This window comes from Phaseolus vulgaris, chromosome 8 (assembly GCF_000499845.2).
Source record: "Phaseolus vulgaris cultivar G19833 chromosome 8, P. vulgaris v2.0, whole genome shotgun sequence".
Classification (NCBI taxonomy): Eukaryota; Viridiplantae; Streptophyta; class Magnoliopsida; order Fabales; family Fabaceae; genus Phaseolus; species Phaseolus vulgaris.
The window spans coordinates 22,941,360-23,012,286 of NC_023752.2; the positions used below are offsets into that span (position 1 = coordinate 22,941,360).

Consider the following 70,927-nt stretch of genomic DNA (forward strand, 5'->3'; position numbering starts at 1 on the left):
GTTGGGATACCCCTTTGTATCCCTTTTAATTTAATTCCATTCTTTGTTGATAAAAAAAAGTTTGTTTAATCAAGTTTTAAAAAAAGATTGCTTAAGGCTTTGGATATTTTTCTAAGAGTGAAGTAGGATTTGTCGTGTACTTTGATTTGATCTATATCAGATGTGATCAATCCTATTTCTTTCTTCATTTGTAATTCTGTAAGTACTGGTTTTCACAGAGTCAGAGGGTGTCCTAATCTGTGGTCTGATTGTGGTGTGCCAAAGGAAGTGTGTGTTCTTGAGGGGATCAAGATCACTTATTTGGTGGTTGTGTGATTGTAATCTGCTTTTTGATTACTTAGTGGATACCCAGAGGTTTTTGGGAATTAGATGTAGCTCTTGGTATAAGAGTGAACTAGTATAAAATTGCTTGTGTGATTCTTTCTCTCCCTAAACTATTTTATATCTGTTTTTAGTTATTTTTATACATTGTTGATAAAAACAATCGGTTGAATCGCAGAAACAACCAGTTGAATTTCTGAAATTCAACTAAAACTATTTTGTAAGTTGTGTTCTTTCATTCCTTTCGCTGTGATTCTTCTTTGACTTTCTTCATACCTTCAAACTTTTCGAAAAACGTTTTAAAAACAATTCACTCCCCTCTTGTTTAAGGCCTAAAATTCTAACAAACATAACCCAAAGTCTACTTCAGACCGTAGCAATGATCCAAGATTTCAAGATTCTAAAGCTCTTTGATTTTCTCTTGAAAACGTATTCTATAATCTCCCTTTGTTGTATTTTGAAATGATGAGAAATCTATCTTTACATAGACTTGAAACATTTTTAAAACGATTTGATCATTTAAAGAAATTTGTTTAAATCATTTAAAAAATAGTTTAAAAATCATAACAACATTATGTTAAAATCATTTAATTGATTCTTAAAATAAACTGATTGTTTTCATGTTATGTTGAAATCACAACATAAAAAATCAATTCATTTATCGAAATAACTGACTGATTTTACTTAATAGAAAAAAAAAACAAATCATTTTTAAATCCTTTTAAAAACCTTAAGTGTTTTTCAATCAGTTGATACGATAAATCAATCTGTTAAAATACTTGTTATAGTCATCAGACTTAAATAGAAGTTATTTCAACTAATTTAAAATACGAATCAACTAACTAAAAATAACACAAATTTGAAAAACAAAACATTCAAATGGGATTTAAAACCATATTAACTTGGATCATAATTGGATACAAATTTACAATACAAAATCTACCTAACTAGACACACACACATCAAGAGATTTTTCATGATAGATTTGCAAATCAACAAAACCACTTTGTCAAACAAATGTGAAATACCATGTGAAAGTGATTTGTCAGTGGTAAGGCGAATGTTAGGGCAAGCTCAAAAACCTATGGATGAAACTCAAAGGGATAATATTTTTTCATACCTGATGCCTTATCAATAACAATTTATATTCCATGATTATTGTTCTCGCCAGTTGACCTGATGTGGACTCGATGGAGAGCTCCACTATTGATCTACCTTCTCTGACAGGTTTGGAAATCAGCTTCGTTGGACAGAGGGGGCTCTCTACCTGTTGATTACACTTCGATGATCAAGTCAGTGAGAGCACTAGAGATATCAAATCAGTTTCAGTCTTAGTATTCAGAAACAGCGTCCCTTTATCGGGGGTCTCAAGCCCACTTTATAGATCTCCCGTCAACAACTTTCTCTAACGAGAATGTAATCTCAACATAAGAGCATTTAATCATAACATAAAAACCACCTGCTAATGGGCACCATTTATCTTCAGGTGCTAATAGCAGGAAAACATTTTGTTTAACATGTGCACCATTATTCTCAGGTGCTCCTCTTTTATTATCAACAACTATTAATTAATATGTAACTAACATGTGTTAATTAAAATATAACTAACATGCATATTATCACAAGAGATAACATATCTCTTTATTTTCATAATAATATCATAACAAACTTAAATAACATGATAATTATTCATTTATGTTATCTTCAGAATAACGTGATAACAAATTTACATATATTTGTTATTTTTATAATAATATGATAACAGATTTAAACAATGACAATTATATATTTCATCTTCAGAATAACACCACAACAAATAAAATATCTCTTTATCTTTTATCTTAATTACCTTTTTTGGGCTAACCAACATCTGGGTCGAGCTCACGACCCACCTCTTGGGCCCAAACACCAAGCTGACCTCCCCAAATACTTGGGTTAAGATGACGAGCTCTCCTACATGATACAATCATTGATGGGGGAAAGTTGAACAAATGTGGCAAGTACAAGATAAGTGGAGAAACTTGGATTGTCCACTATCTTCCATACAAAGCCCTGTAAATTACAATGGCTTAGTGAAAATGGTGAATTAATTGTCAACAAACAAATCCTCATAGCTTTTACCATTGAAAAATATAAAAAAAAAATGAGGTATTATGAGATGTTGTGCCCATGGAACAACATATGTTCTTTTCGGAAGGCCTTTGCTGGAATGCTGCTAGCCAAAGAGATAGAGGTGAAGAGTTTGATGGCGAAGAGTGACTCCATGTTGGTAACAGGATACGTTACAGGAGAGTACCAGGCCAATGACCCCCAAATGGCCGCCTACCTACAGTATGTTCTGATTTTGAAAAATACTTTCGCGGTGTTTGAGTTAGTGCATGTCTCTCAAGAACAGAATACCCGAGCTAACTTGCTAGCAAAGTTTGTCAGTTCAGGCAAGGAGGGCAGGCAGAGGACAATCATACAGGAGACCTTGAGGAAACCTCGAACCACCACAGATGACGCAGCAGAAGTCCAGCAGATAAGCACCTCAAAAAATGTTAAGAGAAGTCATCGATCGTTGACTCAAGAGACCCTGAAGACGCCCAGAATAAGCACATACATGTTACCAGGGGAAGAGTCAACGCAAGTTTGCCTAGTTGAAGGAGGCGAGACTTGGATGACCCCCTATCAACGCTACTTGGCTTATGGGATACTCCCGCTATAACACACAGAGGCCAGAGTAGTCAAGAAGAATTCGAGCAGATACACCCTGATCGACGGGAATTTGTTCAGACATGGTTTCACTCACCCCACCCTGATATGTGTAAGTGGTGAGCAGTGCACGTGCATTATGGCAGAACTTCACGAAGGGATATGCGGAAGTCACATCGGTGGTCGAGCTCTCTCATCGAAGGTCGTTCGCGTAGGATAGTACGGGCCAACCATGAGGGAAGACTGCACGAGGTATGCACAGCAGTGCAAGCAGTGCCAGCAACATGCCGACTGGCACAACGCGCCCCCAGAAGAGTTGAGATCGATTTATAGCCCATGGTCGTTTCATACCTGGGGGATCGACATTCTGGGTCATTCCCTTTAGCAGTGCGGCAAATGAAGTACCTCATGGTTGTCATTGAGTACTTCACAAAATGGATAGAGGTTGAACCAGTGGCGCAGATCACAACCCACAAGGTCCAGCACTTTGTGTGGAAGAATATAGTATGCCGCTTTGAAGTCCCAAAATGGTTGGTGTCTGATAATGGCACCCAATTTATTAGTCAACAGTTGGGCAAGTTGTGCACAGAGTTGGGCATAAAGCAGGTGTTTGCATCCGTCGAACACCCCCAGACGAATTGACAGGTCGAGTCTGCCAACAAAGTTCTACTCAAAGGTCTGAAGAGAAGGCTGGAAAAAGCCAAGGGGACCTGGGCAGAAGAAGCTCCTAGAGTTGTGTGGGCTTACCACACCACTCCCCAGTCCACTACCAAAGAAACGCCCTTTAGCTTGGTGTACGGTTCAGACGCGATGATTCCCCAGTCCACTACCAGGAGAGCTCACCACGTTTTCAAAACTTCGTGGCCGAAGAATCCAACGAAGAAAGAAAGGTGAACCTGGATCTACTGGATAAAGTCAGGGAGGAAGCAAGAATCAAGGCTGAAGCCTTGAAGAGAAAGGTGGAGTACGGGTACAGCTCCAAGCTGAGACCTCAACAGTTCCAGGTCGCCGACCTGGTGATGCAAAATGCCCACCATACCAGTTAGAAAACAAGTTGTCTTCCAAGTGGAATGGTCCCTTCCGCGTGACAGAGGCCCTTAGGAATGAAGCATACAGGCTCGAGACCTTAGAAGGTGGAGCAATGCCTCACACGTGGAACGCGACCAACCTTAAGTTTTATTTCATATAAGATTATTGCATTGAACACAGTTTTAAGGGACACTTGTTTTCCCTTATAAGGGTTTTTTAATGAGGTCACCCAATAAATTTTCAGTTATTCAGTTAAAGAAATGTATTTTGTACAGTGCAGTTAATGAACCTCTCCCTAGGGTTAGAAACCTCAAGACTGGGAATAGTACGGTTCTTCGTGAGCCTCCCTCTTGAGTAAGAACACAAAGGTCGAGAACAGTATGGTTCAACAGTTAAAATCCTCCCCTACCTTTAGGGCGAGGTCAGTAAAACGAACCTCTCTTTTGGTTTGATACACCAAGATTGGGAATAGTAAGGTTCTTCCTGAGCCTCCCTCTAGTGTGAGTTTACAAAAGCTGAGAACAATATGGTTCAACAGTTAAAATCCTCCCCTACCTTTGTACAGTTAGGGCGAGGTCAGTAAAACGAACCTCTCCTTTGGTTTGATACACCAAGATTGGGAATAGTATGGTTCTTCGTGAGCCTCCCTATTGTGTCACCAAAGTTGAGAATGGTATGGCTCAACAGCTAAAATCCTCCCATACCTTTGTACAGTTAGGGCGAGGTCAGTAAAATGAACCTCTCCTTTGGTTGGATACACCAAGAATGGGAATAGTATGGTTCTTCGTGAGCCTCCCTCTTGTATGAGTTCACCAAGGCTGAGAATAGTATGGTTCACCAGGGAAACCCTCCCTTGCCTCTATACGACAAGGATGAGGTCAGTAAAACGAGCATCTCCCTTGGGTTAGAAACACCAAGACTGAGAATAACATGGTTCTTAGCGAGCCTCCCTCTTGTGTGGGAACGCTGATGAGCATATATTTATTCACACTCACTAGCCTTATTCATAGATTATTGGATAATAATAATAATAAATAAATCCATTGTTTTAATTAATATTCTTGTAATTGAGTTTATTTGGGCCTTAACTATTATTATTGTTAATTTTGTGTTTTTAGAGTAAATTATCTAGAGGAAGCATCTACCTTTGTGAATGGGCCAAATATGCAAAAGTCCAAGTTGTTTGTTGAACCAAAACAGGAAACAAATTCTAAGGAGAAGAAAGAGAAAATAAAATCTACAATATCTCAGAAACAGAATTGGAGGCAAATCTTCTGCAAAATACAAGAATTCTGGAAATATGGAAACTGTTAAAAAAAATATAAACTACAATATTTTCCCAAGATCCTTAGAGCAGAAAAGCCTATAAAAGGACACAAACATCAAGGAGAAAATGAGAGCTTCATAGGGTTTTCTTAGATTATTTTCTTCTTTGTAATTCTTTTGTTTTGCCTCCGCATGGAAGGCTAAACCTTTTTGGTTGATTCTTTTGTAATTCCCAATTGAGTATGAGGTTTTGTTCAATAAAAGTTTCGATTTTTAATTCTTTATAGCAGTTGTTTTAATAGTCTAATCTTCTGGAAAACTGGTTTTTGTGAGACGTTGTACTTGAACGCATGATTGAGAGTCTTCCTTATCTTAAACTTTGGTTTCTTAGTTAGTTCGCATTGTTCTAATTAATTTCTTGGGCGCATGATTCAAGAGAGAGGAGGTAAGCATTCCCATGGAGTATACGCATGGAACAAAGTAGGTATTGATTAAATCGTTAGACGCATGCTTTACTGGTGAGTTTCAGTTGAATCAGATCGGCGCATGTTCAATCTGGTTTCGCTCTGTTGGAGGATTGAGAAAGGATTAATCTTTAGAGAACCTGTGAAGAATTCAATGGTGGAAGAACTTGGGGATCAACCACTTTTTATTTGTTATTTCAATCTCTTTTATATTTTCTGCATAACTATCTTAACCCCCATTTTATTATTATTGTTATTGTTAACCTTTATTGCTTGCAGATAGATTCTAAACACAGATTTACGGATTTTACTATTGGATTCGTTGGGAGACGACTTGAGGTCATTTGAACACAATTATATTATCATCTCTCTAGTGTTAAACAAGTCTATGCTAGAATCATATTAATTTGACAGCAAAAAGACAACTATAAAACGCCAAGGTCGAGAACAAAGCAGGTACCAGTTAGAATCCTCCCCTGCCTCTATACGCTAGGACGAGGTCAGAAAGAAGAACCTCTTCCTTGTATTGTAAGGCAAGGCTAGTATGGGTTCTAGTTACATGTCCCCTTATCCTTGTATAGGAAGGTCAAGTCCAGCTAAATGAAGACCTCCTTTGTCTTGTAAGACAAGGCTGAGAGTGGCGTAGTACCTAGTTAAAGGTCTCCCTTGACCTATGGGCCAAGGTCAAGAGCAGCGCCTCCCTTACCTTTGTTTGGCAAAGGATGGGGCTAAGAAGGAATTAGAATGGAGCATTGTTTCTACCCTAAGACGACAAAGAAAGGATAAAGTCAAGCAAGCGGTAAAGAAGCATGCTACCTAAGTCATGAAGGCCTTAAAGCGTTGTTAGACTAAGCAAGTCAAAGTAGTTAACAATGAAAAAGGAGCAAGTTAGGGACAAAGTAGATTTCATGAATGAACAGGTATATATACAAGTTACTGAAATTGTTCACTAATTAGTTAAGTTACAACAAGGAGGGAGATACTTCTGGGCGTCGACCAGCTGCCCATCAACGACTCTCTTGGTTAATTCCGTTTGAGATAGGTCCACCCCAGGATGGACGCAGTCAACCTGGGCCATCGCATCCTCAAACCCAGCACCATAGGCCCCAACAGCTTCGCTGGTAAGCTCCTCCTTGAGACCGAAGAGTTCATCCTTACGGACTAGCTCTTTCTCCAGTTGGCAGGGTTGCACCTCCTGCTGGGTCGCCCTTTCCTCCAGCCTGGCCATCTTGGCCTACGTCTCCTCAACTTTCTCCTACAGCTCAATAACCTCATTGAAGAGAGACAAGACCTTCGAATAAGCGCTCAGGGCCTCCTGGGACTTCTCGAACAGGAGCCTCTTGGTCTCCTTGTCAGTTTGGCGAAGGTTTGCCAACTTCAAATACAATGCGGTTTTGCGCTGAGTGAGCTTCTTAAGACTGCATGCATGGCACGTGAATACTTAGGGCACCAACGGAACAGACGATGTCACAGCGCTGGTACATGAGTAGGTATTCTGTCCGGCTGACCGGGATCGTCTTTGCGCGTGGCCTGTCCTCGCGAGCTAGGGCACCTTCGTCTTGCTCCGTCTGCGAGTGCCTGAAAGAAGTGAACAAAGGGGCGCCCTCGCGGCCGTTTGCACTCCGACGATCAAGTCAGCTAGCGAGAAACATCAAAGTGACACACCCTTGGGAGGTGGTCGAAGAAACTGTGCTGAGTGACTAAAAACTGTGAACTAGAATGGTGTTGCCCTAATTGCCTTGTGCTCACTGTGAGTGCGCCGCAAAGACAACTAGGGTTTTTCTGCTCTGTGTATCTGTGTGAATTTAGGTTAAAACTCTGTCTTTTCAAATGCCCCAAGGTCCCTTTTTATACACTTCTAATCTTTAAAACACGTTAAAGCGCATTGAAAGCGTATAAAAACATTCCTTGGAACATTCGAATCTTAACTGAATTAACGCGTACCTTGGCAAACTTTCACTGAAACCTTTAATGAGCACGTGTGCCTTGCCAGGTGTCCCTTTGACTTGATCGTTTATTCTGTGTAGAGGGTCTCACAACGCTGTCACCCAACTTAGGGTTATTTTATCGTGTGAGCCCTCTTTCCTGCGAAGTGCTTCTGGCTCGTGGGTTGATGTTCTGGGTGCCAACTCATGTGCCACACTCACTGGTTACTTGCCCTGGGGTATATCTACCTTTCTCTCGTACCATGCACGTGGTTCTCCCCTGGTTATGGCCCTCTCACGGGTCGTATCTGTTCCAGGGTCTCCCAGCAGTGGCGTGGATACTTCATGAGTTAGGGCATCCCCTTCTGGTGCTAGATTTGCGGCCTTGAAGCCGCCTTTCTCTTCTCCTCACTACTGTTCTGGACTGTCGAGGCCCGAAGCCTCTCCGGCGACGACTCTCTCCCTCGGGCGATGCTTCTCTTTGGGCGACGCCTCACTTTGGACGACACCTCACTTGGGTGACGCCTCCTATTGGCGATGACTCGAGCGGTCGACCTGCTGACTTCTCTTCCTTGAGTCCCTCGAGGGGCCCCCATTATGCGTTGACTCTGACCTTCGGTCAACGCCCGATGACGAGACGGTATAGCTACGTTGTTAGGTCTATGCACTCCGGAAAAGGGAAGTCCTATGCACCAGATTACGCTAAGATTGTGTAATAGAAGCGCAAGGACATTCTCGTAGGAACCCTAAGCCCACTAAGAGACGTGAGAGCATCACAGAAGTATCCTAGATACAACCTATAAATAGGGTGGTAAGAACCCTATTAAGGTACGTCGTTTCTAAGACTGAAACTGCTTTACACACATTATTGTTTCTTTAGCCCTTACTGACTTGAGCATTGGAGTGCAAACGGTCGTAATGGCGCTTTTTTGTCTTTACAGGTGAAGCGTTCTTCTACCCAAGGAAGTTCGATTCCAGGAGGAGACAGGCGGGCTTGAGGTTGTCGTTCGAGTCAACTGGCAACCAAGTCAACCGGCGAGAACATATTAGATTAGCCTGTTTTTTTTCAATGAATGCAAGATTCAACAGATTCTAAACAAAGAACATTCCTAAAAGCATCAAATAGGGGGAGATTGTTGAAGATGGGAGCTTTGATGTATCAAATCCATATGAAGCCTGAAGTTGTGTTGCTTTCTAGGTTTGGGTTTTAGAGTATGGTGTTTAGAATCTTTGTAAGATCAGTTTCCTTAAGCCTACACAAAGCTTGTTTAAAACTGTTTTAAGAAACTGAGTGTTTTTCCAAGCAAAGGGAAAACAATCGATTGATTCATCAAAATAACCGGTTGTTTGTCACTTAGCTTGCTGGAAGTTGTGAAACTGCTTTTTGAATAAGTTGTGTAACTGTTTGACTTATTCCACCGATTGAATCGTGGTTTCAACCGGTTAAACGTGTGTTTTCATAACAGTATTTTGAAAACCTGTTTTAACTTATTCAATTGTTCAAATCTGCCTTAAACAATAGCTTTTCAAAGGTTATAAATACAGCTTCGTTTTCAAATAAAAAAAAATATAAAAAAAAAAATCAACAATTGATTCAGATTTGAGGAAGAGATTTGGTTTTGAAAGTGTTTTTCAAAATAGCAAGATTGTTGTCAAGCTTTGTTGTGTGGTAACAAGTGTTGATCATAGGATCTCTAGTTCTATAAATACAGGTGCTTTCTATCCTGTTTAGTATCTTGTAATTGTACATCTTTTACATACTGTTTGTGTTTGAAATCATGTAAAGACAGAGAGTGTTCTGTCTAGAGGTTTTGTGTGTGCAAAGAGGGTGAGTAGGCTTTGTGGGATTCAAAGTCACCTCTTTGTGGTGTATGCTTGTAATTTGTGATTGATTGTTAGTGGAACTCAGTGGTTTGACTGAGAACTGGATGTAGCTCAGGGATTGAGTGAACCAGTATAACTCCTGTGTGTAAATCTCTCTTTCCCTCAAACTCTCTAACTGTTTGATATTTCGCTGCTATAAACAACCGATTAAATCGTAACTTTAACCGGTTGAAATTATGATAATTGTTTTTGTTGGATTGTTTGATTGCCTTCCTTAAGTGCTTATCTGAGTTGTTTGTTAAGGATTCATTCTGAAGCAAGTATTTAAGAAAATCTTTCATAAAACAATTCACCCCCCCTCTTGTTTAAGCCATCAATTCTAACACAAAGTTCTTGAGTCACTACTGGAAAACAATAGAGGAAGAACTTGGCACGAAATTCATGTTTTCAATCAATTGTCATCCCCACTTTGAGGAACAAACTAAAGTGATCACAAGAACTATGTATCACATGTTCAGATACCTTATTTCCGGAAACTCTAGGATGTGGGAGGACTTCTTTCTTCACATTGAAATTGCTTTTAACTGGGTAGTTAAATTTTCCAATTCTCACCGACCTTCTGCTCAACACTTCAATAAAGGACAAAGAAAGATGATCTTTGCACCAGGGAAATGGGTATGGATTCACTTACGGAATAATCACTTTTCAGCCTAAAGGAAGTTCACACTTCTTCCCCAAGGCGATGGGTCCCTTCCAGATCACTAAAAATATCAACAAAAACGAACATGAGTTTAATTTACCTCACACATATCTAGGTAGTATTAATTTTCACGTGAGCAATTTGATTCCTTTTTCTATAGGTGTTTTAAATTTATGGATGGATTCTCTGCAACCCGGGGAGCATGATGAAACTCTGATGGACAAAGGACCTACTAAGGCAACCCAACCTTTTAGGAGGATGACCAGGAACATGACACGGAACTCGGGGCTTGGCTAGGCACATACCATTATTCCTTAGAGGCTCCTCATGAGAAGAAAACCAGAGCATGGACCAAAATATCAACTCTTCTTTCCTTTAATATTTTTCAGAGAAGGTGTTGAAAAGCATAAAAATTGGCTTGTTCATGGCCCATAGAGAAATCATGACATATAGAAGTCTCCCATGTGCAACCCCTTGTCACACTTCCCACATTAAGCACATGCTTAAATGTGAAAAGATTGACTTTCTTGGATCCACTTTAAGTGGCACGAAATTAAGAACCTAAACATGCTTATTTTTTAATTTGAATTTTCCTCCTTAAACCTCACGACACTTATTCTATAAATAGGTGACCTTACTCTTTGTAAATAACAACACAATTTGAGTAAAGAAACTTTGCTTGAGTAAATTTTTTAGTCTTTAGTTTTCTCTGAGTCTTATTATCCTGGGCTCCTCCATCTCTCTACCTTCATGGAAGTCTTCAACCATCTAAGTTCTTCCTTCTTAGTCTCTAAATTCCTTTCTTTCATTTATGCAAGCTCCTATTCTAATGTCTTTTAATTTCTTAATTTTTTCCTTGCATTATCATTCATTGTGTGTCTTTTTTCCTTTACTCTTTGAGGAAAACCTTCACACTTACTTAACCACTTCGTTAAGTTCTTGTCTAGTGACAATCCTCATTTAGTCATCACCTTATCTTGCTAATCGAAATCCTAAGCAAAGTGAAATTAATAACTCAATGTGAGTCTACTAAATCAACTCATTTCACAAAGTTTAGTATTTTGAATTCACTCAGTACATCATTAGGAAGATTCTCTAGTATAATGTCTATGTGTATTATGTATAATAATTGTTAAAATATTATTAATTAAAAATTATATTCATTATTTATTAAGTGTTATAAAAAAATACTTTTTATTAAATAAATAAGGTATAATTATCTTATTCATCCCTACATTTAGTGTCAATATTCAATTTAGTATAGTGGTTTTTATAAAAATTAATTTGGTCCTGTTCCGACCGGTTGACCTGGGTCGTCTCTACGAGTGGCTTGCCCTCACGAGCTAGAGCACCTTCATTCTGCCTTGTCTATGAGTACCTGGAAAAGAAGAACAAAGGGGCACCCTCGCGGCCGTTTGCACTCCGACGCTCAAGTCAGCCAGCGAGAAACATCAAAGGTGACGTGCCCCCGTATCGGAGCACTTGAACGAATGCTCTGAGGGTGGTCGAAAACTGTACTGAAGGACTAAAACTGTGTTGCCCTAATTGCCTTGTGCTCACAGCTGGGTGCGCCGTCAAGAACAACTAGGGTTTAGTGCTCTGTGTAATTATGAAAGCGTACCTCTGCAAATTCAGTTAAGGTTACCTTTATAGCTAGGTTTCTTCTCTCTCCAGGCCGTTATGCTTTTGGACGCGTGGCTCGCATCCAGCCCTGCACGTGTCGCCATCTGGGCTGGGATAGCAGGTAGCGCCCAGCCCTACACGTGTCGTAATCTGAGCTAAGGCAACTTGAGCATCATTTCTCCATTGCTCCCAACCCTACACGTGTCATCATCTAGGTTGGAGTAACTAGTGACATCCAACTCTACACGTGTCGTCATCTGGATTGGGGCAACTTGAACGTCATTCTTGTGTAGTAACCAGCCGCACAGCTAAGTCCTCAACTCAAGGAGCAACCTAGCACATAATGCGCTGTGAAACACCACCCGACAAGGCGAGTATCGGATGCAACAAAGTGCATCATCTCTGTGATATCGCTCATCGCGAATGGCACCCTCCTTACTGCTACGCCATGCATGTTCTAGCTGGGGAAACCTTGCCACCAACAAATGTGCACTCTGGGAATCCTGTCGCTGATGAGCAAGGTGTTCCCCCCAACCCACTTGACCTTCATGCCCCATGCCGGTGCCACAATCGTCTTACTGAACTTACACGCTTGAAATTACCCTTTTGAGCCTTCAACAGCTTTAACTAAGTTTGCTGGGAGATCCGGCGATGTGCTCCTTGTGGCGGCGTGTAAACCACCCGATCTCCTAGCATTCCCGGGCGATCTCTAATCATTCGTTCTCCTAGCACTCTCATACGGCGACTGCGACGTAACTCTAGTGACCGCCGGTTACGAACACTAGAGATCGGAGAACGCCAATTCAGCGATCGGCGACTATGCCCACTTCTGAACCATTCATCTTTTCTAGCCTACGCGTTCCATTGAGCACGCCCCACCAGAGCACGTGCAAGACACGTCATCACGCCTGATGACTTGGTCGGTACAGGTCCCAATGTTTTTTAAAATGTACACAAATTGGTCATTTCCGTTAAATCACACCTTACAACGTCAAGTGCTTCTTATATGGCAGATAGAGATGGGATTGAGATATTTGAGGTGTTTAAGCCTATGAGAAACGATGCAATAAAGCATTAAGATGGAAACTAACTTGACAATGCCCATATACTGCTCCTCAAGATCTGGTGCTTGAACCCACAAAGTAGCCTTACATCAAAAGTGGTGACAATGTTCCCAAATATCCAAACTAATACAGTAACCTCGTAGGCAAGCTTGCACTGCACTCTTCCAATAATATCCTGCTGAATCTCGTTCCACCTTTGGGTACGTTCTGTTGCAAATGCAAAGAATTTACCTGACTTCATAAGAATTTCCCCATCTCCCATGGAGTCATGTAAAGCAATCTTGTAGCCTCTTCAGACCAATTATTCATACCTATATCAAACTGGGGATCTATTATGATGTTTTCATCTTTTGTAGACACACACCCCTTGTTTATTATCTTCTGAAATAAGGGGAAAACACATCACATGTTAGTGTTTGTGAAAATATAAAAATTTCATAAAATAAAAAATAAATGAAATGGCACATCACGCTTATTGTAATTTTGGTCTAGCATTTTAAAAGGTGGAACCACAACAAGTATGATCCTAATGTGAAATACATTAGATTTTACCAAGATGTGGACTTCAAAAACATCTAACATGATTAAAATCTCTCCAATCTAGACTAAATAGAATCTAGATTAAGAAGTTATGAAATTGTATTATAAGACGGTGTTCCCTAAGACCATAACCCTCGTATTGTCGGCGGCGACATCTCCTCCCATCATTGTGGCTCTTGCTCCAACGACCTAGCCCACCACCAACGCTATAGGAACACCTTCGCCGGAACTCCCTGTTGGTGCTTCTCTCGCTTCCGTTGTCGTTTTCAGATCCTCTTTGTGCTTCGTGATTTGATTTTCATGTTTCAGTGTTCACGTTTTCGCATGATGGCGTCGGAGGTGTTGCAGTTGTAGACATAGGCGCATGGGGAGAGCTTATTGGCACCGCAGCCAAAGGAGACGTTGTCAGAGGCTTGGTCGTTGGAGCAGGAGCCACAATGGTGGAAGGAGATGCCGTTAGTGACTATGCGAGGGTTACGACCTCAGAGGACACCGTCACTTGACACCTCACATCTCTCAAACCTACCTCTCTTTGTCACATAAACAACACTTGACTCTATAAGGTGCGACTTAACGGAAAAGACCAATTTATGTACATTTTAAAAAACATTGGGACCAAATTGATTTTTTATAAAATCACTATAGTGAATTGAATATTGACCCTAAATGTGGGGACGAATAAGGTAATTATACAAATAAATAATTATAATAATATTATCTAAATATTTTTAAAGCACTTAATTAATAATTACTATATTATTTATTTACTAAATATTATAAAAGTATACTTTAATTTTTATTAAATAATTAATTAAAATAATATTATTTGATTTTTTAAAGCACTTAATTAAAATTATTTTAATAATTACTATTCATAATAAGCAAGGACATTAAAATAGAAAATCTTTTTAAAGTTTAGAATATTATTATGATTATTATTATTATTAGCATAACACAACAAGTTTCATATCTCAAGACTTTACATTATATTCTAAAATCTCCACCATTTTAGAAGGAATGTAATCATGTGTGTTGTACCTGAGCCACCTACTAATAAATACTATTAAATGTATGTATTGATCACTCAAAGTATAGTATTTTAAATTCATTTATTACATCATTACGAAAAATTCTCTAGTTTAATGTTGGTGTGTATTATGTATAATAATTGTTAAAATATTATTAATTAAAAATTATATTATTTATTTATTAAATATTATAAATAATATACTTTAATTTTCATTAAATATATATTTAAAATAATAATATCTAAATATTTTTAAAGCACTTAATTAATAGTATTATAATAATTACTATACATAATAAACACGACATTAAAATATAAAATATTCTTGAAATTTAGAATATTATTATTATTATTATTATTATTATTATTATTATTATTATTATTATTATTATTATTATTATTATTATTATTATTATTATTATTATTATTATTATTATTATTATTATTATTAACACAATACAACAAGGTTCCATATATTAACACCCGACATTATTCTAATATCTCCACCATTTTGCGATGAATGTAATTATGCGTGTCACACTTAATCCACCTGTAATTAAGTATGTGTACTGATCACTCAAAGTTTAGTATTTTGAATTTGTTTAGTACATTATCACTAAAAATTCTTTAACTTAATGTCCCTATGCATTATGTATAATAATTTTTAAAATATTATTAATAATATACTTTAAGTTTTACTAAATATATAATTAAAATAATATTATCTAAATATTTTTAAAGTAATTAATTAATAGTATTATAATAATTACTATACATAATAAACACGAATATTAAAACAGATAATTTTCTTGAAGTTTAGAATATCATTCTGATTATTATTGTTATTATTATTACTACGACACAACAAGGTTCCATATCTCAACACTCAACATCATATTCTAAAATCTCCACCATTTTAAGAGGAATGTAATCATGTCTGTCACCCCTAATGTGTACTGACCACTCAAAGTCTAGTATTTTTAATCTATGAAGCATAGACACAGACATGGATATGGATATGGATACAGAGATACGGCTAAATTGAAAAATATAGGATATGGGACACGACATATATATATATATATATATTTAAAATATATTAATATACTTCCTAATCTGAAAAAATTAAAAAAATATATATTTATAAAAAAATCTAACAAAAGATAAACATATTTAAATTATAATGTTTGAATTTTACATTTGTTCATCCTCATTGAAAAATACAACTTCTAATTCTGGTTCATCAAGAGATAAATTAGCAATCTCAAGAATTTCATTTTCATCCAATGAAAAATCATCTCCTGCAATATCCCACAATTTAGTTTCCTCTTCTTTTGAGGAATTTCTTGATAGAAGACGGAGATTACTATGGATAAATACTAGATCTTCTGCCCTTTTAGGTGTCATCTTATTTCTTTTCAGAGAATGTATGAAAGAATAGGTACTTCAATTTCTTTCACAACAAGAAGAATAACATGGTTGTCCAAGTAGCTTAAGAGTTATCTTCTGAAGTGTTGGTGCATGAGTTCCATGAACAATCCACCATGATTTTGCATCCATTTTACTTCTATCCCTTAAAGAGTCAACATCAGCAAAATCTTCTCTTCCACCTAAAAAGTTTGAAAACTCTATATTTACTTGTGTCCTTATGTTTGCATCATCAAAGTATCTCATAAAACATTTTTTTCTTTCCTGAGTAATTTCGTGATCTTGATGTGGGGCAAGTCTTTTTGAATCTTCATCTAACCATTCTCGACTATAATATCTACAAAATTAAAAATATATAAACATAAATCAATATAATATTATAAATTTATGATATTATAAATAATATGTACACAAAAAATATAATTATGAAATAATTTAACTATATAATGTATTACCTTGGATTTAAAGAATGAGCCAGACAATGAAGAGGTGTGCTACTCTTAGTCCAACGATCAATTAATATTAACTCTACTAACTTGAAAAATGATGAATATTCAACTTCTATCTTCCTTTCATGTTGGTATATGACTCTTTTCACATTTTCAATCATTGAATCCCACATTCCATATACCAAGTGAAGAGATGTCATATCCGTATCTGTTTTTCTAAGAACATCATAAATAGGGGCAGTAAAAGCAAGTATATAATCAACCTTCATCCACAAATTATCCGTCAACAAAGTTTCTTTCACAAATTGTGCACTATCCACATTATCCTTTTTGTAAAAAGACCATTCATCACTAATAACCATCTCTTGGAGTCATTTTTTCAAACTTCTAAACCTTTTTAACATGACTATGGTTGAAGCAAATCCTGTTGGAGCAACAAAGAGCAACTTCAATGAGTTGAAATTATTGAACATTGATAATCTCATAGAGTGTCCCATAATAAAGTTTTTAACAAAGGTAGCATCATCAGCAATTTGTGAAATCCAAGAACATTGATGATAAATATCACTATTTTTATCAGTATTTTTTGCTGCACAAATATTTTTCAATGCAAGATTCAAGGTGTGCACTACACAAGGAGTCCAATAGATTGAAGGAAATTTAGATTCTATGAGCATACCCGCTGCCTTACATACAACTACATTATCTGTATTATTTGTACCACATTGTTGTGTCCAACCTCCATAATTACATCTCTCATGTGTTTAACGATAAATTATTTGTCCTTTATCTCACCAGATTCATCTATTGACTTTAAAAACATTGGTCCACTCTCAGTGATAGTCATGAAATTTATGAGTGGTCTTCTTTGAGGATCACTCCACCCATCACTAACAATTGTTACACCTTTTTGATTCCACGAGTGTCGTGTAGGTTGCAAAAGATTTTCTACATGACTTCTTTCCTTTGAAAGTAAAGGACCTCTCAATTTATTATATGTTGGCGCTACATATCCACTAAGTTTAGAAGTATTGGCTGCATTAGAAAATGCACTTCTATAATAAGGACTTCTTGCTAAATGAAACGGTAGTCCTGAAGAATAAAACATTCTTGCAATGTCACAATCAAGAGTATCTCTCGCTTGAATATTGAAAGCAGCTTGTAAAGAACCTTTGAATTTTGGGTTAACATCACTCCTAGTTTGATTTCCTTCATCAGATACAGGTGGTAGAGAGACCTTTTTTTTTTTTGTTTCAAACCCTCTATTTTCAATTTTGCTTCATTGTCTAATTTTTTTAACTCAACAAGTTTTGACGTGGTCACATACGGACATCTTCTAACTCCTGCTCCCATAAGTTTTAATAAATGAGCTCTTACTCGAGTATAAGATCCATTGAATATAAAATTACACAAACTACATTGGATCATATTATTTCCGCCACCAGTTGTTTTTCTTAGCTTTGAAACATATCTCCACAAAGATTTTGTTTCATCTTCTTGTTCGATAGCTTGATTAGCTATATTCATCTTAATTTCCTAACAAAAATAAATTAAATATAATAAATTTACTTAAATATAAAAATCAAATAAATTCATCTAATAGATATAATTTATGAATAAAAAAACAAAACATCTAGCAAATTAAAAATTAATAGTAGTATAATATATTAGATTTTTTAAAATAAACATTCTAACCGGGTTAGAGATTAAGCCGTCCAAGGTGGTGAATATGAGGTGATCAAGTAGACCAATCTCTGTCTTGAGACGAAAATCGAGTGAAAGTCCACATCTCCGATGCTCAAGAGTGTAAGATATATGATTAATAACTAAATGTATTGAGTATTAAGTAAGTCAGAAATACTCCTTTGTTATTGTATTTATAGACTTGTATTTATCATTAAGTGGTTATATTTACATAACCATAAATATTTATCATAAAGTGATTATATCTATATAACCATAAATATTTATTATTAAGTGGTTATATTTACATAACCATAAATATTTATCATGAAGTGGTTATATTTAAATAACCATAAATATTTATCATTAAGTGATTATATTTACATAATCATAATTAAGTGATTATATTTAAATAAGCATAAATATTTATCATTAAGTGATTATATTTACATAACCATAAATAATTATCATGAAGTGGTTATATCTACATAATCATAATTAAGTGATTATATTTAAATAAGCATAAATATTTATCATTAAGTGATTATATTTACATAACCATAAATACTTATCATTAAGTGGTTACATAATCATAATTAAGTCATTATATTTAAATAAGCATAAATATTTATCATTAATTAAGTAATTATATTTACATAATCATAAAAATATTTATCATAATAACTATCAAAATATTTATCATTAATTGATTATATTTACATAATCATACAAATATTTATTTTTAAGTGTTTATATTTATACAATCATAAAAATATTTATCATTAATATAATCATAAAAATAATTATTTGATTACATTTATATTATTATGAGCATACCCGCTGCCTTACATACAACTACATTATCTGTATTATTTGTACCACATTGTTGTGTCCAACCTCCATAATTACATCTCTCATGTGTTTAACGATAAATTATTTGTCCTTTATCTCACCAGATTCATCTATTGACTTTAAAAACATTGGTCCACTCTCAGTGATAGTCATGAAATTTATGAGTGGTCTTCTTTGAGGATCACTCCACCCATCACTAACAATTGTTACACCTTTTTGATTCCACGAGTGTCGTGTAGGTTGCAAAAGATTTTCTACATGACTTCTTTCCTTTGAAAGTAAAGGACCTCTCAATTTATTATATGTTGGCGCTACATATCCACTAAGTTTAGAAGTATTGGCTGCATTAGAAAATGCACTTCTATAATAAGGACTTCTTGCTAAATGAAACGGTAGTCCTGAAGAATAAAACATTCTTGCAATGTCACAATCAAGAGTATCTCTCGCTTGAATATTGAAAGCAGCTTGTAAAGAACCTTTGAATTTTGGGTTAACATCACTCCTAGTTTGATTTCCTTCATCAGATACAGGTGGTAGAGAGACCTTTTTTTTTTGTTTCAAACCCTCTATTTTCAATTTTGCTTCATTGTCTAATTTTTTTAACTCAACAAGTTTTGACGTGGTCACATACGGACATCTTCTAACTCCTGCTCCCATAAGTTTTAATAAATGAGCTCTTACTCGAGTATAAGATCCATTGAATATAAAATTACACAAACTACATTGGATCATATTATTTCCGCCACCAGTTGTTTTTCTTAGCTTTGAAACATATCTCCACAAAGATTTTGTTTCATCTTCTTGTTCGATAGCTTGATTAGCTATATTCATCTTAATTTCCTAACAAAAATAAATTAAATATAATAAATTTACTTAAATATAAAAATCAAATAAATTCATCTAATAGATATAATTTATGAATAAAAAAACAAAACATCTAGCAAATTAAAAATTAATAGTAGTATAATATATTAGATTTTTTAAAATAAACATTCTAACCGGGTTAGAGATTAAGCCGTCCAAGGTGGTGAATATGAGGTGATCAAGTAGACCAATCTCTGTCTTGAGACGAAAATCGAGTGAAAGTCCACATCTCCGATGCTCAAGAGTGTAAGATATATGATTAATAACTAAATGTATTGAGTATTAAGTAAGTCAGAAATACTCCTTTGTTATTGTATTTATAGACTTGTATTTATCATTAAGTGGTTATATTTACATAACCATAAATATTTATCATAAAGTGATTATATCTATATAACCATAAATATTTATCATTAAGTGGTTATATTTACATAACCATAAATATTTATCATGAAGTGGTTATATTTAAATAACCATAAATATTTATCATTAAGTGATTATATTTACATAATCATAATTAAGTGATTATATTTAAATAAGCATAAATATTTATCATTAAGTGATTATATTTACATAACCATAAATAATTATCATGAAGTGGTTATATCTACATAACCATAAATACTTATCATTAAGTGGTTACATAATCATAATTAAGTCATTATATTTAAATAAGCATAAATATTTATCATTAATTAAGTAATTATATTTACATAATCATAAAAATATTTATCATAATAACTATCAAAATATTTATCATTAATTGATTATATTTACATAATCATACAAATATTTATTTTTAAGTGTTTATATTTATACAATCATAAAAATATTTATCATTAATATAATCATAAAAATAATTATTTGATTACATTTATATTATTATATAAATATTTATCAATAATAGTAATTAATAACTAGTTATATTTATTTAAAGTTATTTAAAGTATTATAATTAAATACAAAATATTGTGATTTAAAATATTTTATTTCTTTTGAAGTTAAAATTTAATCTTATAATATTAATATTTAATAAAATATTACTGTTTAAAAAATAATTTAAACTATAAAATGTAGTTTAATGTCAAGCACCAAAGCACCGTGTCATTGTCACACTATAAATAAAGAAAAAGCAGACACATGTCATGTCAGTAATATAATAAATTAATGAATCTTAATTTCCCTTTTTAAAAAAAAATCTTAACGCTTCATCTTCTTCTTTCTTTCATCAGTTCATAGTCTTCGTCCCTCCTTCATCTTCTTTGTCCTCCTCCACATTCTCCGTGCATTTAAAAGTATCCATCGCGTGTCCACAATCTGGGTTGTGTCCGGCCCAGCTCACTGCATTCGACACGGTATCGACCTCATGTCGGTCAAGTATCTGTGTCCAATACGCGTTCGACCCGCGGAAGCGGCCATCACCGTATCAGAACTTCATAGTTTTTAATTCACTCAATACATCATCACGAAGATTCTCTAGTTTAATGTTAATGTGTATTATGTATAATAATTATTAAAATATTATTAATTAAAATATATATTCTTCATTTTTTAAATATTATAAATAAAATACTTTATTTTTTATTAAGTATATAATTAAAATCATATTATCTAAATATTTTCAAAGCACTTAATTAATATTAATTAATAGTATTTTGATAATTATTATACATAAAAAGCATGAACATTAAAATAGAGAACCTTCTTGAAGTTTAGAATATTATTATTAGTAATAGTATTATTAGCACAACATTTTTCGTATCTCAACTCATATTCTTAAATCTCCATCTTTTTGGGAGGAATTTAATCATGTGTGTCACACATGATCTACCTGCTATTAAATGTGTGTACTCACCAGTCAAAGTTTAGTATTTTGAATTCACTTAGGATGTCATAAAGAAAACTGTCTAGTTTAATGTCCTTTCGTATTATGTATAATAATTGTTAAAATATTATAAATTAAAAATTATATTCTTCATTTATGAAATATTATAAAAAATATACTTTAATTTTTATTAAATAATTAAAATAATATTATCTAAATATTTTTAAAGCACTTAATTATTGGTGTTTTTCTAATGACTATACATAATAAACACGTGCATTAGAGAACTTTTTTGGAGAACTTTTTGGAGTTTAGAATGTAACATCCCTAATTTAACTCATATATAATAAAATAAAAGTAAAACGAGCAATATCTATTTAGCATATAAATATATACTACTTTCTCATATTTGTATCTCAAAAAGATAACCCTCTTCGTAGGGATTTAATATATATACAAAAGCTTACAAACAACACATTCAACATAAAAGCATTTGTTCCTTTAGTTGCTCACTGAGAAGCTCTATCACCTGCAACTTCATCTGTTCCCATGTAAATTAACACGATCATTATTGTACTGACCAGACTTCGGACATCGGTTGAAGAAGAGGTCGACATCAGTCATCGACATCGGACCTTGGTGGTCCGACAATAATAGTGGGCCACGTAAGCTAAGCCCCACAAATAGTATGAGTTAACATGAGTTAACACCCAGATACCAGAAAGACCTAAATCACGATAGGATCATACATGGGGTGTGTATAGTACATTCGGGTACGACACAAGCAAGTGTTCCTGAAGGCGCTAAGGCCCGTAAGGGTTAGGGTTTCCAGGGAAAGATTGCATGCATGACACGTGAATAACTAGGGCACCCACAGAACAGATGGCGCCGCAGCGCTGGTACATGAGTTGGTACCCTAACGGCCATACTGTTAGAAAGATTGCACTCCAAAAGAGGCAAGTTTTATGTCGCGGATGCGCTAAGCTTGTGCAACGCGTCACAAGATGCCTCACTAGTGAACCCTAATTCCACTTAAAGAAAGATCTTTGAGGGATAGGGAAGTTGACCTAATTACAACCTATATAAAGGGTGGTAAGAACCCTAAAGATGAAATTGCTTTACATACTTACTGTTTCTTAGCCTAGTACTGACTTGATCGTCGAAGTGCAATCAACAGGTAAGGCTCCCTCTGTTTCAACGAAGCCACTCTCAGCTACCCAAAGAGAGAGCGAAAACCACCAGGAGATAGAAGGAGTCACCATCTGCCTTTGAAGTCAACGACGGCTGAGTCAACCGGCGAGAACAATTACATATTAAAGAAAACAAACACAAAACAAATCACAAGGTAAGCTAGTTATTTTTAAGAATTCTAATTTAAATTTGACTTTTAAGAACAAGCATAATCCATTAAATTTTCATAATTTACACAAAGTCATCAAGTGTTCATCACATTTATCATACACATTATTCCTGTTAGATCTCTACTGACTCACATACTTAAACACTTGACTCTACTTCCAGAAGACTCGTGTATGAGACCTGCACCTGTCATACTACTAGCTGTGAATCCACATAGTCATGCGCATAAACATCTCAATATTTCATCACCTCATATGACATGTAAATTCATATGATCTGAAAGACCATATTATATTTCAAACTATAGACAAAGTCATATGAACCTCTTTCGACTCTCACCAGCTAAATAACTTCATCTATGTGATTCTATTATATCAATAGAGTTAAGATTGTCTCATTACGGGCCTAACAAATAAATACACCCTAACAACAATCTCAATACAATATTTCCTTTCTTGAAAATACTATGTCTTGATCACACTTTCACACCATTCCATATCTCATTTAATATCAAACAACCAATTGTCATCAAACATCACATTTGAATTAATTCAACAAACTATTCAAATACATTCGTTAACTCATTCAATTCCAAACTCATACATTTTACAACATCTATTATATCTACAATTTCACATTTCAATCTCAAACAAATTCCATTTCAATTGTCAATCAACAACACTTTCAATTCTCAATCACAAATATTTTCACATTTCAATCAATATATTACTTTACTCTTAGAAAAGACAATCCTGTAAGCAAAATTTGAGACTGGTGACCACGTCACCCCTACATCCAAATCTTCTAACCTAGGGTTCTATTGAAAAGAATAAAACTAGCTTCCCTTACCTATACTTCAGCAAATGCTCACCAAGAGCTCTAAATCTACTAAGAGCTTAAAGATAATTAACCTACACCATATAGTCCTGATAAAAAAATCTAACTATATCATTAGGACCCTAAGCTAACAGGGATTCACCTGAAGCTAAAAGATTTAGATGCAAAGAATAGATAGAGACAACCTAACAAATTCAAAATTTGATTAAAAAGGAAACTAAAAATTGAACTTACTCTATCCGAGATTTTGATTGGGCAATCTTGTAGTGTTCACTGCCAGGAGTCCAATAGTAGGCTCCCAAACTAATAAGGTCATAATCTTAGAAAGAAGGGAGAGAAAAAGGAAAATAAAACTTCTAGAGAAATGGTTGTTCTTTTAAAATGAAACCTGAATAACCGAATTTTCTATTTATATGTTTTTTTCATTTTAATAATAAAATAATAATGTGTCATTTAAAATGTTATTAAAGATTATTATTATTATTATTGTTATTATTATTATTAATAATATTATTAGTATTATTATTAATATTAATATTATTATTAGCAGAACACACTAAGGTTTCATATCTTAACACTCAACATCATATTCTTAAATCTCCACCATTTATGGAGGAATGTAATAATGTGTACCACACATGATCCACCTGCATATTTAATATGTGTAATGACCACTCAAAGTCTAGCATTTTGAATTCACTCAGTACATCATCAGGAAAACACTCTAATTTAATGTCCTTATGTATTATGTATAATCATTGTTAAAATATTATTAATTTAAATATATATTCTTTATTTATTAAATTTTATAAATAATATAATTTTTATTAAATATATAAATAAAAATTATCTAAATATTTTTAGAGCACTTAATTAATAGTATTTTAATAATTACTATACATTTAGACACACATCAAAATAGAGAATCTTCTTGAAGTTTAAAATATTATTATGATTATTATTATTAATATTAATATTAATATTATTATTATTATTATCAACATCAGCAGCACAACACACTAAGGTTCCATATCTTAACTGTCAACATCATATTCTAAAATCTTTCTCATTTTTAGAGGAATGTAATCATGTTTATTAGTACACCTGATCCACCTACTATTAAATGTGTGCATTGACACTCAAAGTGTAATATTTTGAATTCACGGTGTATTTATGTCTAATAATTATTAAAATATTCATTTTTTAAAAATATATTATTTATTTTAATAAATATCATAAAAAATATACTTTAATTTTTATTAAATAAGTAATTAAATAAGATTATCTAAATATTTCAAAAACACTTAATTATTAGTATTTGAATAATTACAATACATAATAAATATTATCAACATTAAAATAGAGAATCTCCATTAAGTTTAGATTATTATTATTATTATTAATATAAATATCCTTATTCTTCTTATTATTAATATTAATATAATTATTACTATTATTATTACTAATATTATTAGTAGTAGTAATAATATTAATATTAATATTTTTCTTCTTCTTATTATTAATTTTAATAATAATAATAATATTACTATCATTATTATTATTAATAATATTATTACTATTATGATTATTATTATTACTAATATTAGTATTATTATTTTTATTATTAATATTAATATATTGTTATTATTCTTTATTACTATTATTATTATTATTTTTATGTTCCTACATGTCAATACATTCAATATTTATTCAATAGTTTTTTTTAAATGTTCTAATGTTTTGTATATTTAGAATTGGGTTCGACAATTTTTTCTTAATTCTCATTTTTTTCTAACGTGGATGATATCCTTACCTTTTATTAAGAGCGATGATAGTTATTTGATTAATTGTATTAAACTTGTGATTACCTTCTCTGCTTTGATGAAATGGCGTAAGAGAAGTTATAATAGATTTCATGTTAAGATTGATATTTCCAGGCCCATTTCCACCATTAAAGATTTCGCTTACATAGTGGGTAATTCGTCTAAAAGCTCTATGTGGAATCATATGTTAGACTTCAATGTGCTTAAGTTCTTTTCGGAGAGGTAGTATCTCTTCCTCATTCTTCTTCTTCATCTCAGCCATCTTTCTCTGTAAAGACATTAGCAATGTCATCTGCTCAGCTTCTGACATCCTCTCGTTCGTCATATTCCTAGTTGACACCATTTGATCTTCTCTTCCTTCGAATTTTATCGGCTCTACGGTGGATGCCAATTGTTCTCGAACAGGTTGAGACTAAGAGAACTGTTACCTTCCTCCTTGGTCGGTCGGTCTACTTCTACCTCTTTGCTTCACTGAACACCTTCCTCCTTTCCTTTCACTATCCTCCTCTTCCTCGTAAACTCCTGGTCTGGATGATACTTGCAAAAGACACTACAACGCTCAAGTAAGATCTTGGTATTCAGTGCTCGGTATAATTAATGCATGATGGTGACTTACCTTTTTTTTTTTTTCCGAAATTCGTGACTATTTATATGATTATCATTGACCCTTTGTTATTGGGTCAGATTAGGGTTTTAGATAATAATTAAGAACGTATTATCTAATATTTAATCAGTGTTTGATCCTGTTAATCTTATGTTAGACTTTAACGAATATAGTAATGTCGATCGACACTAATCAAACAATGAAATCTCCAATATTCGTCCCGTATAGATCGATACACTATTCTATGTATTTTTAATTCTTTAATTAAACAAAAGTTTTTCATTGATAACACGTGTGAACTTTAATTAAAGAATAATATTGAAAATATTTGAATATTGTCCAATGAAAAAAGATAGTTTAATTACTTATAGTAAAATTGTTATACTAAATTATTTTTAAGCTCAAATCGAAAATTATAAACACTATTTTTTTTATATTATTAGCACATCATCTCAATATTTTCCATTTGATCTCATCAAACAAAAGCCTTAAATCTAAACCTGTTAATCAAAATACTTTTCTCTATTTTCCCACCCGAAAAATTCAAAATTATTCTGGCAGGTAAAATAAAGGTTTGGTAATCAGCAATCACTCACTCAATCGCTCTCTCTCGACAGTTTCAGTTGGTACAGTGCGTGCACAGAACACGGACACAACAGATAGATACAACTCTACTGTTTTATTTTACCTCTTTTCATTTGTGTTTTCTTTTGTTTTCTCATTCATTCACTGCCGTTTCGTTTTGTTTTCGTTGCCTCTTCCTCATTCCTTTTTCAAACCTCGAAACCAAACAAGGGTTTTCTTTTTTTTTTTTCTTTTTTTTTTAATTTTCCATTTTTTCCCTCTACTTCACTATCCAATTTTCTCCTCGCTTCGAATTTGTTTCCTTCCTTGATTCTCACAAAAACCGTTTTCCCCTCTCATCTATTCAAATTTCCTGGAATTTGCAATTCTGGGGCGTGTTTCAAAGAAGTCAAGCTGCAGGACCCTCTGTGTTCATCTTGTCCGGTACCCATGATTGTTTTTGGCTGAAAGTTGTTCACTTGGTTGCTGGGTTTTGGTAACTCAAGTTGTTGAAGAAGGGTAGGGGGAGGAATCAGTGTGGTTGTTGAAAAAGTGGGGTTTAGGGTTTTCGGCGGGTTGGGGAATTTGTGATTGAATTAGGGTTGTTGAGTGCATGAGAGGTAGAATTGAGTTGTGATGGATGTGGAGGAAACTGAGGAGTTGGTGTCTTTGGACACAGATTTGTTGCAGCTTCAGGAGGTGTCTCCTTTTGCACTGAAATCGAGTCATTATGTAGTCGAGGAGCTATTTACGCAGTGGCTTTCGCTTCCAGATACTTGTCGCCTGGTACATACATACGTAGTTCATTTGAACTGAATCACTTATGCTTTTCTATTAATCAATGAATGATTTTGGCTATTCACTTGACTAGTGGACATGGTGCAGAGATATAGAGTTGTGTAGAGTTTTTTAACCCGCAAATTGAGAGTGTTTTTCTTTTGTTGCATGGGGGTTTTAGTTAGCAGAATTGAATTAAAATGTGACCGAAGATGTTAAAAATCCAAAACAGCTGTGAAGATAGAAAACTTTTGTAATGGTAAAATACCAATCTTTTGAATGATAATTAAGTGAGTTAATTCCTTACGACTTGTCATTCCAATTGTGCTGGAGATTGTGAATCCCTTGAGCTACGTGATTGTAATTAAACCTTTTGTATACATTTACACTTATGTGTATGCTCTTTAGTGAATAACTTGTTGTTTGAGCATTCCTTTTCTTCTTTTTAAAGTAGCTTTTTAGTGTACAATACTAGGAGTTCATGCCACTTTGAAGAGATTTCTGATTCTCCGATCTTGAAACTTTACTTTCCAGTTTGGCTTTTATAATTTAAACACAATAAATGACCCTTTCCATCTCTTGCTAAGTGCCTTGATGGAACTTTTAGATTCCAATGACCTAACCATAGGGAGGTGGCCTCCATTTCGATGTCTTGAATTGCAGTTCTGACATTAGACAGATAGTTGTTATTTTTTTTTGTCCAATTTAATCGGAATCTGATAGAGGGTTCTAATATAGGAATTATACTGCTCTTATGCTCATTGTAGTCAAAATCGCAAGCTAAGTAATAGAATGTACGATTTTATGCTTATGTGGTGCCTGGGTGAGTTTGCGTGACATAAAATTCAGTAATGGGTAGAATTGCAGCACAGAATCGGAAACTTAGAAGAATTGTAGAGTTTCTTGATCTGCTTGCTGTGAGGTTCGAAAGTGTTTTGCCCAATTTGGGTTTATACAATCCTAGGTCTATAAACCAAGTGCTCACTAACCCTAACAAGAAAACTGAGAAAAGCCATTGTTTGTCTTCATCTTCAACCTCCTCTCCCAAAACATGACTCTGCTGCTTCTAGCCCTCTTCAGTGTTTCATATGGTTCTGTTATGTCAGGCTGCAGTTCTATCCCCTTGTTTGTCTAATTCGATTTTTCTGGTTTGCTTCTCTTTCTGTTTGCTGTTTGTGACAAAAGAGATGGACAATGTTGATCTCTTGAATGATTATGATTTTAATTTGAAGGATCTATATTTTAGGTCTAGGTGTTTTGTACTAGAGGTAGGCACTGCAGTACTGTAGTAGGCACTTACAGTTGTTTTGTTGCGAGTTATGAGTTCCATATGAATTTATTTATTGACTTTCTTTATGCTTGTGATTGTGAATTTGAGTTTAATGAAATTAATTTGTGTGTTTTAATGGTATCTTTCTCTTATTTATGTAAATTTAATGAATATGATGGGTTTAATGAATCTTGTGGAATGTTATACTCTGTGATACATTCTACTATTTTTTATTCTTTTTCCTCTTTCTTTGAGCATAATTGTGAGTTTGACTACCATGCTTTTGCTAATGTGCTTTCATTTTTAGATCATGGGAGGAAGTCTTGTAATGTTGAGGTTCTATTGATATTTTGTAGCTTGACGGTTCTAGTTTATCATTTATAAGTCAACTTAAGCACTAGCTTTTATCTAATGCCAACCGATAATGTTATTGTGAGATTTTTGAAGTGATGTCTTGGTATTATGTCATTTGTCTCAAATCAGGTGCATTTACAGCCATAATTTGAGAATTGGAATTAAATTAAATTGAATTATCCAAAAGTTGCTAAAATATCAAGTTTTGGTTGGGAGTTCATTTGGACACTAGAGGAGTGTGCTATTCATATTTTTTAGTTAAATTTAGATTTTTAAGGGCAATCAACATGACACATTAAAAGGAAGTTATTTCTTTCCCTGTAGAAACATCATAGAAATAATATTTATGAGCAATAACTAGAGTCTATTAGAAAGGAGAACAATCTCTGTCAATAACAAAATGTGGAAAAATAAGGGTGTCTTTGATTGTACCTTTGTTTTTCAAAACTATTTTATAATTTATAAAATAGCTTTCATAAAGTTCACAGTGTAGAAGTAGGGATGATGTAAAAGTACACAAAAGAACATGAGAATAGAAAACCAATTCAACTTAGAGATGCTTTGTTTTATTGGTTATAAAATCTTATAGAGATATTAGTTTAAAAAATGGTTTTCAAAAACTACTCTTTCCAAACATGATCTTTTCTTTATTTTGTCATTTTTAAAAATAAAGCAAACAGGCTCAAAAACTATGATGTTTGACCCCGTGACAATGTTAGCTGTAATGGCGGCTACTGAAATATGACATTTTTAGCATAGTATTGACAAAGGAAATTTGAGAATTTGTTTTCTCCTTTCTTGCAGTAGGTTTAGGGGAAACATTTCTATTTGTAATTTATTTTGCATGTGCTAAAACTATTCAGGAAAATAAACATCTCCAACATAAACCATGAGTCTTCTGTGCAACCTGAAAATCAATAGTTGGCCTGGCCTGGATTAAGTAATGAGGGAAATTTTGTCTTTTATGCTTATATAATAAAATAGATAATTCTTTTACTATGTTTGATGACTCAAACTGGTATTATTTGTTTCCCCTCCCTGCTCCTTGCTTCTTTTGTTAAATCTTCTTATGCATTGTGATGGAAGTGGTTGAACTCTCACATGATTCACATAAGGCTGAATTTTAAGCTGTGCGATTTTATAGAATAAATGTTTTTTGAGAATCACCTAAAAGCAAAAAAGGGTATTAAATGATTTTCATAAAACTTTAAATAATCATATAAACGGAATAACATCTCATTAATAGTTTATGTTTAATAGCAAGGCTATAGACTAGAGTAACTAAGTTATGCAGTCATAGTACTATAGATGCCTTACTGTATTTTTGAATTACCATCTTCAAAACACCACCATTATTTGTTGTTTTTTTCTTACTATATTTTTATGTTACATTCATCTTCATTTGTTTAATTTTCATTGGTGCATTATGGAAACAGGTTAAGTCATTGCTTGCTGATGCAAAGGCAAGAGCTGCTTTGAGTGCACTTGAGAACTCAACAAGCACAAATGCTTCTTTGTCAAGCAACTCTCTACCTTCCTTGTTTCCCGTAGGGAGTACACCACCACTTTCACCACGTAGTTCATCTGGTTCTCCGCGTACCACAAAACAAAGGAATAGTCCTTCATTAGGATCTCCACTAAAATTAGTCAGTGAACCTGTAAGGGAGGTCATTCCACAGGTATTTGTTAGTCTTGACTAATTCTTTATTTTTTCTCTATACCTCTGGTTTGGTCATACTAGAAAGAATCAATTAATTCGTTGTTTTATAATACTAGCATTGTTTTGAATATGCTTGCAGTTCTACTTCAAAAATGGCCGTCCACCACCAAATGAAATGAAAGAGCATTTTCTGTATCAAATTGAAAGTCGCTTTTATGGTCATTTGAATGGTCTGCAATTACATGGTTAGAAGTCCTTACTGAGAACATGATATTTTTGAGTTAATTTGTTCCATATCCTCAATTATGATAGTTATTTTGTAGAAAGGCCAGTTCCTTTTTCAACTTTTGTTTAATTTGCAGAATTTAAGTCCGTTGCAAAAGAGTTGTGCAAACTTCCCTCATTTTTCTCCACTGCTCTCTTCAGAAAGATTGATGTCAATTTTACTGGAACCATAACAAGGTACCAACTTTGTTGTTGGATCATTTCATTTGAATATGTTGTTGCATCAGATGAAATATTTTTGAAGTTATTGAATGTTTCAACTCTAAATCTATCACAATGTCTGAATGTCGGGTGTTTTATAAATGCTAAGAAAAGTAGAGTTGCCAAATGTTTGTTGATAGAATGAGCTTTTGAAAGTGGCTTACTTGCTAAATGAATGTGTTACGCTCTTTGCTATTGGGTTTGAGATGGAGATTTGAGTATTATGAGGTGTTTAAGTACCTTGATTGAGGTTGTTAGAGATTCCACGTCGACTAGAGATAAAGACTACGGGGGACAATGCGGCCTGGCTCACCCCTCATAGGCCCACAAAAAGCCCGCATAGAATCTACGGGCTGATTTTTCTAGCCTGCCCCGCATAAGGGTTGGCCTGCGGGCCAGCCCGTATAAGAAATATTATTTAAAATAAATAATTTTTTAAATAAAAGTTTTGAATTTTTTTTATTTAGATGTATTAGGTAAATGTTCTCATAATATTATTTTCACGAGACAATGTAGTAAGATATTATTAAAAATTTCAGAATGTGAAATATGAGGCTACATGAAGAAAATATAGGGGTGTAGAAAAGAATTTTCTACATTTTAAAGTTATGCAGGTTATGCGGGCCAACCCACCCCGCCCCGCACTTGGCCTACGCGGGCTGCGGGGCGGGCCTAAGCGGATCAGCGGGTTGAAATGAGCAACCAGCCGTGCGTTTTTTTTCAGTGGGGTGCAGGTCGGCCTGCACGACCCGCCCCACTTTGCCACCCCTAATAAAGACATTTCATAGTATATAAATGGATTTAAACTTCACCTTACGAACCGGTTTTTTAAGGACGACTAGGCTTAAGGTTCATTTCTAAATATGGTATCAGAGCCATTTAGATTTTATCGTAGCGAAAGCTTGTTGGGCTTATCAGATCATTCGCTATCGAATCACTCATAAATATATAGACTCACGTACGAGTTGGCAAGTCTCGATGTGAGGGAGGCGTGTTGGAGATCTCACATCGACTAGAAATAAGGATATTTCATAGTTTATGAATGAGTGCAAACCTCAACTTATATACCGTTTTGAAAGATTGAGTTAAACTTAAAGTTCACTTTTTAATAAAGGTGTTTGTTTAAGTGTTTTGTTCTCCTCCCTTAACTACTAGCTTGGAAGGTAGGGTCTTTCAAGTGTTTGACGAAAATAGTATGTATGTTCAAATTGTTCTTAGCCATAAATATATATTAGAATGTATATTTTTCTGGTTTGTTTCTGTATTTTTGTTCATTGTTTCTACGATGAAGAAGATTGAAGAAATTATTACCTCTTGAGTGATTATGATTTTAATTTAGATGATGTATATATGTGTTTGTATATATGAGCTCTAGATGTTCCTATCTTGGTGTTTGTACTGGGAGTTGGCTTACTGCAGTAGGCACTCACAACTTAAGTGATTCTATTTGCACCTTATGAGTTATTTATGAGTTTAACGACTTTATTTATTTACTTTCGTATACATATAATTACGAATTTAAGCTTAATTAAGTATTTGATGTCTATTATGAAAGGATTTTTCTCTTATTTATGCCATGTTATATGCTATGATGTACATATACAATCAAGGTTATCAGACTCGAGAGTCTACTCAGACTTGTGGGAGGTTTATAAACTCGACTTATAAATGGGACTCATAAGAGTCCACATCATATAAAAATTTAATAAAAAAAATATTCATGATACCAATTCCATAATATTGAAATAAACTAGTTCATACATCAACAAAACATTAGTTGTCAAACTGATAAGATAATTAAATAACTAAAACAACACAAATGTTATCAAGTTTAAAAGTCTCATTCATCTTATCCTTTAAGGACATCATCTTCAAGATCTTAATCACCATCTTCAGATGAAAATTGTCCATCTACATTATCATAAAAAACTATATTATCAAGATCAGCTGCATCTAGAATTAAATCATTTAAACTTGTTCCAGGTAAGTCAACATTTACACCATCATTTTCAACCTGAGTTTGCTCAACCTCAACACTATCTCCTTCTTCAGTTATCCATTCATTATAAGACTCAATATCATCAAATGGAAGAGCAACAATTTTTCTAATTTGTTTGTTTTCTACTTCAAGTTATACATGACATAAACCAAGTCATTCATCTTTTTTCTAGTGGAAATGATTCTTCTTTTTGTATGAACCTATAATTAAATATGAAATTTTAGTAAATATATAAAACAAATCAAGAAAATTAAAAACCTTAAATAACTTCATGAACTTGAATCACCATTTCAAGTGAACTCCAATTACGCTCACACCCTGAAGAGCTACAAGTCAAACTCAAGCGAAATGAAAATATATAATTCACAATAAAATAAATGATTTTGTACTTTTTTTTATAAACCATACTAAAATTGCAAATCATTAGTAAATATTATCCAATTTGAATATACTAAATATCATAAAGTCAAATGTATATATGAACTCACAATGACAATTATAGTCTTAAACATTGCTCAATATAAACTAAAAATTGTAAGTCACTACTTATTGCCTTTTGATTAGAAATAAGAACAGTATTAATTTCATCCCCTCCTTGAGCATCTCATATAAATAAGACAATTTTCATCAAGAGATAATCCTACCACTCTAAGGTTTCCAACATCATGTGAGTCATTCCATGCATCTCCACTAGTGTCCCACATCTTAGTGTTCCCTTGGTTGTATTAGTCACTTTTCCTAGCAAAAAGCTATAAATGAATATCGATGTTATCGATATCAGAAAATGAAAAATATTGGTAACTCAAAATTTCTTATTATATGAGATGCCATAATGGGTTATGGCAAAAGCATCGCAAACAAAAAAGAATATATATATATATATATATATATATATATATATATATATATATGAACACATATGTAGAATTAATGATAATAACAAGTCTAGATTTTAGAATTTTAAGTTCCAAGAGTTAAAACAAGAACAAAACATATGATTAAGATCCTAAAGTTTTAATCATCTAGCTCTTCCTCAATCCCAACATAATTATCTTCAATGTTATCTAATGAGGCATATTCCTACTCCTCTTCCCCTTCAGAGAAAGCTTGGTTAAAGTTTAATAATTTTTCAATATTTTTAGACTTAGAGTTAGAACTATTAGATTCTAATTCACCGACTCCAATTGTCTCTTTGCCCTTCCCATGTGTTGAGGCCAAAGTTGCACCTCCTCCTTTTTTGAAACTTGAAAAGATCTAATAAAAATACCACCACTTGATGGTTGGTTTCTTTTATTATTTGCTTTTCTCCTTGTGTAAATTATTGGCTCACCAACACCTGAAACTTCATAAACAGTTGCCCAATTATAAGTGGGTTCATCATCAAAAACCAACTCATTCCCCCTTTTCATCATCATTATCATCATTATCAGTCACTTGCCCCACCAACCACTCATTGCACTCATCAATGTCATCAAGTACAATAAGATCAATTTAATCTCCAATTTTGTATCTTTGGGCAAGTTGTCGATGTAAACCAAATCATGCAACTTTTTGTGGTCAAACCTATTTTTCTTTTTTGAATGAATCTACTTTATGAATATATAAAGTAATATTTAGTTTCTTCTTACTTCGTAAGTATATAACAATGAAATGAGGCATGATCAACAATTATTACTTGTTCAAATATACTCCAATTGCATTCACATCTTGATGAGCTACATGTTAAGCTTAAGATTTTGATTGCTAGCCTTTGTAGATTTGGAGTTGCATGACTCCACCATTGAGCTATTGTTAGATATTATGAGATATTATAGATATTGTTAGATATTTCTATCTATGTAATGGACTTAGCCCACATTTTCTGTATGTTTCTTTTTCTAATATAAACATAACCTTATGTGTTCAATATACACAAGGAATTATCCTATTCTTCTCTTCTTTTATTTTAATATGGTATCTAGAGTATAGGGTTAGAGTTCATTTTTTTGGTGAACCCATTATTCACCAGTATTTTCCATTTGTCGTCCCACCGCCTCCTTGACGTCGGATTCACCATCGGAGTCTCGTTGATCCGTCATCGTTGCTGCTGCCACCAATTGGCCAGTGACTGAATCTGTCATTGTCATCTATGGACTCTTTCGCTACCACTATGCCTAATCCATCTATTTATACTAATTATGTCAATGTTAATCTCTCCATTGACAAATTGGATGAAACCAATTATGACACCTGGGCCTCATTAAATTATGGCTCAAGAGTTAAGGTTATTTGATCATCTTACTCGTCCCAATGTTGTTGAAATGAGGTTTTCCGTTGGTTGAAAATTGAGACTTAATTATACATTGTTATCAAATCTACCATTCACTCACCTTTCAAACAATTTTTTCGTATCTGAGACATGTTCAGAAGTTTGAGAACAAACAATTTTATTATACTCCAATGATACTCAAATGTCTTTATGGTGTGTGTCAAAATCTCCTCACAGTTGTTGTTTCCATAGGTTTTGATTGTACAATGGCAGAAATATTTGGGTAAACTTCATGCTCTTCATCATGATTTTAATGAGTTATTGTCTCCTACCTGCACTTCGTCTCAAGAACCATAACAAAGATCCAAGTTCTTCATGTTATTCGGAATCTTCTTCTACTGTGTCCAATTTTACCTTAGGTTACCATGACCAATGGAGCTAGGGTACCATCAGATGATGTTGGTAGTATTAATATTTTTCTTTCTTTATCTATTGATAATGTTCTTTCTCTCTAGGTCTCCATTTAACTTATTATCCATTAGCCGTTTCACTCGTTCCCTTGATTGCGTTATTTCTTTTACCTAAGATTCTGTTTCTTTACAGGACTAGAGTTCAGGACGGATGATTGACATTGGATGTGAGTCTCATGGACTTTATCCACTACAGATCTCTGCACAGGTTGACACGATTATGGATTCTCCATCTTTCATTCATGCTCGGTTGGGTCATACTAGTCTTGCAAAGATGCAACAACTTGTTCCAAGTTTTTCTAATGTATCAAGTTTATCATGAGTCACGTCAATTAGGAAAACATATTCATAGTTCTTTTCCTAGTATCCTTTTGCCTTAGTTCACTCTGACATTTAAGGACCAAGTCATATCAAGTCTAATTTAGGAAGATTTCAGTATTTTGGTACTTTTATTCATAATTATTGAAGATGTACTTGGGAGATTTTATGAAAAACCGTTGAGTTGTTTTTGACATTTCAAATCTTTTACAATGAAATTAAAAATCAATTTGGAATTTCCTTCGAATTTTGCAGAGTGATAATAAGCGTGAATATCTTTCTCATTCTCTTAAAAAATTTATGGTTTCTCATGGTATTCTTCGCCAAACTTCATGTGCTTATACACCCCAACAAAATGGGATAGTTGAGCGTAAATATAAACATCTTGTTGAAACAACTCATACTATTTTAATCCATGGTGCGGTTCCTCCGCATTTTGGGTTATGCTATTCTTAGTGGATGTTATCTCATTAATCGCATGTCATCTCCTATTTTAAATGACAAAATTCCTCATTCTATTTTATTTTCACATGACCCTCTCCACTCCTTACTATTAAGGTTTTTGGGTCACATGCTTTGTTCATAATTTTAGTCCTGGTCTTGATAAATTATTTCCTAGGTCACACAAATGTGTCTTTTTAGGGTTCACTAGATCACAAAAAAGATATAAATGTTTCACATCTTCTCTTAACCATTATTTTATTTCAGTAGATGTCACTTTCAGTGAGTCTTCGCTTTACTTGAAGTCTTGTCTTTCTCCTTATGTGTCTTCATCTAATCAAGTTAATATTCCTCTTGTTGTGCCTAGTGCACTTAATGATTCACCACCTCCACCAACTCTTCATTTGTATAGTCGTCATCAAACGTCCATCGTCCATTAGATGACTCTCTTCTAGTGCTAACACCTCCACCCTCTCCGGCTTTAACAATTGAACCTTATCTTCCTATTGTCATCCATAAAGGTATACGTTCTACCCGTAATCTCTTCACATTTTACAGCTTTGAGTTACCATAGACTATCTTAACCTTTTTATACCTGCCTTTCGTCTATTTCTTTTGTATCCATTCCAAATTTTGTAGGTGATACATTAGCCCATCCTTGTTGGCATCAGACCATGCTTGATGAAATGAATGTGTTTCAGTATAATGGAACTTGTTCCTTTACCGTCTAGGAAATCTATTGTTGGTTGCAGGTGGATGTTTGCTATCAAAATTGGTCCTGCTGGTACTATTGGTCATCTAAAAACTCACCTTGTGGCTAAGGGTTATATCCAAATTTTTGGTTTAGACTATGGTGATACTTTTTCTCCTGTGGCAAAGATGATTTCTATTCACCTATTCATAGCCATGGTTGCTCTTCAACGACGACCTCTCTCTCAACTGAATGTCAAAAATGTCTTTCTTAATGGGAATTTGTAGTAAGAAATTTATATAGAGCAACCTCCTGGTTTTGTGCTCAGTGGGGGTCTTCTGGATTGGTATGTTGTCTCCACAAATCCTTATGTGGCCTCAAGCTGTTTCCCAGGGCTTGGTTTAGAAAATTTAGCAATGTTGTTCAACAATTTGGTATAACTCACAGTGAAGTAGATCATTCGGTTTTTTACCGTCACTCAAAGTGCTGAGTGTATCTATTTTGTAGTATATGTTGATGACATTGTTCTTACCGTCAGTGATCACTGTGACATCTCATAAGTAAAACAACATTTTTGTCAACACTTTCCGTACAAAGATCTTGGCAAACTCATATTTCTTGGGGACTGAGGTAACACAATCTAATACTGGTATTATTTTCTCTCAAAGAAAATATGTATTGGATATTTTCGAGGAAATTTGGTTGATGAATTCAAAATTTGTTGATACTCCCATGGACCCCAATGTTAGACTTCTACACAATCAAGGGGAGCCTCTTTCATATCCTAAGAAGTATAGAAGATTAATTAAAAAACTGAACTATCTCATTATTACTCGTCCTGATATTTCCTTTGCAGTCAGTGTGGTAAGTCAATTTCTTAATTCTCCATATGAAGACCATTGGAATTAATTTAGACTACTTAGAATTGTTTAAGTATCACACAAGGAGTTGTGGGCTTTCACATGGTAGTAGAATCGAGATACAAGTAGTGTATCGGAGAGCTGATATTATGAATCGTAAATTGTTTCGTATCGTAAATCGTAAGATTCATAAACATTAAAAAATTTAATATGTACTTAAATATATAAGATATGTATACATGCAAGATACAATAAATTATATATATATATATATATATATACCACACAATTTCACTAAAACAACCTTTAAAAAAATAATGTGGTGCATAATTAAACAAATTTTGTCTATCTTTTTTTATTTACTCATTTTTTAAAATCCACACTGATTCACACAATACGAAATTGTTTCGTTTCGCGATTCAGCGATTCTTCGTGCGAATTGCACGATACAGTTACGATTCAAGGACGAAAAAGATTCTTCAAACGATTTGTATCGTGGGAGGGTGAAACCGTATCGTTTCGTACGATACGTATCGTGAATCGTAGGATACTAACTACTTTCTTGATTCTTTGACAAGTCATCGCCAAATAGTCAAATTCCACTGTTATAAGGAGACAACTCAGTTAAATTTTTTTTTGTACATCTTTATGAAATGAAACTTCAATGATCATTTAAGTACATTTGCTCATGGGAGCATGATATGTTATTACTTGCACAACATTTTCTTTCTCTATTTTTTAATAGCTTCAACCATTATGTTAGTTATGTAATGCTTATTTTTTATTTTATCACAAGCATCAACTACTTTAAAAAAAATAGTAACCCACTCAGTAGTGGCCATAAAATTAATTAAAGGTATTATTTGGGAATCTTTCCATCTGCCAGAGGCTATGCTAATAGAGTTGTCATTAAATCATGGTCTCCGGGAGGAAGAAAACCACTAAAGATTATATGAATTCATATAATAAGAGTTTCTTGCTCAGTTAAAAGGAAACCATGAAAAATAGAACATTCTAGCTATGAGATTGTCTCTATCTTCTAAGTTGAATGCCCTCTCTAGAGGACCACTCTTTCTCCTTTTTAATGAAGTATTTGAACAATTGATTTCAATTCAATTGAGTATTCAACATTGAAACTTTAGTGCTCACCTATTCAAGATGGACAAATTTTCAATAAATTGGCTTTTACTTAAGTGTATGTAAGAACTTTTAAAAGTTTTTTGATAAAAATTTCAAGACCATGACTTGTTTCCCCCTCCTTTTGTTCCTTTTCTAATAAGCTGACATAAGCCCATAGAAGAGCATAATTAACTTGTTGAACATCTTTTGAAAAAACACTTGGAACTTTTGAGTTAAAACTTGAAGAATTTGATATTATTGTTGACATTTTTTTTACTCACTAAATACATCTAAATAAAATATTGCCTCTATTTGAAAATAAATGAATAACAGGAAAGAATGATTAGTAGGAAAGAATCTGTTGAAGAAGCCATATTGACTAAAATATGACTAAATTATAGTATATAACTGGGACAAATCTTATTTTAGAGTTCATTTTCTAAGATCAAAGACTATCCTAATAAGGTAGGTTTATTGGACCTATTCTATCACTCGTTACGAGACCTTCCACAAATATATAGTCTTATGCTCAAGATGTTCAATTCTCGGTGTGATAGTGTATTGGAGATCTCATATTGACAAGAGAAATAATTAAATTATTGTATATAAGTTAATTAAATTTTATTCTAAAAGTCGGTTTTGTGACTTTAAATTAAATTTAAAGTCCACTAAGAGAAAGAATAAAAATAGTATCCTATATTTAAAGGTGAGAAGAAATACCAGACAAAGAAGACAAAAGAAGTGACGGAATGCACTCCCTGTAAAATCTGACAAGAACAAACAAAATCGAATAAATTTTTTGAATTCAAGCACCACTTCAAATAGTTGTCAGAAGAATACGAAATTGAACACAGATACAACCCTTCAACTAGTTTTCATGGCTGCACTATGTAATAGAAAATTGAAAGTGACATTTTGAAAACATTTATGAGATATCCGAAACATTTATTTATTTATTTTTTAATTTTGATACTGTGCGGATATGTATTTTAAGTGTATCCAAATGTATCCGTGTTAGATACATCCTCAACATGGGTACACTGGCTTCAAGAATGTGTTAATGCATCACATGTTATATGCAAATATGTATAAATATCTATATGTATACGTGTGTGTGTATATATATATATATATCTTGTGTTCGCATTCCATGATTTATGATTCTGTGATTCTGTTTTCCCTACCCAAGTATCTTGAGTTTGACTACCTTGGCTGGAGTACTGTAAAACACAGTTGTTCATTTGTTCAAGACTGATGTTTATTGTGCTTCTGCAAGACATTTGATAGTTGCTTAGTCACATAAGCAGCAAAATGCCTTGCCTATTAGATATCAGTTAGGAATAAAGTTGAATGTGCTTTAAGATATCATTGATTGTTGTCCAGTGTTTTACAATTTTATTTATTGTTGAGATGAATCACATAATTATTTTTAAAATGTAGCTGGGATTGATATCACCCTCACCTTTTTTCTATGCTTCTTGTTTTTTTGTGTAAAATGTCTTTTATCTTAATGGATCAAGACTGGCTTTCCTAGAGAAATTGAATGTCAACAGATTAAATATCATAATTTTCTACGTAGCTGTTAGATCTGGTATTGGTACTGCCTGTTAAACTAATGTCTCTATTTCTTAACATATACTGTAGGGATCAATTTATAGACTATTGGATTCGGGGCAATATGTTAGCTATGGATTTAACCACACAAATATATACCATATTGAAGCAACCATATCGAACATACCTTGCACAGGTTTGCTTTCTTTTATATGTTGTCATTTGTGTAGTCCAATGTAGTTTTGCTATTTTCTGTTTCTCATTGAGGACTATAAGGAGCTTTAAAATAAATATAAAAATTGCATTTGGATTTTCTATTTTGATTGCAGGATGATTTCAAGCCTGTCCTGAGGGAACTGTTGTCCACTCATCCTGGATTGGAGTTTTTGCAAAGCACGCCTGAATTTCAGGAAAGATACGGTACGGTCATATTAATTAGATAGTATGTTTATTTATTAAAATTTTAGGTGAATCAATATATATCACTCTGGTTGCAGAATCATATCTGTATAAGTCTGACCTGTGTGGTTCACTAATATGACAAAAAATGCATCTTATTGAACATATTAATAATGCACTTTAATGATACAGTATATATAAACAAAACAAAAATTATTTACCTATATACATACATGATGTCTCTTTAAGTCTGATTTTTTTTGTAGTTTCCTTTTTTGGTTACCTTGTCAACTTCATTTGTAGTTTTTTTCCCTTTCGTAATTCATTATGAGGATATCATCTTTATGAAATTATATTGTTATAATGTACCAACTTGTGTTGGTGTAAGTGGAAGGAGCTCGTAAAAAAATAGGTCCAAATGCACTTGTCAACCTGGTCCAAGATGTGTTCCGGCTAGGCCTGAAATGAAATCTTTTCACAATGGGTCAAAAAATTGGACCCGACCCAACTAGGTTGAACCTGTGGTGGGTCAACCCACCTAAAAAAATCACTAATTGGAAAGATAGTGTTGAATTAAAGTTTGAATTCTTCAAGTTCTTATGAATTATGTGAAAACTTGGAAAATTTGGAATTGATAAACAAAAGTAATGTTAAAACATGGAAAAGTTTATGTCGATTGAGGAGTGCATTAGTGTGACCCTTTTTTTTATTCTTTAATTCATTATGAATTATGTATTATGTGGAATCTTAATTTTCATGTATCTTGTTTTTGTTAAATATATAAAAATTTAAAAATTAGATTTTTTTATTTAAAATTGACTGTTTTAAAATTTAGTTAGGCCAACCCCTTTAACCTACCAATCCGTAGATTATATATGCTAAGTGAACTAGGTCGGGCCAGCTGCTTTATAAGGTGGGCCAGGATAGCCTTTGTTAACAGCTATTGGCTCGGTTCCCTTAAGCACGCTGTCTTAGTTCAATCCCTAAAAATATAAACTTGGGAGAATACTCTGGGAAACCAAAATAAATATCAATTATTAACATAAATATAACTTGGGATTCTAACTTTCAAGAGTCTTATCTAGGTGGGTTGTCATCATAATATAATCAGTACAATCAAATTACCATATTAGATATACTACGTCTCAGGAATTTGTCTCACTGAGCTTCAACTTCAGAATTTCAATTCTTTTAACATATTCTTGTGTATAAGGTTCCTATTCTATATTTGTTATTGAGAAGTTCTCAGGCTATTTCTCACTGCTGTGCTATGTGTTTTTTAAAACAGCTGAGACTGTCATACATAGAATATTTTACTACATGAATAGGTCAGGAAATGGCCGACTTACACTGAGAGAATTGAAACGTGGGAACCTAATTGATGCTATGCTACATGTAGACGAGGAAGAAGACATTAACAAAGTACTGAGGTAAAGGCTTTTTAGCTGAAAAATCACTAGATGTTCCATTGGAGGCATACATTGGCACAAACTCCTATAGAATAATGCTCTTACCCTGAGAAAGTGGTCGTGCTCCTTATAGTTATGGAATTCAATGGAATGTTTTCTCCCTACACTTGTATTATGAAAGGCTGGCTAAAGAACTAGAACAAGTAAAATTTAAGGGTTGTTTACTTTAAATGAATGTTTGTTTTTTTTTCATTTCTTGCTTTAACTACTAATTGGAAAAGGAAAGTTTGGAAGCATTAGTGAGAGACAATATAGAAACATTTCTGGTTGAAGAACAACTGAACAAGCAATTGCCTCAAGCTTATACCTCAAATCTCAATGTATAGTAAGTGGTGGAAAGAACCCAGGAATATCTGATCATGCTAATATAATCAACTTTTGGTTTATGCTTCTATATACATGAACTGCTGGAGGAATTATGCAGGAATGTTTAATCACCCTAATCTTAATTAGGAATCTATTCCCTCCCAAATCCATCACCTAAATTATGGTCCTTAATTTTAGGTTTCAAGACTTAAAACCCCACATGCAAAACACCAAAGATAATCAAAGAACATAGCTTGAAAGATTTGAAGGTCAGAAGAGAAGGCTGGGAGGAAATGGAGATTCTCTGAATTATGAATTTGATGAGTTGTTATTCCGTTTTCTTTGTTAGCTAGATCTGAATATATTAATTGAATTGAATAATAGAACAGTAAATATTCTGACAGCTCTATCCCGTATCATTATTGGGTTCAAAGAAGCAATTAATGTGTGGGCAACTTAGTTTATTCTTACATGTGCTTAGTCGATGTTCAGTCTTGAGAAATTTGATCCAAAAGATATTGTAAATTCATGATTGGCTTTCATTTTCAATTTAGTTATCTCTGTAGAATTCATTTTTTTTTGTATTTGCTTCATTAATTCTCTTATGGAATTTCAGGTACTTCTCATATGAGCACTTTTATGTCATTTACTGCAAATTTTGGGAGCTCGACACCGATCATGACTTTTTCATTGATAGAGAGAACCTTATTAAATATGGGAACCATTCTCTAACCTATCGGATTGTTGATAGAATTTTTTCCCAGGTCTGTACATATTTTACGCTTTTGCCAATGTGCCAAGTTCAGCTCTGCTATACTGTTTACGGATGAAACAAGCTCGCATTGAAAATTGATAATGTGCCAAGTTCAGCTCTGCTATACTGTTTGGAACAAAAAGAATTATGAACTGATTTGATTTATAAATAAATTTCTTCATTTGGAAAGTAATAATACAAATATTTATTAGATTTTAAAATCCATTTTTATTTATCTTTTAGAAATTCACTCAAATTTGATTGAACTTGATTGTAGTTTTAATTATTTGAATTGACAATTTTGCTTGTTCGATGTTGCCACTGTATATTCTAGGGCAATAAAGTAAATTACTTAAATGAAATGAGTTCCATTCATTTTTCATGTATCCCAAATGTGGAATTTGATTTGCAAATCATTTCAATTTTTTCCCCTGATAATGTCTTCCAAACAAGAGAACTGATTACCTCAATCATTTTTGTAATTTAACATATTTTAGGGTAATAAAGTAAACTTTACGTAAATGAAATGACTTCCATTCATATTTAAGGTATCCCAAATGTGGAATTTGATTTGCAGATAATTTCAATTATTTTTTTACCTGATACCGGACAAGAGAACTGATTACTTAAAATCATATTTGTATTTTAACATTTTCTCTGATGTATATGATTTCAACTGTGCTAGGTTCCAAGGAAATTTACCAGTAAAGTTGAAGGGAAGATGAACTATGAAGATTTTGTTTATTTTATACTTGCTGAGGAAGATAAGTCAGCCGAACCTGGTCTAGAATACTGGTATTCTTCCTACACATCTTAAATACTGGAGAAACTTTTAGCAACAATAGAAAGTACATCTTGAATCATAGAATGAATGCAAGTTATTTTCTTCACTGTTTGACTTACTCTGAAAATTTTCTAATAATAATATGGGTAATCCTAATATTTGTTTTTTATTGTTTTAAAGGTGCCATTTCCGTGTTTGTGTTAAAACTTTCTTTCATCCAGACAAGTTGAATAGGTATTTCATTAGTTGTTTTTTCTGTTATTCATTTGCATCCCACGAAAGTGGGAGTGCAAAGACGGAAAGAGAAAGAAAGTTAGGGGAGGTCACCGGTTTCTTATGTGGAAGGGGGTAGAAAGTTAGAAAATCAAAGAAGAGTGTGTGAGCCTTCTGCCCAAATGTGGGATGAAATAAGTGAAAAGTTGAAATAGCACAACATAATTGATTATGTCGTGTTTTTCTACCACATCACGTTAAAAATCACCCTGTAATTGATTATGGAGTGACATATATGCGGTCATATTTTTTTCAATTTTTTAAATACAATAAATAAAATAATAATAAGAATAAAATTAATATGTAAATAAAAAATTTTATGAAAATAATTTGATCTGTTTTTTCTTCATTTTTTTTAATTCAAACTGCTTTCATTTCCACTCATTTCTTACCTCTTTCTTTTCTTTTCTTTCTCATTCCACTCCCTCACTTTTCATTATATTCTCTCAAATTTACACTAATATAAAAACACTGCTAACACAGTTCTGACACTCTCCCTCAAGATGGTGAATAAATGTTCTCCATTCCCAACTTGGATATAATTCATTCAAAGCTTTTGCCATTCAGCCCCTTGGTGAGTAATGCAATCCTAGTTTGCATGGCTTTGTGTCTTTTGTTTTATATTTTGGGGTGCGGATATTTGGTGGGATTTGGTGGTTAAAATGAGTGAAAGAAACCATGAAGTATTAGTGTATGGAGAATGATAATGAAGCTTAAGAGAGGTTAGGCCAACTCCTAAGAGGTTCCATGCTAAAACTCTTAGAAATAAGGCTAGTAAGGAGTGAGATAAGAGACTAGTTCAGGCTGAAATTTGGCAGCAATTCAATAGTCTATTCAAAGCTAATTTACAAGGGGGATAACACTTGTATTTATAGTGCTATGGGCAGTTAATGTGCAAGCTTCAACCCTAAAAAACTCTCCACTCATAGAAGGACACATGACTATCTCTAATTGGAGCAAATCCTCCCAAATTAGAGGTTGACAAGTGTCCTCCTCTAATTGAAGAGAGTCCTCTCCATTCCCATGAAGACAAATGGCCTTTTGGCATTGGTGGGAATCTTCTCCATTAAGGGATGACATATGGACCTTCATGCATTCCTTGCCACTCCATACTTTCTATTTGCACTCTAGTAATTTATTTGTGCACCCTAGATGGTCTAAAGTTGCATTGGATCTAAGAAGGTCCAATTGTACCTCTAGCTAGACTCTTTCTTTTTCTATTTACACCCTATTCTAATTGGTCCAATACATGGTCCATGAAAATTGGACCAAAACATGGCCCAAATATAAGCCTAAAATAAAACCTATACTACTTTATACAATGTTTATAAAAATAGAGAAAAATGGAAGAGCAGACAACAATTAATTTTCCCTGTCTTCTGAGCTCCTTTTTCTACTTCCAATCTTCTTAGCCTAATGTTTCGAGGCTGGTTTTCATCAGTGAGTATATTTGCAAGTTGGCTTTGAGTGGACACGTATGAGGTGCAAATCAAGCCATTGTTTAGATTTTCTTTGACGAAGTCGCTTTCCACCTCATTATGTTTAGTTCTATCATGTTGCACTGGGTTGTTGGTCATACTAATTGTAGATTTATTGTCACAATATAATTCAGATTCATCCCACCTTATCTTTAAATTTTCCAATCCAATGCTCAACCATAAAAGTTCACATATTTCTTGGGCCATTACTCAACATCCTACTTCAACACTTGATTTGGCCACCATACTTTGTTTCTTGTTCTTTCAAGTCACTAGGTTTCCACCGAGGAAGGTGCAATATCCAATAGTTGACCTTGTATTCATGATTGACCCCTCATAATCAACATTCATATATGCCTTAAGACTTACACTATTATTTTTTATGAACAAAATATCTCTTGGCATTTTTAGTATATACTGGATAATTCTAAGGGAAACTTGTGAATGCTCTTCTTTTGGTTAATGCATAACTTGGTATGCTCACAACAAAGGCAATGTCTGGCCTAGTGTGGGATAAGTAAATGAGTCTACTCACAAGTCTTTGATACTTCTCCTTGTCCTCAACAACATCTTGCTCCACAGTTTCTAACTTTGTATTTGGATCAACTAGTGTACCTATTGGTCTGCAGGTTGTTTTACCTATTTCTTTAAGCAAGTCAATAAAATAGTTTTATTGAGGCTATCAACTCAATAAGGTATTAAAGAAAACTTACTCCATGGAAGAATAAATAAATCTTGTGGCATTCATGAAGAACAAGGAGAAAAACAAGAACAAAAATGCAAATGAAAGTAGAGAATGAATTAAAACTAGAAGGAAAAAATATGCATCATTTAGAAGGGGTTCAAAAGGATTATTGCAATGAAGTTTCGCTATGCTAAGAGAAGCTCTTCAAGATAAGAACCAAAGACAAGAGTTTTGTACTCTTAAGGCACACAAAGAAGCTCACAAGTCTCATTCATTCAAGTTTAAGTTTATAAGAGAGTCTTTGGCCTTATTTATAGATGGAGTTTTAGCCAAGATGGATGAAGATGGGTTTCAAGTAATGTGAACACAAGAAAATGAATTCTGAGTGTGAACACAAAAGTAATGATTACATCTAGTGTAAACACAAGCCTAATGATTAATGTTGTCGAACTCGTAACTCGTAAGAGAATCGAAAAGGAGATGAAAGATTGTAACTCAAGGATCGTAATTCGACTCGTGAAAGTTACTAACAATGTTACAATTACATTTATAGTGTTACAATATATATTTATGGTGTTACAATATATATTTATAGATAACTTAAAAAAAATATTAGAAGTCTGATGTGAATTAAAATTATTGGGAACTTATAATATTTTAAATGGGCCAAGTAAGGCTAAAATAAATTTAGGGTTTTAACTTAATATTGCCGCTCACTTCCTCTTGCGGCTTCAAAATACTTCTCCAATGACTTAATTTGAATTAGGGTTGCAATAGGCTAGATATTAAAATTGGGCTAAGGCTCAAATGTTTGAATTAGGTTTTAGAGTTTATTTTGGGCAATACCTCTTCACTTTCATGCGCCACACGCCATCCCATTTAATTTGTTCATTTTCCGCCACGATCATAGCCTCACCGGAGAACGCGTTGTCGCTGCTACCACCGCACAAGACCATCGAAACTGCTGTTGCAAAACCTCATTCTCTTCGCTGGAGCAACCAAGTTCCATTTTTTTTGGCCAAAAATGGCTGCTCATGAGTCACGATCCAGGATCAACAATCTCTACCAATCCTCTGAGCTGCGCCTATTTTCTGGCTGAGTCACCTCGGCTGGCCCTCCAAACTCGCTGACTCGTGCAAGTATGCGAGTAAACTCACAATCTTGACAACACTAATGATAATGCTTAAGTTAATGAATACATTTAATGTATCAGTAATCCTATTATTAACACCAAGTTAAGTTCTTGATCTTGGTTTAGCACATGGATAACCCTTGAAAAGATGGAGAGGCACATGGGGCATCCTTGAAAAGGGCAAAGATAGTGAAGTAGTTAAAACTTTCACATGCACATGAAAGTGACATGTGTAAGTAGTTACAACTAGCACATAGCCTTAATGGCCTGTTTGTATCCAACGACCAAAAGCATGGAGGCATAGATTTAAGCAGAAAGCACAAAAAACAAAATGAGAAAAACACAAAAAATTAAACATTTTCTTTATGGTAACTTTCCACTCAATCCCGGGAAAAATGTTTTAAAATTTAGGTATAAATTTTAGTACCTACATTTTGGTGCAATATTCAATTTAGTACCGTGATTTAAAAAAAAAATCAATTTGGTCCTTATGTTTTTTAAAATGTATCTAAATTGGTCCTTTCCGTTAAGTCTCACCTTACGGCGTCAAGTGTTGCTTATGTGGCAGAGAGAGGTGTTGATGTGGACTATGAATTTAAAGACACATCAAATTGGGTTTGTGTGAGGTGGCATGAAATTGGGTTAGGGTTTCTTCTTGTGATTTTGGATGGTGGGCCATGTGATTTTAAGAGTCATAATCTTTTTTAAGTGTAGATGAAAGTAGTGTCGATGTTTGTAGTCATCCTCGCCATATCCCACCTTATTGCAACTGCAGAGGAGATTTCTCTCATTTTTCTCCAAACCAAACACTTCCTTCTCCTTACAAACCCATTACCCTTATCATGAGACCTTCCCTTCACTCTTTCCATAATTTTTCTGAAACATTTCTGGGTTTTCTTTAGCACCGTCTCTTTTCTCTGACACCGTCTCCGGCACGAGACACTATCCACCACCTTCGGGTCCCACAAACATGCGAACCCCTTTTGCCCACAAACTTCGTGTCCGATTCCGACCACTTGTAGAGACTCACGTACGTTGCACGCACCTGCACACGTGCATCGTTGAGACAATTTGATATGCATATAGTCTTCTTCTTATTATTCTTCCTTTTCAATTCCTTTATGTGTAACAATGAAAAATGAAAAGGAAAGGAGAAGGGTTGTACGAAACTAGATTCACATCTCGAAAGTTCTCAAATCTGGTTTGGACATAAGGCCTAGGACTGTTTCTTCCTCATCACAAAAGAAATTGATCGTCTGCAAGGGTGAAGTGTGAATGAATGCTATCACTCCAATTGCAATTAAAAAACCCTAAATCTTCAATTGATTTTTCTTTAATTTCTCAATCTTGCTTACAATTAAAAATTCGTAACCCCTAATTCAAATTCCAGAAACCCTAACTCTCAATTCATTTTTCACTAAACTAATCTAACCATCAATGTCACTTGACACCTCACATCTCATACTAAACCCAATCCCATTTCTCTCTGCCATGGTTATCAAACTCGCGAGTCAACTCGTTGACTCGTCCGAGTTACCGAGTTTACGTACCCACTTGCCCTTACCGAGTTAACTTGGATGTAGACTCGATTTTTGAGTAAAATCGTCAGACTCAGAGTGAACTCAGTGAAATTGGAGTGAAATTGCGAGTCTAGTCTGAGTTGGTGAGTTCAACTGGGTTTTTGTTTTAACCCAAAACGGTGTCGTTCTGAATGGGGAAAATTAAATGAAATCAATTGCCCTTAGGGTTTCGCATTTCGTTTTCGTTTTAGTTTCACTTTGCGTCTTCTGTGGAGTGCGAGGAGGTGGTTCGTCTTCTTCTTAGGAGTGCGGCAGTTGTGGCGATCGAGCGGAGCACGCCCGGTGGTGGCGATTAGGTCGCGGAGTCGTGCCGTACAGTGGTTGCGGGTTGCTAGTCGACAATGTCGTTCATCATATAGGGTTAGAGATGGGTGGTGTGAAATTAGGGTTGCATTGTTATGTAGTGTGATTTAGGGATTAAGGTTTTGTTTTTTTTATTGGGCTACAGAATACAAGATGGGCTCCAAATTGGATTTTTTATTTATTTAATTGAGCTGCAGAATGATGTCTGTTTTTTTTAATTGGGAAAGTTGCTGTAAATTTTATCTTTTTCTGGGCAGAAATTGAATTTGGAGGAGCAGTAGTATTTGTATGAACTTTTATATTTTAGACTTGTTATATAATTTTTATTAGGTCTAAATGTAGTTATTCATTATTAATTGTTTTTTAATGTGAAAGTAAACTCTTACGAGTTTACGGAGCTCCCACGAGTCTACGTAGACTCACGAGTTTGACAACCTTGTTCTCTGCCATATAAGCAACTGTTGACGCTGTTTGATGCGACATAACAAAAATGACCATTTTAAAAAACATAAAGACCAAATTGATTTTATTGAAAACCACTATACTAAATTAAATATTACCTAAAATGTAGGGACGAATAAGGTAATTAAATATAAAATTTATGCATAATCAATTATGATATAACTGATAATCAATTATGCATAAATATTTTATTATATTTATTTTAAAATTATAATATAATAAATAAATATTAATTTTAATATTTAATAAAATAAATTGTTTTACTATATAATAATTAGTCTAATAAAAAAGAATATTTAATCAATTAATTTTATATTGATATGTGTAATATATAATAATTCAATATTTTACAAATATATTTTATTATTATTCGTAGCCGCTTGTGTTCGCCGCCTCCACTCCCGCTCACTATCACCGTTGTTGTTTTTGTCTTATTATTTTATCTGATTTTCTCCTCACTCCTATTTTCTCTATATGCTCCTCCCTTATTTTCTATTGTCTGTTCTGCTCCCTCTCTATTTGCTCTTAGATACTATGTTCCCTCTTTATTTTCTCCTATCTACTATGTTCCCACTTTATTTTCCTTATCTATTTTCTTCTCTCTGCCTTGTTTTTATAAAGGCCTGTTTTGTTCACTCTTTATTCTCTCTGATATGTACCCGCTAGCCTTGTTTTATGAGAGCATCACCACTGTTTACCAATACAAACGATTTTATTTGTATTCAATATTTATAAATTTATTAATTATTTTATGCATTAACTTATGAATTATATAATATATGTTTAGTTGTTTTATATATTGGATATTATTTTTCATACATCTCATTATTTTTCGTATACCACTAACTCTTACTGAGTCAAGTTACGATTTTTTTATCTCCTTTTCGATCCTTTTATGATCCTCGAGTTTAACAACATTGATTAGAACTTCCTTGTGGTGTTGAACTCATAAATGGAGACTGCTATTTCTGCTGCTGAAATCCTTCATGCACCTCAGTGGAGCTTGGAGTGACTTGGTGATCTTGCCAACACGTCATCAAGGAACCATCGCTGAGTTGTATCTTCCTTCAGTATGGCATCATTCTTTCTGGTTTGTAGACCCAAATCAACAGCAGCTACTTGTTTTCCGAAGCGTTCAGGCACTGTGATGTGTCATCCTTGTTTCGACTTCAATTGGCTCTTGATGAAAACTCTAATTGATGGAAACTCTTGTCAGTAAAAAAGTAAACTCTATTTCTGCAAGGAAGTAATGAGGAAGAAACAAGAAGAGCTAAAAAGGAACTCCCAAGCCAGAGGGTTTCCTCTTGGCTCCCAAATCTAAAAATTATATACTCATGAGTCATGACCATAACACTCTCTCCTCTCTATAACTAATTTCCATCCGTTTGTTACTGTTTCCTGTTTGAAACTGAAGGTCAAGTTTCTTTGACCTGTATCGGTTTCTCAGTAGAAGCCTAATGTCGGTGCTTAACAGATTCCCTTCTCTGATCAATGAGCCTCATTCATAGCATTGGGATTCCTCATGAATTTCAACTAATATGTAGCTGGCATTTTTCCAGCATATTGCATAATAAGCACATCATTTGTAGCAATGAACACATTTGGCAATGTCCTTCAATTTAATTTTAGAAGTTGAATTGCTGCAATTTTTATCTCTTTTCCTCAAATTTTTAATAGAAACTATTTGTAATTCTTGTAGGTTCAAATGCATTGATTTGGATGGAAATGGAGTGCTGACACCAAATGAAATGCAGTTCTTTTACGAGGAGCAGTTGCATCGGATGGAGTGCATGGCCCAAGAGCCTGTGCTTTTTGAAGATATATTGTGTCAGATTGTAGATATGATTGGACCAGAGGTTTCTCTTTGTTCTTATCCTTGCATGCATCTATGTTCTTTTTACTTGTTTTTTGTTATTCTTCTGCATATGGCAAGTGGTGACTGTCCTACATTTGCAGAATGAGGGATATATGACATTACGAGATGTTAAAGGAAGCAAACTTTCTGGAAATGTTTTCAATATTCTTTTCAACCTCAACAAATTTATTGCTTTCGAGACGCGTGATCCATTTCTCATACGACAGGTAGAAATAAGTTTGAGATCCTATAATGCTGACATGAAGGCTTTAGTAATGTTGGTTACATCTGATAACGAGTTTTGTTTAGGAACGTGAGGATCCAAATTTGACCGAGTGGGATCGTTTTGCACATAGAGAGTATATTAGGCTTTCCATGGAAGAAGATGGTGAAGATATGTCAAATGCCAGTGGAGATGTCTGGGAAGAATCACTTGAAGCCCCTTTCTGAGGTTAATTAGGTAGGTGGTTAAATACAGCCATGTATTCATTTAATAATTTGGTTTAGTTCACACAAGAAGCTGGATGTTCTTGTCTCTTATAATCTTGTCATTTCCCTAATTAAATATCAGCATTTTGGACTTTATTTTTCTCCAATCTTCATCTTTTGTTCTCTGGGCTTTTTGGTATAAATCTCTATTTAGTGATTCCACACCTCACCTGTGTTCATCCTCTATGTATTATATATATATGGAAAGATACATTTTGTGCTCCTGTAAAATTCTTAAATAAAATATTAAAAATGTCTCCAAAATTTGTGTTATTTTTGTTCCTCTAAAATTTAAACATATTTTGTGTTTGTTAATAATATTGATAGATGGAAACCTTGCGCGATTGATGGTCTAAATTACACATCATCTTTCCGATTATTCTTATTGCAACAAGGACCTAAAAGTTATTTAAAATTTTAGAGGGACGGAATTTTTTTAGGACGAATCTAATATATTTGAAAATTTACAAGGATGAAACACATTTTACCCCCATTGTTATATAAACCTAGGTTAATAGTGAAAACACATTATTATTATAATATTTTTGCTGTCAGCGTTTATGTTGTGAGTGTCAAATTCATGAATCTATGTGACTAAGGTAATACCCCAACTTGCGAAGGTAAGATTGTGTCGGTCTACTACAATGTATACCTTGAAATTTTAACAATGTAGGCCTTTCAAATAATATTGGCGCATATGACTCGGTTGAAAATGAGAAGTGTTGGAAATATAAAAACTTTCTGGGAATTTTACCTAAGTCTTTACAGTTTGTTTGGGAAGCCTTCTTTGGATTGTATTCTAAATCTTAATAAACATAACATAGCACATCGTCATAACAGTGGATATGTTATTCAATACATTTGGTTTTAGGCCTAAATGGACATCATAAAAAATGCAGGTGAATCAAAGGCTGTGGATATGGGTGCTTCTGTATTCTGGCCCCTGAATGTCTACTAATAGTGTGCTGTGCTCTAGAGAGAAGTTCCCCAGATATCTGTTTTAGTAAGAAACTAAGAATACCAAGTGCCTTAAACAGGGTACTAGCAGGTGCAGATTTATTGTTCTTGTTCATATACATATTTCTTAGAATTATCTTATCAAATTAAATTTCTGTAAAAAAATCATGGAGTTTTTTTTTTCTTGAGCCTTTTGTTTCCATGTTTTGGTATTTTTTTTTTCCTTTACAGATTTTATCACCGGTCAATTGTATTAAACTTTTAATGCTTTTCTTGTTATACAGTGAAGAGAAAATGTCATATCCTTTAAGTTAGGATCTGTGGTGCTGGTTTTTTTTCTCTTAAAGAAATTTATTCTTTTATTTAAGAAAGATTTATTAATTCAATTTGATCCTAAAAGATGATGACATTTATTGGATATATTATTTACTATTCGTAGAGTACATATCATTGGCTAGGGAGGTAACTTGTCTATTGCTATGATAAATTTGTTTCATTTTATGTTTGGGTCTTGCTCAGAAAACGTTGATTATCAAATCAAATTTAGATTGGATTGAGTAGTTACGTTTCTAGTTAAATCGTTATCAAGAATGAAAATGAAGAATGTACAAAAATGTTTGTATGGAAAACTCAAGCTTGTTGGGCCTAATCTTCTTAAGGTGAAAAATGTTTGTAGGAATTAATAAAGGTTCTGATCATTCTCATGAAATCACTCTATGATATGTAAAATTCTAACGTGTCAACAAGTAATACTATAAAGAGGTTTTAGCACTAAAATTGAGCAATTTCTTGTGATATTACAAGAGTGAGCAATTTTTTATTTATTTACTAGAATGGATAAGATCGTTTCAAAGCAAGACGATTTCAAGTGTGATGTGGATGCATATCAAAGTCATGTTATGGCTGTACTGAATTTGTGGGGGTTGACTTTACTCAAAATTAAAATTTGAATTAGAGTTAATTGAAGTAGTGCCATGCATGACTTTAGTTTGGTAATTATTTTTCTCGTTATGAAAAAATGGTGATATTTGAAATTTAATAGATTATGTAAGACGATCTGAGTGAACTTGAGATTAGATTATCTTAATATCTTCACACTAGACGGTTTAGGCGCAACACACTAGACATTTTAAACAACTTGAGGCTAAACGTGTTCACGCTAGACGGCCTGATTTGTTCTTACTGCACCATCGTGCTACAGATGGTCTTTTATTTCCCTAGACGGTCTCACGAATGATGCATCAAGAACACAGTTCTATTTTGTTTTGTTTTGATGATTACAAAAAGTATTTTAATGATTCGTGGTAATATTAACACATAACAACAATTAACTTATAAAATAAAGATGGCTACATTGACTAGAAGTTTTCTACTTTTTTGTTGCAATTGTGATCATTTTATTCTCAGAAGTAGGATTCTGCAAAACAATGGGTGGGGTGCAGTAACATATGATAATGATGTGTTTTTTTGCTATGACAACCTCATAGGAAGTTGTAATCCTAGTTAAAATGATGACGTGAACTGTGATTTCATTTGCTAGAAACAACCTTGCAATATACGATCTGATGAACAAATTGAATGCATAATTTTATTTTTTGTTTATATTTTTTTATAAAAAAAATTCATGTTATGCTACTCGACATCTTAGTTAAGCTGACACCTCAAGTAACAACAATAATAAATTTTAGTACAATTTTTTTTTATTAAAAAGTTGTACAAAATCTTTCTATTAATAATTGAAATTTAAGTCTAACAATTGATTTTAAGATAGCACATTTTATGGGTTGCATTTTTGTTTAAGCTTTTTGAGAGGTGAGAAATTCAAAGAAGATTTCCATTAGACACGAACTTAACCAAGTGGTTAAGTAAGTGTGAAGGTTCACAAGGGCAAAGAGAAAAACACAATATGGTGATTATGTTGATGAAGATAAATTGCGAAAATGGAAAGAACATAGGATGAAGAAAGACAAGTGATAACCAAAATTAAAAGACAAACATGATATCATAAAGAGGAATGGAATGGAATGGATGGCGCAAAAGGAAATAAAAAGAGGAAGGGATGAAGAAAACTTATGGAAGAAGAAAGGATGTGACGCCATTTGGAGAAGGAGCACTCCAAGATGAGTGGTAAAAAAGCTGCCACTTGAAGTGTTTACACACTCAAGATAAAACTCACTATGACACTCTTAAGTCTCACAAAAATACTTATGTAGAGTTTCTTTACTTTCAAAATTCAATGTGTCCAATACATGAGGCAAGTCACTCCATTTATAGGAGAGAGTGTCTTGGAGTACAAGATAGAGGGGTAGGGGTGTCATTTGTGAGAAGCCTTCTAGAAGGTAGGTCAAAGAAACCCTAAACCTAGAAGCACTTGTCATGAAAGGTGAGCTTGACACAAGTTCAAAATACCTAATACACCCTACTAAAATTACTAAGCACACCCTACTCTAGTTTATTCTTCAATTTGGAACCCCACAAAGTGAGCCCAATTTATTTACAAACATTTTTGTCTTGTAAGAAGACCATAAGAAAGAACATTTTATGCTTCGGTCTATGCCCAGTTCTTTTTCTGTTGAGGTCTTTCTGATATTTGGTGGGGCTTGTTTTGTAAGCTGAGATGACTGATCAAAGTGTTTGTGTCTTTGGTCATCTGCCTGGCTAATTGGTTGTATCAAAAACTTACTCATAAGGTGAGGTTTGCAAACCCTTATATGTTATGAAATGTCCTTATCTCTAGTCAATGTGAAATCTCCAACACACACCCTTCACACCAAGATCTGCCAACTCGTGCGTGAGACTATACATTTATAGGTGGTCTGATAGCAGATAGATTGATAAACCCAACAAACTTTCTCTACAATAGGCTCTAAATGGTTTTGATACCATATTAAAAAGTGGACTTTAAGTCTAACTCAACCTTATAAACCGACTCATAAGGTGAGGTTTGCACCCATTTCTATAGTTGATAAGTGCCTAATTTCAGTAATATTTCATATTAAAATATAGGCACTTGTGAGGATTTATTGCTAATTTACATATAAAATAATCCCTAATTTATGAATTTATACCTTTTTATATTTTTTATGATCTTTATTTGAATAAGAGTATTTTATTCCCAAATTTGGTGTTAATTGCAGATTTCTAAAGAAGATTGGAGATTTGGATTTAAGATGAATGATTTGAGCTAAAAAGATAAAGATAGAAGGTCCTAGAATGGAAAAAGATGAAAAGAAAGATTGGGCCTTTTTTATGTTTTATCATTTAGCCCATTAGCACGACATAGGAAGCAACCTAACCCTAGAAAACTAGGATAAATAGAGGGCTAGAGGCTCAATTGTAGTGTGCCAGATTGAGAGGAAAACACCATAGAGTGAATTGTAACCCAATTGGGAGAATGGAAGGTGATAGAAGTATGCGTGGCTAATTCTACCCTTTGGGATTGGGAGTAATCTGCTCAAACTCTTATGTATTGAGGTAATATTTTATATATTAATATTCAGTTCTTGATTGATTATTGGTATTGTTGTTTTACTTTTAATTTTCCGTGACAAATTGAGAATCTTAAATCTGACCGGGAGGTATTTTTAGGGTTCGGACCTAAACTACAATACTTAACATATTTGAGTGCTAGGAATAGACTTGAAATGTTAATTGCTATTAAACGTCTGACCTTCGTTCTATGTTGTTCTTATAATTATGCGAGGGATCGATAGTTAAGGGACATTCTTAATGATTTTATATGCGAGGAATCGATATAAATGATTTTTATACGGGCATCAATTTCAATCAAAAACTCAATATTGACATGCTAATCAAAATACTTGAGAGTGAGAGAGATGAAACTAATCCTTATTTTTTTCAATTGAAAAAACTAATTCTTTTTCTGTTTTCTTATTGATCAGTGCTAACATAATTAATTCAAAACTCTTTTAATTGTTCTGTTTTTATATTTAGCGATTATTGTACTCGATAATTCACTGTTCCTTGTGGGATCGATATCTTTCCTTAGGGACAATTATTACTTTTGACAAACACAGTGCACTTGCCGTAAAATGTCATCAAGTTTTTGGCGCCGTTGTCGGGGAACATGTTTGATTTGTTGAGTATAATTTCCTAAATATTGTGAATATACTAACTATTTTTTTTTATGTGAATAAATTTTTTTAGTTTTTATTTTTTTTAGATTTGAATATTTTTGTAAAGATTTTGTTTTTTTTTTAGATGTGAATAATTTTTTTTTGTTTTGTTTTCTAGATCTGTATATTTTTATTTTTATTTTTTTTTGTAAAGATTTTGTTTTTCCTTTCAAGTTTTGAATATGTAAAAAGTTGTTTTTTTAGATGTGAATATGTTTGTTTTTTTTTTAAAACTGTTATTTTTATGTTGATATTTTTTCTTTTAAGTATTTTTTTATTTGTTTACTTTATTTATTTTATTTTGATTTTGTTTTGTTATATTTTATTTTATTCTTTACTTTTGTATTTTTATATTGTTTACGTAGTTTTTTTTACTGTAATTATTTTATTTTGTTTTTGTTTTTATTCTTATTTTTATTTTATTTTATTTTGATTTGGATTTTGTTTTATCATATTTTATTTTTACGTTTAGCTTAAGTTGTTTATTAAGAGTTTACGTAGTTTTTATTTATTTATTATTTATTACTATTAGTTTCTGTTTTATTTTTGTTTCATTTTTATTTTATTTTATTTTATTTATTTTTCTTAATAGTTATTTATTTTATTTTATTTTTATTTTTAGTTTTAATATTTTCTTTGATTTCATTCTTAGTTTTTATTTTACGCAAGTTTTTTTTTCTATCTATATATTCTGTTTTAGTTTTCTTAGTTAGTTATTTTTTTTATTGTTTTATTTTATATTTTTTTTTTAGTTTTTATATATTAGTCTTGTTTTTATTTATTTTATTTTTCTCTCTGTTAAAACTTATAGTTTTATTATTTTTTTTAGTTTTTAGTTTTTATTTAAGTAAGTTTTTGTTTCTTTTATTTTATTTTATTTTTGTTTTGTTTTTAATTTACTATTTATTTTTATTTCTTTTTTTATTTTAAATTTTCTGTTTTTCTTTATTTCATTTTATATATATAAAAAAAAACTATTTGCTTGTTATACTAATCTTTGCTTGAGTTGTCTTATGATATTAAGAAAACAAGTTTTTATAGATTGAGCAATTGAGAAGACAACTCGGAAGAATAGAAGTTAAAAATAAAGAAAAGAGAAGCAAGGAGAAGTTAGAAAAGATTGAGAGATGATGATGACGGTATCTATCACCAGTTGAGAGAGAACATATGGTTTTAATAATGAAGTGGCTAGGAAATTCTTCTAGCCAATCACTCCTATCAAATAAGTCTAGCTGGTAAACCATGGAGAATTTCAAGGGAAACCCAACCTATGTTATGTATTTTGACCTGGGGACAAGTTCTATTATTCAGGGGGCAGATCCAGCAAATGAAGCAAGACTGTAGATAAAAGATTTTAACAAAATGCTGGATGACTTCTTAAGAAGAGAGGATTGAGCAAAAATATGGTTTTATCTTTCTAATTCTCTTTTCTTTTCAGTTATTTGAATTTTGTCTTATTTTATTTTTCGGTTATTTTATTTTTTGTTTATTTGCTTATTTGTTTAGTTTGTTTTTATTGCTTATTTTAAATAAATTTCCTGTTTTGTTAGTTTTAGGTTTTGAATTATCTTTCTTGAATAAATTTCCAGTTTTAATTTGTTTGTTTTCTAGTTTATTTTTCTCAAATAAAAAAAAAGAACTAGACTATTAATTTTGAATTGTGGAAAAAAGAATTTGTGTTTAGATATTAAATAGTGAGATGAATTAGACACATGTTAGAAAAGAAAATATGATTGAATCCCTATTCAAATGTAGTTAAAATTATGATACATGAAAATTTAAGAGGATGATTGATTAGGACAGATAATGACAAGACAAAACAGAATGAGACCATTAAACCAAGTGAGTGTGTGAACCTTAAACAGTTTTGAGGGTTTTACTGATGAATTGACAGTTGTGGTTGCTTAATTTTTATTTTTGTTGCATCATAAAAGAGCAAGAAGATGATTGAGGCATTTGTTTGTGTTAATTAGGAGCCAGGGCCAAAAAGCCAACCTTTATATTAGAATTCCATTTTTTTTATATCCCCTTTGGGCCATGAAATTTTTTGTTAATATTGCACCTTAACCTTTATTGATATAATTTTCTACCCTTTAGCATGTCTAAGGAAGGAGAACATAGATGCAATACATATAGAAAAGGGAATGGTTGGTTCTGATTTTGAAAGTTCAAAAAGTTGAAAATAGGAAGAATCTTTTCCTATTATTGAAAACAAAACAAAAAAAGAAAGAGAAACAGAAGAAAAAAAAAAGAAAGATAGAATTTTTTTTTTCATGAAAATCATGAAAAGAAAGAAAATGAGGAAAAAGGTGACATCGAAAGAAAGTGGTAATTAGATAACATATATGTTCTCTGTACCGATCAGGTAGTCGGAAGTGATGACGTGGCAGCAAGCGATAATATAGGCGTGTTGAGCGGAACACCTGGCTGACAGGAGGGAAGTACGTCGGGAAGTCTGTGTAGTCGCCAACCGTTGAGTTGGCGTTCTCCGATCTCTAGCATGTATAACCGGCGGTCACCAGGTTTGCGTTGTAATCGCCGTATGTGAGTTTTAGGCAATCAAGTGGTTAGAGACTGGCTGAAGGGGCACATCGCCGAAAGATCAGGAAGGCCCACTTAAGGCTTTCCAGGGGGTACGAGTACGAAGGACGAGGTTATCAGATGATCATTCCCTAGCCAGAGGTCGAAGCAAGGGAACAGTTTACCAGAACATGCATGATGTGCAAGTGAAGCAGATCGTGATAGCGGTAGGCGAGACCACAGAGAAGGTGTGCATGGTGACACCCCGTACTCGCCGCTTAAGGGGTCGCGCTCCAAGGAAGCTATAGTTACTCCTCGCATGGGTAACTTAGTCGAATAACTTAAAGAGTAGAAAGTGACGCTCAAGTGGAGAGGGATCCAGATGGTGACACGTGTACAGTTGGATGTGAGCCACGTGTCCAAAGGTGTAACCGTCAGGAGAAAGAAACGCTCAGGTATATAAGGAACTCTTAACAGATTTTGAGGTACGTTTTTCAGAACACTCGAGTACGCTGAGAGAATATTTGCACGGTTCCTTGAGTTGAGATTTTCTCTCCTAGTATTTGGTGATTCCGTCACTGACTTGAGCGTCGAAGCGCGATCGGCCGCAGCGGCGCCACTCTGTCTTTTTCAGGTTCTCGCGAGGATTCGAGGCGTGAGGAGCAGAGGCTAACGTGGTGCAAAGCCGATCCAGAAGGAGAAACCTTTGACGTGGCAAGACTCTTGCACTCAGGTCAACCGACAGGATCATTCTCTATAATTGAATTGTAGGTATGTTCTTCTTCTTTAAGATGTGCATTTTGTTATCTAAGAAAAACCAATATTTTTTGGAAGCCCAGCCTCATTACAACCCTTGAAAAGACCTCAAGATTCATGTTTCTAATATGTTTGTGATTTGAAGATGAAATGAAAAGCAACTGTGATTTGTTATGATTTAGTGAAAATAGAGAGAAACACATACCTGTGAGCACATATGAGAAGATATTCCTTGATGAATTGTCATTTGTTTGTTTTGATTTGATCTTGGAAGTTGATTGTGTCTATAATTTTCTATATTTGAATTTGGAAGCATCATAAGTTTCTAATTTGATATGTTGTTTAGTGAATTAAGCTGTTTGATATTTAAATTCAAATATATTTTATTTACTTTGCTTGAGGACAAGCAAGATTCTAAGTTGGGGAGAGTGATAAGTGCCTAATTTCAGTAATATTTCATATTAAAATATAGGCACTTATGAGGATTTATTGCTAATTTACATATAAAATAATCCCTAATTTATGAATTTATACCTTTTTATATTTTTTATGATCTTTATTTGAATAAGAGTATTTTATTCCCAAATTTGGTGTTAATTGCAGATTTCTAAAGAAGATTGGAGATTTGGATTTAAGATGAATGATTTGAGCTAAAAAGATAAAGATAGAAGGTCTCAGAATGGAAAAAGATGAAAAGAAAGATTAGGCCTTTTTTATGTTTTATCATTTAGCCCATTAGCGCGACATAGGAAGCAACCAAACCCTAGAAAACTAGGATAAATAGAGGGCTAGAGGCTCAATTGTAGTGTGCCAGATTGAGAGGAAAACACCATAGAGTGAATTGTAACCCAATTGGGAGAATGGAAGGTGATAGAAGTATGCGTGGCTAATTCTACCCTTTGGGATTGAGAGTAATCTGCTCAAACTCTTATGTATTGAGGTGATATTTTATATATTAATATTCAGTTCTTGATTGATTATTGGTATTGTTGTTTTACTTTTAATTTTCCGTGACAAATTGAGAATCTTAAATCTGACCGGGAGGTATTTTTAGGGTTCGGACCTAAACAACAATACTTAACATATTTGAGTGCTAGGAATAGACTTGAAATGTTAATTGCTATTAAACGTCTGAGCTTCGTTCTAAGTTGTTCTTATAATTATGCGAGGGATCGATAGTTAGGGGACATTCTTAAGGATTTTATATGCGAGGAATCGATATAAATGATTTTTATATGGGCATCAATTTCAATCAAAAACTCAATATTGACATGCTAATCAAAATACTTGAGAGTGAGAGAGATGAAACTAATCCTTATTTTTTCAATTGAAACAACTAATTATTTTTATGTTTTCTTATTGATCAGTGCCAACATATTTAATTCAAAACTCTTTTAATTGTTCTGTTTTTATATTTAGCGATTATTGTACTCGATAATTCACTGTTCCTTGTGGGATCGATATCTGTCCTTAGGGACAATTATTACTTCTGACAAACGCGGTGCACTTGCCGTAAAATGTCATCAATAGTATGAAATATTTTTATCTCTAGTCAATGTTGCATCTCCAACACTTTTGAATATACATATCCACTATATATATGTTTAACAAAAGAGATTTTGTACCTCAAAACGTTAAAATTTGAAATTGTGAAATCACTACACTCATCCCTATTTTTGGATATCTATAAGGTTTATCTTTTCTTAAATTGACTTGATCAAGTTAACATTTGTAGTTATCTTTTATCATGTTTGCGAATATTTGTGTATCTTTTCTAAACAAAAATATTTTGAACAGCTAAACAATCTTTCAAGTCTTATTTTATTGTGGCGAAAATTTTAGAACGAGAAAATTATGAGTTTAAGTTTTGATTGTGTTTCCACTAACCCTTGTGATTAGTTTGGAATTAGTTTTTGTAAACAGATACGAAGCAAAAACTAATTGAAAGGTTGCAAATTCAAGCTTTATTTTTTAAGTGTCTAGTACGAGAATGATAAAGATTACGAAGATATGGAAAAATCCAAAATTAACCATTACTGGTTCTTGATACCATGAAAGGAAAAACAAAAGGCAAACAAATGAAAGAAGAATCATATCATTTGACTAACATAACTATAACAGAAATATACAAGGCTATTTAGAGAGAAGAGAAGACGATGATCGTTTAATGCATATAAGACGAGGACTATCTAATATGTTTACTCTTATACACTATCTAAACATCTGATTGTCTAATCTCTTTGTTCTTACTAAACTATCTAGTTGTTCATAGACCGTTGATGAGTGTTAAGCACTAGATGGTCTATCATCCATCAGACGATCTCGTGACACGAGAGTCTATATGTTTTGATAATAACAAACACTATAAGGTATGTTATGATTTTTAACGAAGCTCATTTATGTGAAATCTAAGCCTAGACAATCAAATAACATATGGTCACAATAAGAAAATCTTATTAGAAGCTTTAAATGTTAGACGCTTCTAAAGTATGACATGACAAAAAGAAGTGTTATCGTGAACTTATCAGACGATTCTACAACACGTAAAAGAAAGCAACCCTCCCATCTAGTGACATTTAGCCTGAGCAGAGAGGATTTGGTTGAGCGGATTTGCTCTTAAAAAAATTATTTATTTTGGACAAGAGAAATGGCTTAAGTGTTTTTTCTCTACGCTCAGTGCTTTGGATTTGATTAGAATCAAGCCTTGTGATTCATTTCGCGAAGCGTTTCTAGTAGGCTGGGCATATCACACATTCTTGAAAAAGATTTCACTTTGTGTAAAGGAATGAATACATGATTGCTTAGCCTAGGCCATTGTTGCTCTTTTTCTCTGATGCAAAATGTTGACTGGTTTGTGTAAATCCCCAACAAGATGTCAGAAATCCTTGGTGTATGTCAATTAAGCTCAATAAAAATTCACTCTTTTACTCGGCAAGAGGACCAAGTGAGTTGTAATACAACTGAAGGTTGTCGTATCCACAGGAAATTAATATTATCACAACATATTTTATCTTTTATAATGAAGTGAAGTGTAAACTTGAAATGGTTTGCATATATGATGATAATGATAGTAATAGTAATGCTAATAATAATAATAATATCGTAATGAATGTTTAAATCGAGAGGTGAAATGTTAGATCAATGAAATGTTCGAATTGGAATAACCATGTGACTTTCCTTTATTGTTATTCATATATGCAATGTTTTATTCAAGATGTTTGTTCCTATTTTCGCCAAACTAAGCCAATTTCTTACACAAGGTTATCTACAACAATAAAGCCACTGTTATGATCTTATTTATGCATTAAGATGGAATAGTTCATCATAGTCTTAGCTCCCCACTCTATGACCATTGAGTCTTAGGGCTGGCTGAATAGAGTTCAGAAACATGAATTCATCTTCTGGTCTCATTCATGCCTTATGGACAATCAATGGTCAGTCCTCACCGTTCAACATTAAGCACACTACCGGACATAATGAAATTGAATTCAAAAGGGAAACATGCATCAATAAACAACAATAATTCCAGAAATATTCAGTGTCATCCAATCCCAAAAATATATATTTAGGAACTTATAATGAAATCTTACAATACAAAGTAAGACGAGAACTTTTGATGTTGTGGCCAACTTAGCTTCAAGACTCCCTTCTTCAGAGATTGGTCTTCACTTCATCTAAGGCTCTGACCTACTTAACCTGATTGGATTATGAAGTTCAAACTCTCTGAGCATAAATCAACAAAACCTCACTATTTAAACCTCTAAGGATCTCACTTGATCCTTCTAAAACTCCTTAAATGCCTTCTGAAAGGTTTTCTCTCAATGGCTTTAGGTGTTTCCTTTGCTTCTCAATTTCTCAAGACCTCTCAATGCCTTTGAGCATTACCCCAAGGCCCTTACTTAGAGTTTTTAGAAATGGGACTTAAAAGGGTCCAAGGAGATTAGAGATCCCTTCAATGCCAATCAATCCGCTCAACAAATTGACTTTCTTCATCCTTAAAAATTATTTTTGGGCTTCAATCTTCATTTATTCGGCCACTTGAGATTTCAAGTTCAAGGATTTGCTAGGGATTGACTCTAGATCCTAAAAATCCCTACCAACTATTAATCATGAGGTAGGCTATGCTTAGCCTTGGCTCCAAGCGAAATCCTCATGATCCCATCTTGACTTTGGCTTGAGCCCTTTCTAAGCAAATTCAGGCTTTATTCATGGTTAAGTACTGTATTCGCTCAATTCTTTCCCTTTCTCTCAACACTTTGATCTTTTGATGCTTCTTTGGTTTTGGCCTCAATTCACTCAACGAATGGAGATTTGCTCAACATTTTGCTGTTTTTCAATATGTTGAGCCTTTCTTCATGCGGTAGGTGAATTAGGTCTACAACTCCTTTCTTGTTTGTCCTCTTTTCTGTACAATTCTCTGCATAGTCCTTTTTTGTTCATGTTCTTCATGTGAAACTTGAGTTGGAGTGTTTTGGCATGCTTCATTGCTGACATTTTCACATTTTCTACTTGTTTCTCGTGCCTTTTGCTTCTAGATTTTTGCTACAATTTGGCACTTATGAACTCCCCCCAACTTAACTCTTTGCTAGCTCTAAAACAAAGTTGTGCATACCTTTTTGGCATTTTTTCATACCTGCAATTTTGCAAACTAAGTTATCATTACATATACGTTCAAATCAAATTAAAATATATAAGACATGCATCAATCTATTTAATATTTTTCCCAATTGAGTTCCAAATTCCCTACCCAAGTAGTTGTTTTCACACTTTTTAGGTGAATTCAGAATCCTAGCTTGTTTTTGTATTTTGTTTAGTTCCTAAGCTAACACAGAGTTGAGTTAAGCAATCAAGTACTTAATGGCCATTCAAATGATTTATGTTGCTCTTTCGTCAACTAACTTGCCTTCTTTCTCATATTTATCTTATTTTTTAATCTTGAAGCTCAAGTGTGCCTTTTCCACTTTTCCTTTTACTTATAAGGCTTATTGTTTTTCACTGTTTTTGGTTTAGAGAATAATTTTTAGGCCAAAATTTAGATACTCATGCAATGTCTTAACTAGAAACATAAAAACTTAACACAAAACTAGTTTTAAATATCTGAATCACTTACTTAGCTTGATTCTTTCATTGCAGCTCACTTAGCTCTCCAGGTGGTATGCTCCTCACTTATCTGAATCACTTGTCCTAGGTATGGATGAGTTGCTTTTGCTCCTCAGTATCCTTCTTTTTGTTAGCTCTAATTCCTTGTCAATTGTTAGTGAGGGATTAGGACATTCATACAAAACAAAATACGTGATGTATGCTCAGGGATGTGTTCCTAGGACTCAACATAAGCCTTCCCAGAAGACAACTCTTGATGAACAGGAACAAGGGAAGGTCGCGGTTCCTAAACAACATAAAGAGTATCGAAAAAAGATCCGCATTCGAAGCTTGTGGAAGGCCCTATTGGTAATTTGACAGTTGATGTTCCTGGCGAGGCTAATGCAGGGTCATTCTTGGGTCACCTTGCTTATGATAAAACAATTGTAGGGGAGGATGATTTTGCAGGTATGCCTCCTCTCAAGGATGTCTCAGATCATGATAGGTCCTCACCCAGGCAAGTGTTGTTCACTCCACTTCTGATACAGTTTGGATTTCAGAACCGGGGATGGTAAGGAATTCATCGGTTGTTATGCAAGCCAAGGGCTCAGAGTCACAACTTGTAAATTCAATTGTGAATCCTATTGATGGTCATCATGTGGAGGTCTCTACTATTGTGGTTGTACCATCTTTGATGGAGATCAAGCTCAAGTGGACATGGAGGCCAATCATCAAGAGCAAGAAGAGGTTGAGGCTCAAATAGAGGACGCTCATGGAGGTCAAAGCCGACCTCGAAGGCTTACAAGGAGCATGTTCAAAGCTTTAGGAGCTAATGGACGTTTATTTTCTCTTTTTGTAATTTCTTTGTTTTTTTTTATCAGCAGTAATTTCTTTGTTTGATGGTGCTTAGAGGGAAACATTAGAAACCTCTTTTGTTAAAGCATCTTTAGGTCTTTAGTTAGGAGTCTTAGGGGGGGTGTGCATTAGTAGATAGGTGTAGGAGTAATAGGGAGGTGCCAAAGTGAGAGAGGAGGTCACACCTTCCTCATAACTTAGATTGGCGCCACTTTCATTTGTATTTGGGGGGAATTTTGAATTTAATTCGCTTTGCATTTTCAGCACCTCTAGGCTATAAATCAAGGTGTTGCCTTTGTATTTTTCAGATCTGAATTTTGATTAGAGAAACTATACTCAATTTTTGAGAGAATTGGAGAGCTTTGTGCCTTCCTCACTTAGTCTTATCTTGAGAGTCCTATGGTTACCTCAAGTGGCGGCTTGCACACTCATCTTGGAGTCACCATCCTCTAAGTGGCGTGATCAACCAACCATTCCTCCATCTTCATGAGCTTTCTCTTCTCCTTCCTTCCTTCTCTTGTTATATTCATGTCTTATCTTGCTTCTTAGCTTTTTCTGTTCGCAATTTTTTTCAATTCCTTGCTGTTTTGCTTCAGTCATTTTAATTTTGCTGTTCATCTTTGGTTCTTCTTCCTTTTCTAGCTTAATTGTTCGGTGCAATTCAGTTTTTACACATTTTATTCGGTGCCTTTGCCTTTTCAATCAATTTGTTCGGTTCAATTTGACAATACATGGAACTTCCATATGAGTTTGGGTTTTGGTACTAGTCTTGGTGAGTTCTTGATCATAGAACCTTGATCCAATTCTATCTTAAAGTGCCTATCTCATATCCAACTCAAGATGATTCCTAAGAATGTCAAGAATCATTCATATTGTGCTATTGGAATCATATCATGTGGTATCATGAGTTTAGGTGTGTTCTTGTTTGATTTTTGAGTTGTGTTGCACTTTAATTTCAAGAGCTCTTTAATTTCTTGCAATTTACGTTTCTGTTTTAGGCTTATTTGAGTTTTCTTGCTGTTTTCTTTATGTTTCCTATCATATGTTTGAGTATTTTCCTTTTTGAATCCTTACAAGTTTTGTCTTAGTCTTGTTTTTCCATAATTGTCATCACTTCTTGTAGTACTTTTATTGAATTTTTTGTTTCTTGCTTTGGTATCATATAATTTTTCTGAGTTTGATATTTGATCCTTTGTGCATTTTTTGTTTTAGAATTGAGTTCATACTTGTATTCTAGACCTATACAAGTTCATATACATCATTTTCCATTATGTCTTTGCTAGTTCATAATTCTGTTTTTCATTCCTGTTAGGATTCCTCTATTTTTCTGAAAACGTGCTTACTGTTTTTCCTTATTACAATTGATTTACTCACTGGAAAATTCTGAAATTCTGGATTTGTGTTATTCAAAGTGTTAGAAAAGAGTAAAAAAAAGAAGTACTCAAAAATTCAAAGTACACGAAAAATGATAAATAAAATACAAAAAGTGTACAATTCTGCCGAAAAAAATACGGTAATCTGGCAGCGATTTTGAAAAATTTATCTCAATTAATTGGCTTACTTTTTTTTGCGTGATTCCAGTGCCATTTTTGAGCTAAGATCTTGAAGTTTCTGTGGTTAAAATTTCATAATCCAGTTCGCTTTATATCATTCCAGTTAAATCAGTGAACATCAAGCACAGTTTGCATAAAAATATTTTCCAGTAGTTTTTTTTTTTTCTTCATCTACTCTAGTGCTTTTCCTTAAGTATTCTTTTGTGTGCCTACTTTTTCATTGAGTTCCTTATTTTTCTTGCTTGTCTTTTGTTCATTAATCTTTGAGTTTGTCAAACATCTAGTATTCCTTTTGTTCTAGCCTTTCATCGCTTATACTTTTTCTTTTTTGTCTTTATTGCTTTATTGGTTTTGTTGTGGTTGGCTTTGAGATTGGTGTGCCTTGCTTTGACATCTTTCATTTGAGGATTCCAAGACCTCAAGATCAGCTTGGTGCAGGGACATTATTTCTTTGAGAGTGACTTCTTTTTCTGGCCAAATTCACTTCGGCAATTTGGTTGCCAAATTCATTTGTTTTGCTAACTTTGTTTCTTGACTTGTTTGCTGTTTTTGTGTGTTTGCTGTTTTCATTTGCAAATGGCTGGCTATTCATGTGATGCATCTTACAAGCAACACTCTCCTTCCAAAGCTTCGGTCGGTCCTTGGTGAATTGCATGAAGCTCAACGCACCATTAGGCGTTTGGAAGAGAAATTGCAAAAGATGGAGGTGAAACAAGCTAGGCCATCTCACTCTATCCATGATGGGCATCATTCACATGGACCTTCATCAAGAGGTTCTTCAAATGAATTTGGCCGTGAAGAGGAACATAGAAGAAGGAAGCCTCACCATCATGAAGAGAGCTATAACCGTGACCAAAGATATCACACGGTGTTCAACATTTCTTGTGCCAAAGTCCCTAGTTTTAATGGTGATAGTGATCCTAATGTGTATTTAGATTGGGAGGCTAAGGTTGACCATTATTTTCATGTGTATAAGGTCCAAGATGACGATAAACTTAGGGTAGTTTCTTCATCCTTTTTGGGCTATGCCAAAGAATGGTGGCAAAAAATTGTAATGGACATTATATATCGCAAGAAACCTCCCGTGGTTTATTCTTCAAGAGGTTCTTCAAATGATGTAGGCGGTGAAGAGGACCATAGGAGAAGGCGAACTCCACCCCAATACCATGGACATAGACATCACAACCAAGGGGAGAGACATCACCATGGAAATGGCTACTACCAAGATGCAAAGGCTAGGCTACCTTCGATCAAGCTTCCTTGTTTTAATGGTTCTAGTGATCCTAATGTGTATTTAGATTGGGAAGCTAAGTGTGAACAAATATTTGAGATCCATGAGATCCAAGATGAGCACAAGCTTAAGCTAGCCACCTTAGAGTTTAGTGATTATGCCATGAAATGGTGGCATGGTGTTGTAAAGGACATTATCTATCACAAGGGTCCTCCCGTGGACTCTTGGAACTCTTTAAAGGATAAAATGCGCGATAGGTTTGTGCCCCCACATTTTAGGAAAGACCTCATGTTGAGACTCCAACGGTTCCAAAGAGTTAGAAACGCTTGTGCTTAAAATTGAATTAGAGGAAAGTGAAGAAGCTATGATTGCTAGGTTTGTGAGTGGTCTAAGGAAGGATATTCAAGATGTTGTTGAGTTACAAGAGTATTCATCATTGGGTTCTTTAGTTCATCTTGCAATGAAGGTGGAAGCCCAACTTGCTAAGAAAAATTCTTTCAAAAATGCTCCCAATGATGGTTACTACAACAATTCTTGGAGGAACAAAAAGTCTTTTTCAAAATTTCCTTCTAAAGATTCTTCTTTCAAACCCAAGGAACCTAAGCCATCTACTTCTAGGCCTAAATCCCCAACTAGATCGTCTAGTAAGAAATGCTTTAAGTGTATGGGTTATGGTCACATTGCGGCTAATTGTCCTTCTAAAAGGAATATGTTTGTGCATAATGGCATTGTTATGAGTGAGCATGATTCGGATTCACCTAGGCATTCTTCACCATCTAGGGCGTCTAGTGAGGATGAGAGTGAGTGTCCACTTGAAGGGGATTTGTTAGTTGTGAGAAGACTTCTTGGGCAAGTTTCA

General features: G+C 33.8%; 1 protein-coding gene across 1 annotated transcript; it reads left to right on the forward strand.

Annotated features, from left to right (window-relative positions):
- The first annotated feature begins 26,897 nt into the window (after positions 1-26,897).
- LOC137824069 (serine/threonine protein phosphatase 2A regulatory subunit B''beta-like) lies at positions 26,898-54,252 on the forward strand. Its single transcript, XM_068629513.1, has 13 exons — positions 26,898-27,551; positions 30,603-30,845; positions 30,966-31,071; positions 31,189-31,288; positions 41,103-41,208; positions 41,342-41,432; positions 42,700-42,841; positions 43,803-43,950; positions 44,626-44,735; positions 52,337-52,493; positions 52,594-52,719; positions 52,802-52,952; positions 53,881-54,252. Exons 1-12 carry the CDS (start codon positions 27,402-27,404, stop codon positions 52,940-52,942), a joined length of 1,620 nt encoding a protein of 539 aa, XP_068485614.1. The 5' UTR covers positions 26,898-27,401; the 3' UTR covers positions 52,943-52,952; positions 53,881-54,252.
- The last annotated feature ends 16,675 nt before the right edge of the window (positions 54,253-70,927 follow it).

What these genes read in the sequence shown, in the direction of transcription:
- LOC137824069 (XM_068629513.1), top strand. Translation starts at nt 27,402, where the DNA reads ATGGATGTGGAGGAAACTGAGGAGTTGGTGTCTTTGGACACAGATTTG. An exon ending in ATCGAACATACCTTGCACAG is followed by an intron (nt 41,209 to 41,341) that starts GTTTGCTTTCTT and finishes TTTTGATTGCAG; the next exon opens with GATGATTTCAAGCCTGTCCT. An exon ending in TTGATAGAATTTTTTCCCAG is followed by an intron (nt 43,951 to 44,625) that starts GTCTGTACATAT and finishes CAACTGTGCTAG; the next exon opens with GTTCCAAGGAAATTTACCAG.